At 45.3% G+C, this 60,948-nt stretch overlaps 2 protein-coding genes across 4 annotated transcripts in view; both read left to right on the forward strand.

The window, feature by feature from the left end:
• The window catches only part of LOC139422649 (PALM2 and AKAP2 fusion), a 228,511-nt gene extending 226,628 nt beyond the window's left edge, over positions 1-1,883 (forward strand). For all 3 annotated transcript variants that reach the window (XM_071173806.1, XM_071173805.1, XM_071173807.1), the window contains one exon: positions 1-1,883. This exon is cut by the window's left edge and continues 3,334 nt beyond it. The gene's annotated coding sequence lies outside the window, so the exon portion shown is untranslated.
• A 28,079-nt stretch (positions 1,884-29,962) lies between these two features.
• On the forward strand, positions 29,963-54,638 carry LOC139421840 (solute carrier family 46 member 2-like). The gene is made up of 6 exons (XM_071172961.1): positions 29,963-30,373; positions 30,500-31,084; positions 31,388-31,559; positions 33,714-33,797; positions 53,072-53,228; positions 54,131-54,638. The coding sequence occupies exons 1-6, from the start codon at positions 30,131-30,133 to the stop codon at positions 54,186-54,188; spliced, it is 1,299 nt and encodes a 432-aa protein (XP_071029062.1). The 5' UTR covers positions 29,963-30,130; the 3' UTR covers positions 54,189-54,638.
• Positions 54,639-60,948: the final 6,310 nt, after the last annotated feature.

The following is a 60,948-nucleotide window of genomic DNA, read 5'->3' on the forward strand; positions in this document are numbered from 1 at the left end:
TCTTGGGGACCTTCAATACTGCAGAAATGTTTTGGTACCCTTCCCCAGATCTGTGCCTCGACACAATCCCGTCGCAGAGCTCTACAGACAATTCCTGCGACCTCATGGCTTGGTTTTTGCTCTGACATGCACTGTCAACTGTGGGACTGTATATAGACAAGTGTGTGCCTTTCCAAATCATGTCCAATCTATTGAATTTACCACAGATGGACTCCAAGTTGTAGAAACATCTCAAGGATGATCAATGGAAACAGGATGAAGCTGAGCTCAATTTATAGTCTGGTAGCAAAGGGTCTACTTATGTAAATAAGATATTTCTGTTTTGCTTCAACATGTACAGTTGAAGTCAGAAGTTTACACACACCTTATCCAATTACATTTAAACTCAGGTTTTCACAATTCCTGACATTTAATCCTAGTAAAAATTCCCTGTCTTAGGTCAGTTAAGATCACCACTTTATTTTAAGAATGTGAAATGTCAGAATAATAGTAGAGAGAAGGATTTATTTCAGCTTTTATTTCTTTCTTCACATTCCCAGTGGGTGAGAAGTTTACATACACTAAATTAGTATTTGGTAGCATTGCCTTTAAATTGTTTAACTTGGGTCAAACGTTTGGGTAGCCTTCCACAAGCTTCCCATAATAAGTTGGGTGAATTTTGGCCCATTCCTCTTGACAAAGCTGGTGTAACTGAGTCAGGTTTGTAGACCTCCTTGCTCGCACATTCTTTTTCAGTTCTGTGCACAAATTTTCTATAGGATTGAGGTCAGGGCTTTGTGATGGCCACTCCAATACCTTGACTTTGTTGTCCTTTAGCCATTTTGCCACAACTTTGGAAGTATGCTTGGGGTCATTGTCCATTTGGAAGGCCCATTAGCGACCAAGCTTTAACTTCCTGATTGATGTCTTGAGATGCTGCTTCAATATATCCACATAATTTTCCTCATCAGTCTAAAGCAGTTCTATTTTTGTTTCATCAGACCAAAAGGACATTTCTCCAAAAAGTATGATCTTTGTCCCCATGTGCAGTTGCAAACTGTAGTCTGGCTTTTATATGGTGGTTTTGAAGCAGTGGCTTCTTCCTTGCTGAGCGGCCTTTCAAGTTATGTCAATATAGGAATCGTTTTACTGTGGATATAGATACTTTTGTACCTGTTTCCTCCAGCATCTTCACAAGGTCCTCTGCTGTTGTTCTGGGATTGATTTGCACTTTTCACACCAAAGTACGTTCATCTCTAGGAGACAGAACGTGTCTCCTTCCTGAGCGGTATGACGGCTGCGTGGTCCCATGGTGTTTATACTTGCGTACTATTGTTTGTACAGATGAACATGGCACCTTCAGGCGTTTGGAAATTGCTCCCAAGGATGAACCAGACTTGTGGAGGTCTACAATTTTCTTTCTGAGGTCTTGGCTGATTTCTTTTGATTTTCCCATGATATCAAGCAAAGAGGCACTGAGTTTGAAGGTAGGCCCTGAAATACATCGACAGGTAAACCTCAAATTATCTCAAATGATGTCAATCAGCCTATCAGAAGCTTCTAAAGCCATGACATCATTTTCTTGAATTTTCCAGACTGTTTAAAGGAACAGTCAACTTAGTGTATGTAAACTTCTGACCCACTGGAATTGTGATACAGTGAAATATAAGTGAAATAATCTGTCTGTAAACAATTGTTGGAAAAATGACTTGTGTCATGCACATAGTAGATGTCCTAACCGACTTGCCAAAACTATAGTGTGTTAAAAAGAAATTTGTGGAGTGGTTGAAAAACAAGTTTTAATGACGCCAACATAAGTGTATGTTAACTTCCGACTTCAACTGTATGTAAATAATATTTCTGTTTATTTATTTTTAATACATGAGTAAACATTTCTAAAAACCTGTTTTTGCTTTGTCATTATGGGGTATTGTGATGTCATTATGGGGTATTGTGATGTCATTATGGGGTATTGTGATGTCATTATGGGGTATTGCGTGTAGATTGCTGAAGATTTTTATTGATGTAATAAATAAAAAATTATAAGGCTGTAACGTGACAAAATGTGGAAAAAGTCAAGGGGTCTGAATACTTCCCGAAGGCACTGTATGGCCAGCTGTATGTCCAGCTGGATGGCCAGCTGTATAGCCAGCTGTATGTCCAGCTGGATGTCCAGCTCTATGGCCAGCTGTATGTCCAGCTGTATGGCCAGCTGTATGTCCAGCTGATGTCCCGCTGTATGGCCAGCTGTATGTACAGCTGTATTGCCAGCTGTATGACCAGCTGTATGTCCAACTGATGTCCAGCTGTATGACCAGCTGTATGTACAGCTGTATGGCCAGATGTATGTCCAGCTGTATGGCCAGCTGTATGTCCAGCTGATGTCCAGCTGTATGGCCAGCTGTATGTACAGCTGTGTGGCCAGCTGTATGTCCAGCTGATGTCCAGCTGTATGGCCAGCTGTATGTCCAGCTGTATGCCCAGCTGTATGTACAGCTGTATGTCCAGCTGGATGTCCAGCTGTATTGCCAGCTGTATGGCCAGCTGGATGTCCAGCTGGATGTCCAGCAGTATTGCCAGCTGTATGGCCAGCTGTATGCCCAGCTGTATGGCCAGCTGTACGGCCAGCTGCACGTCCAGCTGTACGTCCAGCTGTATGGCCAGCTGTATGGCCAGCTATATGTCCAGCTGTATTGCCAGTTGTACGTCCAGCTGTACGGCCAGCTGGATGTCCAGCTGTATTGCCAGCTGTATGGCCAGCTGTACGGCCAGCTGGATGTCCAGCTGTATTGCCAGCTGTATGGCCAGCTGTATGGCCAGCTGGATGTCCAGCTGTATGTCCAGCTGTATGGCCAGCTGTATGGCCAGCTGTATGCCCAGCTGTATGGCCAGCTGTATGGCCAGCTGTACGTCCAGCTGTATGGCCAGCTGTATGGCCAGCTGTATGGCCAGCTATATGGCCAGCTGTATGGCCAGCAGTATGGCCAGCTGTACGTCCAGCTGTATGCCCAGCTGTATGCCCAGCTGTATGGCCAGCTGTATGGCCAGCTGTACGTCCTGCTGTATGGCCAGCTGTATGGCCAGCTGTATGGCCAGCTGTATGGCCAGCAGTATGGCCAGCAGTATGGCCAGCTGTACGTCCAGCTGTATGCCCAGCTGTATGGCCAGCTGTACGTCCAGCTGTATGGCCAGCTGTATGGCCAGCTGTATGGCCAGCAGTATGGCCAGCAGTATGGCCAGCTGTACGTCCAGCTGTATGCCCAGCTGTATGGCCAGCTGTATGGCCAGCTGTATGGCCAGCTGTACGTTCAGCTGTATGGCCAGCTGTATGGCCAGCTGTATGGCCAGCTGTATGGCCAGCTCCTTTGTAGTGATGTCAGTCAGAACAAGACAGGAGTATTACCTTCTCTCAAAGGACTAAACAACAACAACAACAAGAACAACAAGAGCAGTTAACGACTCATTTGACACTTAAACCAGAGATGGCAAAACAATGGACCAGCTGAGAACAACAACAACAACAACACCTTTTTACTACTACGCCAAAAGGAGCCTGTTTTCCTGAACGAGGACTCTACTAACACACAAACCAGAACCCGAGAACTGTCCAGGGAAGTAGGTTGTGGGCCGTGCCCTCTGACCTCAATAGAACATTCTGGGTATGCTCCGAGTCTGTTCGTTTCCCTGAAAAAAACACCACAGACTGCGACTCCAATGGCACCCTATTCCCTGTATAGTGCATTACGCTTGAACATGGTCATATCCCCTGGTTAAAAGTAGTGCACTATATAGGGAATAGGGTGCCATTTGAGCTTCAAGCCACCCTCAAGAACCTTGTTTATGGTTTCTTATAGTGTTTTTTTTTATATGATGCACATAATATATCAATTAGTATTTAATGGGGGCCTCCTGGGTGGCGCTGTACCGCAGCGCCAGCTGTGCCACCAAAGACTCTGGGTTCGCGCCCAGGTATTTAATGGACAATTGTGTCCTTTTATATGAGTTCAAGTTTATATGAGTTCTTTTATATGAGTTGCTTTAGACTGATGACACAGAGAGACTGATGACACAGAGAGGTGTGTTTCTGCTTTAGACTGATGACACAGAGAGACTGATGACACAGAGAGGTGTTTCTGCTTTAGACTGATGACAGAGAGAGGTGTTTCTGCTTTAGACTGATGACACAGAGAGACTGATGACACAGAGAGGTGTGTTTCTGCTTTAGACTGATGACACAGAGAGACTGATGACACAGAGAGGTGTTTCTGCTTTAGACTGATGACACAGAGAGGTGTTTCTGCTTTAGACTGATGACACAGAGAGGTGTGTTTCTGCTTTAGACTGATGACACAGAGAGGTGTGTTTCTGCTTTAGACTGATGACACAGAGAGGTGTGTTTCTGCTTTAGACTGATGACACAGACAGGTGTGTTTCTGCTTTAGACTGATGACACAGAGAGGTGTGTTTCTGCTTTAGACTGATGACACAGAGAGACTGATGACACAGAGCGGTGTTTCTGCTTTAGACTGATGACACAGAGAGGTGTGTTTCTGCTTTAGACTGATGACACAGACAGGTGTGTTTCTGCTTTAGACTGATGACACAGAGAGGTGTGTTTCTGCTTTAGACTGATGACACAGAGAGACTGATGACACAGAGCGGTGTTTCTGCTTTAGACTGATGACACAGAGAGGTGTGTTTCTGCTTTAGACTGATGACACAGAGAGGTGTGTTTCTGCTTTAGACTGATGACACAGAGAGACTGATGACACAGAGCGGTGTTTCTGCTTTAGACTGATGACACAGAGAGGTGTATTTCTGCTTTAGACTGATGACACAGAGAGGTGTGTTTCTGCTTTAGACTGATGACACAGAGAGGTGTGTTTCTGCTTTAGACTGATGACACAGAGAGGTGTGTTTCTGCTTTAGACTGATGACACAGAGAGGTGTGTTTCTGCTTTAGACTGATGACACAGAGAGGTGTGTTTCTCTGATTATACTATGGTCGTGTCCCAAATGGCACCCTATTCCCTACACAGTGAAAAGTGGTGCACTATTTAAGCAATAGGGTCCCATTCAGGATGCAACCTGTGTGTGTGGGACAACAGTGTTACCTGGGCAACAGTGTTACCTGGGCAACAGTGTTGATTTGTTGACATTCAGACTGTATTATATTTATCTTGAGAGAGGAGAGAGGATGAGAAGGGAAAAGAGATCATTAAGAGATTATCCTGAACTTCCTAACATTGTCCGGGAAGATGAACATAATAATGCTGATCAGTGATTGGCTGATGATAGGCAGAGGGCAGGTATTACTTAAAGACAGTGTTGGTAGTTTGAAATTATGAACAGAAAAACAAAGAGGTTTTGTATCTGAAAAGAGTTAACTCCCAAATAGAGAAATGTGTTTTATCGTCTGTTTGCTTTGATGTGTGTAGGAGACAAATACTTTGAGTCTTTTTATTTGTGCTGTGGAAAATACACTAAAGGAAAAAAAATTTCCAGAGGCCTGTGTTTCAATACAGTGAAGAGAGGGAGAGAGAGATGCTCATCACAGAGGAGAGAGGGAGAGAGAGATGCTCATCACAGTGAAGAGAGGGAGAGAGAGATGCTCATCACAGTGAAGAGAGGGAGAGAGAGATGCTCATCACAGTGAAGAGAGGGAGAGAGAGATGCTCATCACAGTGAAGAGAGGGAGAGAGAGATGCTCATCACAGTGAAGAGAGGGAGAGAGAGATGCTCATCACAGTGAAGAGAGGGAGAGAGAGATGCTCATCACAGTGAAGAGAGGGAGAGAGAGATGCTCATCACAGTGAAGAGAGGGAGAGAGAGATGCTCACCACAGTGAAGAGAGGGAGAGAGAGATGCTCACCACAGAGGAGAGAGGGAGAGAGAGATGCTCACCACAGTGAAGAGAGGGAGAGAGAGATGCTCATCACAGAGAAGAGAGGGAGAGAGAGATGCTCATCACAGAGAAGAGAGGGAGAGAGAAATGCTCATCACAGAGAAGAGAGGGAGAGAGAGATGCTCATCACAGAGAAGAGAGGGAGAGAGAGATGCTCATCACAGTGAAGAGAGGGAGAGAGAGATGCTCATCACAGTGAAGAGAGGGAGAGAGAGATGCTCACCACAGTGAAGAGAGGGAGAGAGAGATGCTCACCACAGAGGAGAGAGGGAGAGAGAGATGCTCACCACAGTGAAGAGAGGGAGAGAGAGATGCTCATCACAGAGAAGAGAGGGAGAGAGAGATGCTCATCACAGAGAAGAGAGGGAGAGAGAAATGCTCATCACAGAGAAGAGAGGGAGAGAGAGATGCTCATCACAGAGAAGAGAGGGAGAGAGAGATGCTCATCACAGAGAAGAGAGGGAGAGAGAGATGCTCATCACAGAGAAGAGAGGGAGAGAGAGATGCTCATCACAGTGAAGAGAGGGAGAGAGATGCTCATCACAGTGAAGAGAGGGAGAGAGAGATGCTCATCACAGCGAAGAGAGGGAGAGAGAGATGCTCATCACAGCGAAGAGAGGGAGAGAGATGCTTACCACAGCGAAGAGAGGGAGAGAGAGATGCTCATCACAGAGGAGAGAGGGAGAGAGAGATGCTCACCACAGCGAAGAGAGGGAGAGAGAGATGCTCATCACAATGAAAAGAGGGAGAAAGAGATGCTCATCACAGAGGAGAGAGGGAGAGAGAGATGCTCATCACAGAGGAGAGAGGGAGAGAGAGATGCTCACCACAGCGAACAGAGGGAGAGAGAGATGCTCATCACAACGAAGAGAGGGAGAGAGTGATGCTCATCTAACCATGTTATGTATTATTAGTTGGGCGTGTGTGTGTGTGTGTGTGTGTGTGTGTGTGTGTGTGTGTGTGTGTGTGTGTGTGTGTGTGTGTGTGTGTGTGTGTGTGTGTGTGTGTTCTTCAGGATACTGAATTTGCAACTAGTAAATATGCAAAGTTAATGTTGTGGTAACAAGAGGGTAATGTAACAAAAGGGAGATGTGACAAAGGGGTCATGTTTGTGTAACGAGAGGGTAATGTAACAAAATGGTCATGTTGGGGTACCAAGAGGGTAATGTTAGGATAACACTAGGGTAATGTAACAAGAGGTTAATGTATCAAAGGGGCAATGGCATGGTAACAATATGGTAATGTTAGGGTAACAAGAGGGTACTGTTGTGTAATAAAAGGATAATGTAACAAAGGGAAGTGTTAGGGCAACAAGAGGGTAATGTAAGAATAGGATAATGTCAGGGTAACAAGGTGGTAATGTAACAAGACGGTAATGTAACAAAAAGGTACTGTCATGGTAACAAGAGGGTCATGTTAAGGTAACAGGAGGGTAATGGCAGGGTTAGAAGATGTTAATGTAACAAGACGGTAATGTAACAAAAGGGTAATGTTTCGGTAACAAGAGGGTAATGTTAAGGTAACAGGAGGGTAGTGTTGACAGAACAAGAGAATATTGTAGCAAAGGGGTAATGTAGCAAAGGGGTAATGTTAGGGTAACAAGAGGTTAATGTAACAGGGTAATGTTTGCGTAACAAGAGGATACTGTAGCAAAGGGGTAATGTTAGGGTAACAAGAGGTTACTATTAATGTAACACGAGGGTAATGTAACAAGAGGGTTAGGGTAACATGTTAGGGTAACAACAGGGTGTGTTCTCCCAGCTTTACACAACTGTCTGCTATTTGATTAGCCTTAGTCAAAACATATAATGCAGATGGAAACTGTGTGCTATTGCCATGTATTTACAATGTACAGATGTCTCTTATAGCATATGATACCAAAAGAGCACAAATCCTGTATTTTAAAGTAAGACATTCATCAAGTTGAATTTGGTCTCAGACGTTTCTTGAATAACTAAATGAGTAATCGTACTGTATATTTGGTGGGATAATGCAGTTTGCCATGTGTGAATATTAAAACCATTTCAGGGTCAGAAAACAAATGAGGAAGTAGCACCACAATATATGTAAACACGCTATACAGTAATAATGTAAACACGCTATACGGTAATAATGTAAACACACTATACAGTAATAATGTAAACACACTACGGTAATAATGTAAACACACTATACAGTAATAATGTAAACACACTATACAGTAATAATGTAAACACACTACGGTAATAATGTAAACACACTATACGGTAATAATGTAAACACACTATACAGTAATAATGTAAACACACTACGGTAATAATGTAAACACACTATACGGTAATAATGTAAACACATTACAGCCGATTTGCTGTATTTGTTGTGCGTTGCAGAGTTACATCTGCCTTCAACGCTATAGCCCACGTGCATGACGCCGTAGAGTATCTTTCATTACAACTAGCTCTGGTCCAGGGCGTTACTGCAGCCTCAGCATTAACAAGCTGCACTAAACGCCCTGGACCAGAGCTAGATGACAGCCATTGTGCACATACAGCATTAGATCTGCCAAGGGGTTTGAACATAAGAGTATCACTCCAGACATGTCTCCCATGGTGTAGAAATGTGAGTTTCTGAATATAGGCCTACGAGATTATTGTATGCTTTTGGAATTTTAACTAATATATACACACACAAAAAAAGAAATATGATTTTATGTGTGAGTTGAAACGCTTTTGTTGTTTATTTCTAAATTCATGGTGTTTTTTTATGATTACTTTATTTATCATTGTAACAAGAAAGGCTTTGCCATCCAGAGTGGAGAGCCCTGTGGGCTCCATCCAGAGTGGAGAGCCCTGTGGGCTCCATCCAGAGTGGAGAGCCCTGTGGGCTCCATCCAGAGTGGAGAGCCCTGTGGGCTCCATTCAGAGTGGAGAGCCCTGTGGGCTCCATTCAAAGTGGAGAGCTCTGTGGGCTCCATCCAGAGTGGAGAGCCCTGTGGGCTCCATCCAGAGTGGAGAGCCCTGTGGGCTCCATCCAGAGTGGAGAGCCCTGTGGATAGAAGGCTGCCTGTGGGCTCCTCCATGGAGTAGGCCTAGTGAGAGAATCACTGGTGTAATAAAGAAATCATCTTCATATGTAAAGCTCTGTTAATATGTTAACCAGTTCTATGTTTATATTCTGCTTCTATTGGTTTATATAGTAGGCTACTTGTAAGGCTCACAGTTATACAGCTATATAATTATTTTCTCATTAAAAAGAAAATCTGTCATTTTGTGACTATTGATTTATTATATCTATTCAAATATTGTCATCGTTTTTTACACACACACACACACACACGCACACACACACACACACACGCACACGCACACCAGCTGATATCTCAAAGTGCTGTACAGAAACCCAGCCTAAAACCCCAAACAGCAAGCAATGCAGGTGTAGAAGCACGGTGGCTAGGAAAAACTCCCTAGAAAAGGCCAAAACCTAGGAAGAAACCTAGAGAGGAACCAGGCTATGAGGGGTGGGCCAGTCCTCTTCGGGCTGTGCCGGGTGGAGATTATAACAGAACGTGGCCAAGATGTATATAAGATGTATAAGATGCATAAATGACCAGCATGGTCAAATAATAGGTCTGGGACAGGTAGCACGTCCGGTGAACAGGTCAGGGTTCCATAGCCGCAGGCAGAACAGTTGAAACTGGAGCAGCAGCACGGCCAGGTGGACTGGGGACAGCAAGGAGTCATCAGGCCAGGTAGTCCTGAGAGAGAGAGAGAGAATAAATATAAATAAATATAAATATAAATATCACACAGAACACCAGATAAGACAGGAGAAATACTCCAGATAAAACACTACTGCAGCATAAATATTGGAGGCTGAGACAGAATCAATGGATTCTGACTATACATGTAGATATTGGATGGGACAGAGGGTTTTTGTATTACACCTTGATGAGACTACAACTGACTAAATAGACCCAGACAAATCTATAACTAAACCAAAAATGATTTTTAATTTCAGTTGACTAAAACAAGAAGAGACAAAATTTCCTCTGTGACTAAAATCAAACTACTAAATGGACAAGAGTTGTTTTTGAGAGAGAGATTTAAGAGCTTTTCAGTGATAAGTTATAATGAATATTAGTAGCACAGATGCGTTCAGCAGTGGGAAGGAGGCATTACACCTGGAAAAAAAACAGCCTAGAAAATGTAACGATTTGACACACTTGACAGCAATGGATTCTGACTATACATGTAGATATTGGATGGTACAGACTGTTTTTATAATTACACCACATCCTCCTATCTACACAGGTGACCTCACAAGGAATTACCCTCCTGCTCTGGTGAGAGGAAGAAGATCCACTCAGGACCTGGATTAACGTGTCTTGGTCGGAGACTCACAAAGCAGCACTTCCTAAAGAGAGATCTAGGAGACCGTTGAATCCGTATGAAAGGAAAGACACCTCACCCTAGTTGGTGAGCTGCGGGGGAGAAAGCGATGAGTGTGGGCAGACAGGTTGCTCCAACGCATTGAGCAGGCGACTCTCTTGCTTCGCCTTAGCTAACCAGTCACCATCAGCCTTCTAGTGGCTACCCTTTGCCTGGTTAAGAAACACAAGCTGCCTTACGAAATTAAAAAACAAATAGCAGCATTTTAATAGTTAAAACAACAGTCTAACTGTTTTTCTCTCCTTTGAGTATAGAAAAGGGGGCGGTCTTTGAATGTGTAATCTCGCTTAACCCCTCCCACCTCATTTCATATACAGGCCTGTAGCGTCAGAGACAACGGCTTGATTCTCAGGCTAACTTCAGGCTAACTTCCAATATGATCCATAATACCAGCACTACTTTTTGGTTTCTTTCTTCTAGGCCTACAACAGCATTGGCAGGCAACATTTTACATTCATAAAGGATATCGAGGGCCGTTCTAAAACTAGGCAGGACGGACCGTTAAAGATTTGTTTAAGTTACACCTTGTTACACCTTGTTCAGTCATTAGCTAGCTAACAACTTGGGGCACGTTCAGCAAGACGCAATGTGTTGGAACGTTCAGATAGAAATATGCTATGTTGAACAAACCTACTTCTCTGACATGTTGAATAAGGAATAGTGTAACAGTATAACTTTAGACCGTCCCCTCGCCCATACCTGGGCGTGAACCAGGGACCCTCTGCACACATCAACAACAGTCACCCACGAAGCATCGTTACCCATCGCTCCACAAAAGCCGCGGCCCTTGCAGAGCAAGGGGAATTACTACTTCAAGGTCTCAGAGCAAGTGACGTCACTGATTGAAACGCTACTTAGCACGCACCGCTAACTAAGCTAGCCGTTTCACATCCGTTACACTAGCGTAGGCTCTATTCATGGCCTTTCTATCTGCTACGTTGGAGACTGAACCGGACTCTGCTAACATTACCAGTAGCTAAAACATTGTTTAGCTTTGAGATTCCCTTCTGTTATGAAAAGTGCTATAGAAGTTTAATAAATCATTATTATTACCATCATATTGGGAGAGTTCAGTGACCATCCGGAGGAAGACGACACGACAGCACCCTCCTCAGGGGACTCAGTGTACAGCCAATTAGTACATACCTGGGCCCACTAATTGCTTTGTGTCTTCCTCTATATAAACTACAGTTAAAAAGTTTGAGGTCACTTAGAAACATCCTTGTTTTTGAAAGAAAATCACTTTTTTTTTGTCCATTAAAATAACATCAAATTGATCAGAAACACGGTGTAGGCATTGTTAAACGGTCGTCTGAAAGCAGAGTGGAGTTAGAGGGGTGAGGTGCTGACTACTAAAACCTCTGTTAGCTACTTGGGATGTATCCTTGATGGAAGCTTGGCCAATGAGGTGCTAGGGAAGGTTAATGCCAGGACTACGTTTTTGGCTCGAAAGTCCAAGCTGCTTGATAAGGACTTTCTTGTATACAGGAGCCTCAGAATGGAATGAGTTGAGTTGCCTCTGCCTATAGTTGCCTCTGCTTTAAAAATAAATTAAAATATGTTTGATGTCCTCTGTGCCCTTATGAATAACCCCTATGATGTAACTGGAATGATGAGATAGATGTTCTTCTTCTCTGTTTTTGATGAGATAGATGTTCTTCTTCTCTGTTTTTGATGAGATAGATGTTCTTCTTCTCTGTTTTTGATGAGATAGATGTTCTTCTTCTCTGTTTTTGCTGAGATAGATGTTCTTCTTCTCTGTTTTTGCTGAGATAGATGTTCTTCTTCTCTGTTTTTGATGAGATAGATGTTCTTCTTCTCTGTTTTTGATGAGATAGATGTTCTTCTTCTCTGTTTTTGATGAGATAGATGTTCTTCTTCTCTGTTTTTGATGAGATAGATGTTCTTCTTCTCTGTTTTTGATGAGATAGATGTTCTTCTTCTCTGTTTTTGATGAGATAGATGTTCTTCTTCTCTGTTTTTGTTTTATTATTTCACTGCCATACTGTGTTCCATCTTGTCTCAAGAGGACCGCAATGGAAATAAGTCCCAGACTTTATAGTGTGTTATCCTCCATGATTTAACAATGGAAATAAGTCCCAGACTTTATAGTGTGTTATCCTCCATGATTTAACAATGGAAATAAGTCCCAGACTGTATAGTGTGTTATCCTCCATGATTTAACAATGGAAATAAGTCCCAGACTTTATAGTGTGTTATCCTCCATGATTTAACAATGGAAATAAGTCCCAGACTGTATAGTGTGTTATCCTCCATGATTTAACAATGGAAATAAGTCCCAGACTGTATTTTGTGTTATCCTCCATGATTTAACAATGGAAATAAGTCCCAGACTGTATAGTGTGTTATCCTCCATGATTTAACAATGGAAATAAGTCCCAGACTTTATAGTGTGTTATCCTCCATGATTTAACAATGGAAATAAGTCCCAGACTGTATTGTGTGTTATTCTCTTAATTTTATTAATGTGCTGTATGGCTTTTTCAAGTTTTAAGTGTGCTTGTTTTTTAAAATGGTCGAATTAATAAACTAAACTAAAAAACTAAACTAATGTTATAAATGACTATTGTAGCTGGAAACTGCTGATTTTTAATGGAATATCTACATAGGCGTACAGAGGCCCATTATCAGCAACCATCACTCCTGTGTTCCAATGACACATTGTGTTAGCTAATCCAAGTTTATCATTTTAAAATGCTAATTGATCATTAGAAAACCCTTTTGCAATTATGTTAGCACAGCTGAAAACTGTTGTCCTGATTAAAGAAGCAATGCAATTGGCCATAAATACAGAGTTGCAAACAAAAAGCCACATCTCAGACTGGCCAATAAATATTAAAAACAAAAATGTTTTTACATTTTATTTCACCTTTATTTAACCAGGTATTTATATATATAACTCTTTATTTAACCAGGTATTTATATATATAACCCTAACCCTTTATTTAACCAGGTATTTATATATATAACCCTTTATTTAACCAGGTATTTATATATATAACCCTTTATTTAACCAGGTATTTATATATATAACCCTTTATTTAACCAGGTATTTATATATATAACCCTTTATTTAACCAGGTATTTATATATATAACCCTTTATTTAACCAGGTATTTATATATATAACCCTAACCCTTTATTTAACCAGGTATTTATATATATAACCCATTATTTAACCAGGTATTTATATATATAACCCTTTATTTAACCAGGTATTTATATATATAACTCTAACCCTTTATTTAACCAGGTATTTATATATATAACCCTTTATTTGACCAGGTATTTATATATATAACCCTAACCCTTTATTTAACCAAGTATTTATATATATAACTCTAACCCTTTATTTAACCAGGTATTTATATATATAACCCTTTATTTAACCAGGTATTTATATATATAACCCTTTATTTAACCAGGTATTTATATATATAACCCTTTATTTAACCAGGTATTTATATATATAACCCTTTATTTAACCAGGTATTTATATATATAACCCTTTATTTAACCAGGTATTTATATATATAACCCTTTATTTAACCAGGTATTTATATATATAACTATAACCCTTTATTTAACCAGGTATTTATGGATATAACTCTAACCCTTTATTTAACCAGGTATTTATATATATAACCCTAACCCTTTATTTAACCAGGTATTTATATATATAACCCTTTATTTAACCAGGTATTTATATATATAACCCTAACCCTTTATTTAACCAAGTATTTATATATATAACCCTTTATTTAACCAGGTATTTGTATATATAACCCTAACCCTTTATTTAACCAGGTTGGCAAGTTGAGAACAAGTTCTCATTTACAACTGCGACCTGACCAAGATAAAGCAAAGCAGTTTGACACATACAACAACACAGAGTTACACATGGAGTAAAACAAACTTACAGTCAATAACACAGAGTTACACATGGAGTAAAACAAACATACAGTCAATAACACAGAGTTACACATGGAGTAAAACAAACATACAGTCAATAATACAGAGTTACACATGGAGTAAAACAAACATACAGTCAATAATACAGAGTTACACATGGAGTAAAACAAACATACAGTCAATAATACAGAGTTACACATGGAGTAAAACAAACATACAGTCAATAATACAGAGTTACACATGGAGTAAAACAAACATACAGTCAATAATACAGAGTTACACATGGAGTAAAACAAACATACAGTCAATAATACAGAGTTACACATGGAGTAAAACAAACTTACAGTCAATAATACAGAGTTACACATGGAGTAAAACAAACATACAGTCAATAATACAGAGTTACACATGGAGTAAAACAAACATACAGTCAATAATACAGAGTTACACATGGAGTAAAACAAACTTACAGTCAATAATACAGAGTTACACATGGAGTAAAACAAACATACAGTCAATAATACAGAGTTACACATGGAGTAAAACAAACTTACAGTCAATAATACAGTAGAAAAAGTCTTTATACAGTGAGTGCAAATGAGGTGAGATAAGGGCAATAAATAGGCCATAGTGGCGAAGTAATTACAATATAACAATTAAACACTGGAGTGATAGATGTGCAGAAGATGAATGTGCAAGTAGAGATACTGGGGTGCAAAAGAGCAAGATAAATAAATAAATACAGTATGGGGATGAGATAGGTAGATAGATGGGCTGTTTACAGATGGGCTGTGTACAGGTGCAGTGATCTGTGAGCTGCTCCGACATTCCAGTCATTGGCAGCAGAGAACTGGAAGAAAAGTCAGCCAAAGGATGAATTGTCTTTGGGGGTGACCAGTGAGATATACCTGCTGGAGCGCGTGCTACGGGTGGGTGCTGCTATGATGACCAGTGAGCTGAGATAAGGCGGGGCTTTACCTAGCAGAGACTTATAGATGACCTGGCAATGAGGCAGTGATCGCTGAGATCTGATGGGCAAAAAAACACAGACACTGGACAGAGGAACTCTGACTAGAAGGCCAGCATCCCAGAGTTGCCTCTTCACTGTTGATGTTGAGACTGGTGTTTTGCGGGCACTATTTAATGAAGCTGCCAGTTGAGGACGTGTGAGGCGTCTGTGTCTCAAATTAGACACTCTAATGTACTTGTCCTCTTGCTCACTTGTGCACCGGGGCTTCCCACTCCTCTTTCTATTCTGGTTAGAACCAGTTTGCTCTGTTCTGTGAAGGGAGTAGTACACAGCATTGTACCTCTGTGTGCATGTGTCTGTGCCAATCTTTGAGTTGCTTCACACTCCCCGCTGTTCCATATTTTTTTTTATATATCTAATTTTACTGCTGGCATGAACTACTTGATGTGGAATAGAGTTCCATGTAGTCATGACTCTATGAAGTACTGTGAGCCTCCCATAGTCTGTTCTGGACTTGGGGACTGTGAAGAGACCTCTTGTGGCATGTCTTGTGGGGTATACATGGGTGTCTGAGCTGTGTGCCTGTAGTTTAGACAGACAGCTCGGTGCATTCAACAATACCATATATAAAAGTAGTGATGAAGTCAATCTCTCTTCCACTTTCAGCCAGGAGAGATTGACATGCATATTATTAATATTAGCTCTCTGTGTACATCCAAGGGCCAGCCGGGCTGCCCTGTTCTCAGCCAATTGCAATTTTCCTAAGTGGTCACGTTGAGGGAGAGGTTGTTGTCCTAGCAACACACGGCCAGGTCTCTGACCTCCTCCCTATAAGCTGTCTCATCGTTGTCGGTGATCAGGCCTACCACTGTTATCGGCAAACTTGATGATAGTGTTGGAGTCGTGCCTGGCCATGCAGTCATGAGTGAACAGGGAATACAGGAGGGGACTGAGCACGCACCCCTGAGGGGCCCCCACGTATTGAGGATCAACTTGGCGGATGTGTTGTTACCTACCCTCACCACCTGGGGACGGTCCGTCAGGAAGTCCAGGATCCAGTTGCAGAGGGAGGTGTTTAGTCCCAGGGTCCTTGGCTTAGTGATGAGCTTTGAGGGCACTATGGTGTTGAACGCTGAGCTGTACTGTGGTGTTGAACGCTGAGCTGTACTGTGGTGTTGAACACTGAGCTGTACTGTGGTACATAGCCTGTCTTCTCTTGAGAGTCAGGTCTGCCTACGGCGGCCTTTCTCAATAGCAAGGCTATGCTCACTGAGTCTGTACATAGTCAAACCTTTCCTTAAATGTGTGTCAGTCACAGTGGTCAGGTGTTCTGCCACGGTGTACTCTCTGTTTAGGGCCAAATAGCATCCTGTGTTCTGGGTCTGTGTTCTCGCTCTCCCATGTAATGTGTAATATCTATGTAGGCTGAATTTACATGGCCAGATCATTCTTATATAATATAAATGTATTCTTCTATATGTTTGTCATATTTCTGTTGTTGGAAGAGAATAGGATGTTATGCAGAATAATCTGTTGGTAGGAGTAGGCTTTGTTTGTTTGTTTGTTTGTTTGTATGTATGTGTGTGTGTGTATGTGTGTATGTGTGTGTGTGTGTGTATGTATGTGTGTGTGTGTGTGTGTGTGTATGTATGTGTGTGTGTGTGTGTGTGTGTGTGTGTGTGTGTATGTATGTGTGTGTGTGTGTGTGTGTGTGTGTGTGTGTGTGTGTGTCTGTCTGTATGTATGTATGTATGTGTGTTTGTGCACATGGAAGTCAGTGATATACACTACCGTTCAAAAGTTTGGGGTCACTTAGAAATGTCCTTGTTTTTGAAAGAAAATCAAAAAAAATTGTCCATTAAAATAACATAAGATTTATCAGAAATACAGTGTAGACATTGTTAATGTTGTAAATGACTATTGTAGCTGGAAACAGCTGATTTTTTTTATGGAATATCTACATAGGCGTACAGAGGCCCATTATCAGCAGCCATCACTCCTGTGTTCCAATGGCACGTTGTGTTAGCCAATGCAAGTTCATCATTTTAAAAGGCGCTAAATGATCATTAGAAAACACTTTTGCAATCATGTTAGTGTTGGTTCCACTTTTCTGGTCTCCGTTAGTTACTGAACAAATAAGGAATACTCAAAATGTGCATAAATATAAATCAGAACAATTTTAATATCAAACATACAACTGATGTCTCTCCTGAGTTCTGCAAAATAGGAAAAGTCCAAGTTGCTTTTATATGTTTGCAGTCGACCCCTAGTGATGTAACTGCCTACATCAACACCTTCTACTCATGAGACCAAGGCCATGCATATACAGTTTTACAAACTTGCAGGAATAAAACAATAGTTCCAGTGTTTTCTAAGTGCTCAGCAGTAATTTTCCACTTTTCCACAGTCAGTATGGGAATGATGATTAAGCTTCCATTTCCTAACAATTCTATCCACAGGTGCCTGCTGGCATAATTACACCTTACAGAGTGGGTAGTTCTTACCATGAAGACTGACTCACCTCTCCTGAGGTGAATTCTAGGTCATAGAGGGATCTGCCTGCTTCCTTCTACCACATTAGGTAAATTTGCTCCCTTCTTGTGACCACCCCAACATACATGTGTCCCATGATCCCCGGCTAACCTCTCAGTTATTTTCCCAAAGAACAGCCCTGTGGTCTCCATTCGCCTAGTCGGTTGTTTCTCATTACCTCTTAAAGGATAAAAACCCACATTCAAACTCTGTCCTTCTCATCAACCCGAACTCCCGAACAGCTCTGTTGTTGATGTAGGCTTCCTAAATACTCAAATCTGGGTTCCTAGTAGTCTGATTTCTTAGTCTGATTTCCAATTTCTCTCACCATTTGTATCCATTTGTTGTTTACCTCAGATCCCCCAGGGGGTCCTGTGGCTGCGCCAACAAGGAGACCCATGGAAAGGATTATGGGGAAAACAAACCACCACACTAGTCTCTGTTTCCTAGTTATAGACCCTGAGTGTGAAATGATGTCTCCTCCTTCTGCTCGTTAGCTAGAGCCTTCTTTTTCATCTTTCTTTCCAGCCTTTTGGTCTGGGCCCTCTGCTTCTGTCCTTTGGTCTGGGCCCTCTGCTTCTGTCATTTGGTCTGGGCCCTCTGCTTCTGTCCTTTGGTCTGGGCCCTCTGCTTCTGTCCTTGGGCTCATACCTTCTTCCTCCTTCAGATGTCCTCGGGGCCCTGCTCTCCCTCCATCCAGTCGCTCATCCACGGCCTCCACTCTGGGAGTTGCTTGATGATGAAGCCAGCCGGAACTCTCCGCCACCCGGATTGCAATCGGTGTTGCCATGGTCACCTGGAAGGGTCCCATTCATCTTGGCTGGTTCCATTTTCTTTTATGGACTTGTCTTTTTCAGTCAGTCTCCTACGCAGATGGCCAGAGCATCTGGATTCTCACCTGGGATTGGTTCTGCTGCTTTCCTAGTGTGAGAGTGGAGAAAACTTACAACAGAGGTTAGTTCCTTCATGTACTCAAGATGGACACACTGTGTCTCAGTTTTGTCTATCTGTCGGTCAGTCATAGGTCTAACACCTGGTGTGTTCATGGGTCGTCCTGTTAACATTTCATAAGGTGTACACCCAATACCTTTGTTAAGGTTGCTGCGCATTTTCCTGAGGACAAGGGGCAGCATTCCACCCAGCTCGTGGGGAACTTCCCTGGTTACAGTGGAGAGGGGAACTTCCCTGGTTACAGTGGAGTGGGGAACTTCCCTGGTTACAGTGGAGTGGGGAACTTCCCTGGTTACAGTGGAGTGGGGAACTTCCCTGGTTACAGTGGAGTGGGGAACTTCCCTGGTTACAGTGGAGTGGGGAACTTCCCTGGTTACAATGGAGTGGGGAACTTCCCTGGTTACAGTGGAGAGGGGAACTTCCCTGGTTACAGTGGAGTGGGGAACTTCCCTGGTTACAGTGGAGTGGGGAACTTCCCTGGTTACAGTGGAGTGGGGAACTTCCCTGGTTACAATGGAGTGGGGAACTTCCCTGGTTACAGTGGAGAGGGGAACTTCCCTGGTTACAGTGGAGTGGGGAACTTCCCTGGTTACAGTGGAGTGGGGAACTTCCCTGGTTACAGTGGAGCGGGGTTACTTCCCTGGTTACAGTGGAGCGGGGGAACTTCCCTGGTTACAGTGGAGTGGGGAACTTCCCTGGTTACAGTGGAGTGGGGAACTTCCCTGGTTACAGTGGAGTGGGGAACTTCCCTGGTTACAGTGGAGTGGGGTTACTTCCCTGGTTACAGTGGAGTGGGGAACTTCCCTGGTTACAGTGGAGTGGGGAACTTCCCTGGTTACAGTGGAGCGGGGGAACTTCCCTGGTTACAGTGGAGTGGGGAACTTCCCTGGTTACAGTGGAGTGGGGAACTTCCCTGGTTACAGTGGAGTGGGGAACTTCCCTGGTTACAGTGGAGTGGGGAACTTCCCTGGTTACAGTGGAGTGGGGAACTTCCCTGGTTACAGTGGAGTGGGGTTACTTCCCTGGTTACAGTGGAGTGGGGAACTTCCCTGGTTACAGTGGAGTGGGGAACTTCCCTGGTTACAGTGGAGTGGGGAACTTCCCTGGTTACAGTGGAGTGGGGTTACTTCCCTGGTTACAGTGGAGTGGGGAACTTCCCTGGTTACAGTGGAGTGGAGAACTTCCCTGGTTACAGTGGGGTGGAGAACTTCCCTGGTTACAGTGGAGTGGGGTTACTTCCCTGGTTACAGTGGAGTGGGGAACTTCCCTGGTTACAGTGGAGTGGGGAACTTCCCTGGTTACAGTGGAGTGGGGAACTTCCCTGGTTACAGTGGAGTGGGGAACTTCCCTGGTTACAGTGGAGTGGGGTTACTTCCCTGGTTACAGTGGAGTGGGGAACTTCCCTGGTTACAGTGGAGTGGGGAACTTCCCTGGTTACAGTGGAGTGGGGAACTTCCCTGGTTACAGTGGAGTGGGGAACTTCCCTGGTTACAGTGGAGTGGGGTTACTTCCCTGGTTACAGTGGAGTGGGGAACTTCCCTGGTTACAGTGGAGTGGGGAACTTCCCTGGTTACAGTGGAGTGGGGAACTTCCCTGGTTACAGTGGAGCGGGGGAACTTCCCTGGTTACAGTGGAGCGGGGGAACTTCCCTGGTTACAGTGGAGTGGGGTTACTTCCCTGGTTACAGTGGAGTGGGGAACTTCCCTGGTTACAGTGGAGTGGGGTTACTTCCCTGGTTACAGTGGAGTGGGGAACTTCCCTGGTTACAGTGGAGTGGGGAACTTCCCTGGTTACAGTGGAGCGGGGGAACTTCCCTGGTTACAGTGGAGTGGGGTTACTTCCCTGGTTACAGTGGAGTGGGGAACTTCCCTGGTTACAGTGGAGTGGGGAACTTCCCTGGTTACAGTGGAGTGGTTACAGTGGAACTTCCCTGGTTACAGTGGAGTGGGGAACTTCCCTGGTTACAGTGGAGTTACAGTGGAGTGGGGAACTTCCCTGGTTACAGTGGAGTGGGGAACTTCCCTGGTTACAGTGGAGTGGGGAACTTCCCTGGTTACAGTGGAGTGGGGAACTTCCCTGGTTACAGTGGAGTGGGGAACTTCCCTGGTTACAGTGGAGTGGAGAACTTCCCTGGTTACAGTGGAGTGGAGAACTTCCCTGGTTACAGTGGAGTGGAGAACTTCCCTGGTTACAGTGGAGTGGGGTTACTTCCCTGGTTACAGTGGAGTGGAGAACTTCCCTGGTTACAGTGGAGTGGGGAACTTCCCTGGTTACAGTGGAGAGGGGAACTTCCCTGGTTACAGTGGAGTGGGGAACTTCCCTGGTTACAGTGGAGTGGGGAACTTCCCTGGTTACAGTGGAGTGGGGAACTTCCCTGGTTACAGTGGAGTGGGGAACTTCCCTGGTTACAGTGGAGTGGGGTTACTTCCCTGGTTACAGTGGAGTGGGGAACTTCCCTGGTTACAGTGGAGTGGGGAACTTCCCTGGTTACAGTGGAGTGGGGAACATCCCTGGTTACAGTGGAGTGGGGAACTTCCCTGGTTACAGTGGAGTGGGGTTACTTCCCTGGTTACAGTGGAGTGGGGAACTTCCCTGGTTACAGTGGAGTGGGGAACTTCCCTGGTTACAGTGGAGTGGGGAACTTCCCTGGTTACAGTGGAGTGGGGAACTTCCCTGGTTACAGTGGAGTGGGGAACTTCCCTGGTTACAGTGGAGTGGGGTTACTTCCCTGGTTACAGTGGAGTGGGGAACTTCCCTGGTTACAGTGGAGCGGGGGAACTTCCCTGGTTACAGTGGAGTGGGGAACTTCCCTGGTTACAGTGGAGCGGGGGAACTTCCCTGGTTACAGTGGAGTGGGGTTACTTCCCTGGTTACAGTGGAGTGGGGAACTTCCCTGGTTACAGTGGAGTGGGGAACTTCCCTGGTTACAGTGGAGTGGGGTTACTTCCCTGGTTACAGTGGAGTGGGGAACTTCCCTGGTTACAGTGGAGTGGGGAACTTCCCTGGTTACAGTGGAGTGGAGAACTTCCCTGGTTACAGTGGAGTGGAGAACTTCCCTGGTTACAGTGGAGTGGAGAACTTCCCTGGTTACAGTGGAGTGGGGTTACTTCCCTGTTTACAGTGGAGTGGAGAACTTCCCTGGTTACAGTGGAGTGGGGAACTTCCCTGGTTACAGTGGAGAGGGGAACTTCCCTGGTTACAGTGGAGTGGGGAACTTCCCTGGTTACAGTGGAGTGGGGAACTTCCCTGGTTACAGTGGAGTGGGGAACTTCCCTGGTTACAGTGGAGAGGGGAACTTCCCTGGTTACAGTGGAGTGGGGAACTTCCCTGGTTACAGTGGAGAGGGGAACTTCCCTGGTTACAGTGGAGTGGGGAACTTCCCTGGTTACAGTGGAGTAGGGTTACTTCCCTGGTTACAGTGGAGTGGGGAACTTCCCTGGTTACAGTGGAGTGGGGAACTTCCCTGGTTACAGTGGAGCGGGGTTACTTCCCTGGTTACAGTGGAGCGGGGTTACTTCCCTGGTTACAGTGGAGTGGGGAACTTCCCTGGTTACAGTGGAGCGGGGTTACTTCCCTGGTTACAGTGGAGTGGGGAACTTCCCTGGTTACAGTGGAGTGGGGAACTTCCCTGGTTACAGTGGAGTGGGGAACTTCCCTGGTTACAGTGGAGTGGGGAACTTCCCTGGTTACAGTGGAGTTCCCTTGTCTATGTTATATAACAAATGTGTCGTGCAACGATAAATGAACTGTTTTACATGCTGATTCAAATTTAGGCAAAACCATTGGGCCGAAATCTTCTCCTCCTCCATATCCCCCCTTTGACGAATGGCTCACTCCATGAGCCAATCGGCAAATAGTGGAGATCATGGTTGATGGTAAACAGGGCATGCCAGACAGAAGATGTAGCCATGAGACAGACCTATTAATAAACCCTCTTGCTCTCCAAACCCATGCTGAGTAAACAGTAAGGGCCTTCCCTTCCCCAATTCACAAGCTGTATTCAGAGCTAATCAATCTGCCTGTTGCGCTGATAAGCATTTTCAGCTCTGGGTGAGTGGTACTGTGGCTGAGGAGCATTTCCAGCTCCAGGTGAGTGGTACTGTGGCTGAGGAGCATTTTCAGCTCCAGGTGAGTGGTACTGTGGCTGAGGAGCATTTCCAGCTCTGGGTGAGTGGTACTGTGGCTGAGGAGCATTTCCAGCTCCAGGTGAGTGGTACTGTGGCTGATAAGCACTTTCAGCTCCAGGTGAGTGGTACTGTGGCTGAGGAGCATTTTCAGCTCCAGGTGAGTGGTACTGTGGCTGAGGAGCATTTTCAGCTCCAGGTGAGTGGTACTGTGGCTGAGGAGCATTTTCAGCTCCAGGTGAGTGGTACTGTGGCTGAGGAGCATTTTCAGCTCTGGGTGAGTGGTACTGTGGCTGAGGAGCATATTGTTGCCATGGTGGGTAGTACACACCAAGATGTGCATTAGCAAAGCTTCCTCTTCTTCTGCCAGGCCCAAAACTTTCCTCTGCCCCTATTGAAACCTCTTCCTCTTTCATTTCCCCCCACACTGTGAACTCACGTGCCCCATCTGCCCACAGGACCAGCGTTGAGTGTTGTTCCAGTCACGAAGTGCCATGGCGGGCCCACCTCCTCTTCCTGTCCATGTCTGTGGGTCACCTTAATGCTGAGTGGTGAAAAGCACATACCCTGCAGGCACCAGGTTCACAGGTGTGACTGATGTGACTGTTGGGGGGAGCGGCAGACTGTGGTTGTGGTGAGCCTGTCGAAAACAACTTTGAGCAGCCATCATTTTGTGAGTAAAATCACCACTTCCTGTCTCGATCTGTGCGAGCCGGGCCTTCTTCAGTGCAGTGTCTAGTCCTCCTTTTTCTTGCTCTCTGAACAGGTCACCCATGGATGGTGACACATTGTACTTTTTTTTTGCTTCTTTAGTAGTTAGTTGGGATATCGAGGGGAAACTCCCTCCAGGAACTGTGCCTCTTTTTTTTTCATCCAATTATATTGTTCTCCTGCCACTTGCTGCTCCTGTTGTGTCATCCACCTCCTTCATCAGAGTCCCCTTGAAGATAATTGTGGTTGCTTCTCCATTTTCTTCTGTCAGTGGTATGAGAGGGTAGATCTGTGTATGGGGTCACCTCTGGGGTCCTCTGGGTTGAGTCTCACGGCAGCGGAGCGGTGGGGAGTATTCCTGTCCTGCCTCTGCCCTGCCTCTGCCCTGCCTCTGCCCTGCCTCTGCCCTGCCTCTGTCCTGCCTCTGCCCTGCCTCTCTAATTGTTCTCTCCATCTTTAGTTCGGTCACGATAGCCTTGTTCATGGAGATCTGTTCTGCCTCTGTCCTGCCTCTGTCCTGCCTCTGTCTTGCCTCTGTCCTGCCTCTGTCCTGCCTCTGTCCTGCCTCTGTTCTGCCTCTCTAATTGTTCTCTCCATCGTTAGTTCGGTCACGATAGCCTTGTTCATGGAGATCTGTCCTGCCTCTGTCCTGCCTCTGTCCTGCCTCTGTCCTGCCTCTGTCCTGCCTCTCTAATTGTTCTCTCCATCGTTAGTTCGGTCACGATAGCCTTGTTCATGGAGATCTGTCCTGCCTCTGTCCTGCCTCTGTCCTGCCTCTGTCCTGCCTCTCTAATTGTTCTCTCCATCGTTAGTTCGGTCACGATAGCCTTGTTCATGGAGATCTGTCCTGCCTCTGTCCTGCCTCTGTCCTGCCTCTGTCCTGCCTCTGTTCTGCCTCTCTAATTGTTCTCTCCATCGTTAGTTCGGTCACGATAGCCTTGTTCATGGAGATCTGTCCTGCCTCTGTCCTGCCTCTGTCCTGCCTCTGTCCTGCCTCTCTTATTGTTTTCTCCAGCTTTAGTTTGGTCACGGTAGCCTTGTTCATGGAGATCTGTCCTGCCTTGTTCATGGAGATCTGTCCTGCCTCTGTCCTGCCTCTGTCCTGCCTCTGTCCTGCCTCACAGAGGAAACCGCATGATAGACTTCAATTCCTAATATTATATCTTAAAGGTATAGAGTACCAGTAATATTATATCTTAAAGGTATAGAGTACCAGTAATATTATATCTTAAAGGTATAGAGTACCAGTAATATTATATCTTAAAGGTATAGAGTACCAGTAATATTAGTACCCCTGGTAAAAGCATTACAAAGTCAGTTTCTATGAAAATCTCGACAGAACACAACTTCCATCTAATCATTTTGCTGCTATACTAAGGGTTGTACATTTCATACTGTCCTATGGTAGGAAAGTGTCCCTAACAAATATGTTCAACCTTTTATTCAAATATCTTCTGTCCTACTCACAACGTTTTATTCCACCATTGGACCATTACCCAATAATAAAAAACCCTTTACAGGCCTTTTGCAGAGCGTCGGTTGGGTTTAATTTGACGCTCAGCCGTGTGATGATAACGGTGTAGGTGCCCTATGTTAGCCTTTCCTACCTATTATCTAACTTGCAATAAATATCAATAGTGGATCTTATATTCATTTTATCTCTATTTCCTCCACTGTCTTCTCATCTGCCCATAAAACACAACCTCCTCTCCACCAATTCACCTTAAAAGGCTCCTTATATATATATATATATTGCTATTCTGTGGTTTAGGACCTTATAAATGTAGTGGTGGAGGGGTCTTATAACCCCTCCCCTTCTATTAATACAACATAAGCATAATAATTATTATAACACATCAAACATTTGGTGCAGCCCCTATCATGACCCCGAGTTGACCCCATTAGCACAGCTGAAAACTGTTGTTTTAGCTAACACAACGTGCCATTGGAACACAGGAGTGATGGTTGCTGATAATGGGTCTCTGTAGATATTCCATTAAAAATCTGCCGTTTCCAGCTACAATAGTCATTTATAACATGAACAATGTCTACACTGTATTTCTGATCTTTTTTTTTGTTGCTTTTCTTTCAAAACAAGGACATTTGTAAAGGACCCCAAACGTTTGAACGGTAATGTGTGTGTACTATAGGTTAATGAGACAAATGTTATTGGGACAAAAATTAAAGGGCATTTAGTTGACCCACAGTTTGACTTTTTTTTTTTTGGGGGGGGGGGGGGGTTTACCCCTTTTTCTCCCCAATTTCATGGTGTCCAATGGTTAGTAGCTACTATCTTGTCTCATCGCTACAACTCCCGTACAGACTCGGGAGAGACGAAGGTTGAAAGTCATGCGTCCTCCGATACACAACCCAAACAAGCCGCACTGCTTCTTAACACAGCGTCATCCAACCCAGAAGCCAGCTGCACCAATGTGTCGGAGGAAACACCGTGCACCTGGCAACCTTGGTTAGCCGGCCCGCCACAGGAGTCGCTGGTGCGCGATGAGACAAGGATATCCCTACCGGCCAACCCCTCCCTAACCCGGACAACGCAAGGCCAATTGTGCGTCGCCCCACGGACCTCCCGGTCGCAAACCCAGGGTCTCTGGTGGCACAGCTGGTGCTGCAGTACAGCGCCCTCAACCACTGCACCACCCGAGAGGCCTGTTTTCGACATTTTGACAATAACGAGACAATCATTATCAGTGGTGTAAAGTACTTAAGTTAAAACACTTTAAAGTGCTACTTACGTCGTTTTTTGGGTATCTGTACTTCACTTTACTATTTATATTTTTTGACAACTTTTACATTTACTACATTGCCTAAGAAAATTATGTACTTTTTCACCTGACACCCAAGAGTACTCGTTATATTTTGAATGGTTAGCAGGACAGGAAAATGGTTCGATTCACACACTTATCAAGAGAACATCACTGGTCATCCCTACTGCCTCTGATCTGGAGGACTCACTAAACAGAGAACGTCCCTGGTCATCCCTACTGCCTCTGATCTGGAGGACTCACTAAACAGAGAACGTCCCTGGTCATCCCTACTGCCTCTGATCTGGAGGACTCACTAAACAGAGAACATCCCTGGTCATCCCTACTGCCTCTGATCTGGACGACTAACTAAACAGAGAACATCCCTGGTCGTCCCTACTGCCTCTGATCTGGAGGACTCACTAAACAGAGAACATCCCTGGTCATACCTACTGCCTCTGATCTGGAGGACTCACTAAACAGAGAACAACCTGGTCATCCCTACTGCCTCTGATCTGGAGGACCCACTAAACAGAGAACATCCCTGGTCATTCCTACTGCCTCTGATCTGGAGGACTCACTAAACAGAGAACATCCCTGGTCATCCCTACTGCTTCTGATCTGGAGGACTCAAAAAACAGAGAACATCCCTGGTCATCCCTACTGCCTCTGTTCTGGAGGACTCACTAAACAGAGAACATCCCTGGTCATCCCTGGTCATCCCTACTGCCTCTGATCTGGAGGACTCACTAAACAGAGAACATCCCTGGTCATCCCTACTGCCTCTGATCTGGAGGACTCACTAAACAGAGAACATCCCTGGTCATCCCTACTGCCTCTGATCTGGAGGACTCACTAAACAGAGAACGTCCCTGGTCATCCCTACTGCCTCTGATCTGGAGGACTCACTAAACAGAGAACATCCCTGGTCATCCCTACTGCCTCTGATCTGGACGACTAACTAAACAGAGAACATCCCTGGTCGTCCCTACTGTATCTGATCTGGAGGACTCACTAAACAGAGAACATCCCTGGTCATCCCTACTGCCTCTGATCTGGAGGACTCACTAAACAGAGAACAACCTGGTCATCCCTACTGCCTCTGATCTGAAGGACCCACTAAACAGAGAACATCCCTGGTCATCCCTACTGCCTCTGATCTGGAGGACTCACTAAACAGAGAACATCCCTGGTCATCCCTACTGCCTCTGACCTGGAAGACTCACTAAACAGAGAACATCCCTGGTCATCCCTACTGCCTCTGATCTGGAGGACTCACTAAACAGAGAACATCCCTGGTCATCCCTACTGCCTCTGATCTGGAGGACTCACTAAACAGAGAACATCCCTGGTCATCCCTACTGCCTCTGATCTGGAGGACTCACTAAACAGAGAACGTCCCTGGTCATCCCTACTGCCTCTGATCTGGACGACTAACTAAACAGAGAACATCCCTGGTCGTCCCTACTGTATCTGATCTGGAGGACTCACTAAACAGAGAACATCCCTGGTCATCCCTACTGCCTCTGATCTGGAGGACTCACTAAACAGAGAACATCCCTGGTCATCCCTACTGCCTCTGATCTGGAGGACTCACTAAACAGAGAGCATCCATGGTCATCCCTACTGCCTCTGATCTGGACGACTTACTAAACAGAGAACATCCCTGGTCATCCCTACTGCCTCTGATATGGAGGACTCACTAAACAGAGAACATCCCTGGTCATCCCTACTGCCTCTGATCTGGAGGACTCACTAAACAGAGAACATCCCTGGTCCTTCCTACTGCCTCTGATCTGGAGGACTCACTAAACAGAGAACAACCCTGGTCATCCCTACTGCCTCTGATCTGGAGGACTCACTAAACAGAGAACATCCCTGGTCGTCCCTACTGCCTCTGATCTGGAGGACTCACTAAACACAAATGCTACGTTTGTAAATGATGCCTGAGTGTTGGAGTGTGTCCCTGGCTATCTGTAATGATGCCTGAGTGTTGGAGTGTGTCCCTGGCTATCTGTAATGATGCCTGAGTGTTGGAGTGTGTCCCTGGCTATCTGTAATGATGCCTGAGTGTTGGAGTGTGTCCCTGGCTATATGTAATGATGCCTGAGTGTTGGAGTGTGTCCCTGGCTATCTGTAATGATGCCTGAGTGTTGGAGTGTGTCCCTGGCTATCTGTAATGATGCCTGAGTGTTGGAGTGTGTCCCTGGCTATCTGTAATGATGCCTGAGTGTTGGAGTGTGTCCCTGGCTATATGTAATAATGCCTGAGTGTTGGAGTGTGTCCCTGGCTATCTGTAATGATGCCTGAGTGTTGGAGTGTGTCCCTGGCTATATGTAATGATGCCTGAGTGTTGGAGTGTGTCCCTGGCTATCTGTAATGATGCCTGAGTGTTGGAGTGTGTCCCTGGCTATCTGTAATGATGCCTGAGTGTTGGAGTGTGTCCCTGGCTATATGTAATGATGCCTGAGTGTTGGAGTGTGTCCCTGGCTATCTGTAATGATGCCTGAGTGTTGGAGTGTGTCCCTGGCTATCTGTAATGATGCCTGAGTGTTGGAGTGTGTCCCTGGCTATCTGTAATGATGCCTGAGTGTTGGAGTGTGTCCCTGGCTATATGTAATGATGCCTGAGTGTTGGAGTGTGTCCCTGGCTATCTGTAATGATGCCTGAGTGTTGGAGTGTGTCCCTGGCTATCTGTAATGATGCCTGAGTGTTGGAGTGTGTCCCTGGCTATCTGTAATGATGCCTGAGTGTTGGAGTGTGTCCCTGGCTATATGTAATGATGCCTGAGTGTTGGAGTGTGTCCCTGGCTATCTGTAATGATGCCTGAGTGTTGGAGTGTGTCCCTGGCTATCTGTAATGATGCCTGAGTGTTGGAGTGTGTCCCTGGCTATATGTAATGATGTCTGAGTGTTGGAGTGTGTCCCTGGCTATCTGTAATGATGCCTGAGTGTTGGAGTGTGTCCCTGGCTATCTGTAATGATGCCTGAGTGTTGGAGTGTGTCCCTGGCTATATGTAATGATGCCTGAGTGTTGGAGTGTGTCCCTGGCTATCTGTAATGATGCCTGAGTGTTGGAGTGTGTCCCTGGCTATCTGTAATGATGCCTGAGTGTTGGAGTGTGTCCCTGGCTATCTGTAATGATGCCTGAGTGTTGGAGTGTGTCCCTGGCTATCTGTAATGATGCCTGAGTGTTGGAGTGTGTCCCTGGCTATCCATCAATATATTCATCAAATACAAATGGTGCCGTGTTGTTTTATAAGGAATATGAAAGTATTCAAACTTTTACTTTTGATACTTAAGGATATTTAAAACCAAATAATTTTACTCAAGTAGTATTTTACTGGGTGACTTTCACTTTTACTTCAGTAACTTTCTATGAAGGTATTTATACTTTTAATCAAGTCTGGTACTTTTTCCTCCACTGGTCATTATTCAAATGACAAAACATGTGATTTAATTATATTTTTGTCAAAATGACCAAGACTAGACTATATCACAAAAACGAATGCCAAAATGAACACTGTGCAAGTTAGGCTTGTTTTAATATTTGTTCTGAGCCAACTTCCCTAAGAAGCTGTCGTACCACTCCCAGTCCCACCCAGTCTTTTGTCATCATGTACGTACATAATCTACTCTGTGAGCTCATGGCTCGGTTTGAAACACGGAACTAGACATGAATGGGTATTGGATAGGGTATGTCGTGATCAGTAAAGCGCAAATGTCTACAGTCACCCAGACATGGACAGGTGACAGCCCTTGGTTAGTTTAGGCGTTGGGAGTGTACTCTGTCCATTTCTTTTTTTATAGTTTGCCTGTCGGTTTCTATCGGGACTAATCATGTTGTCATTCGGGAAAATGCGTAAACGCATCGAGCCGGTGGTTTTATGTGCCCAAATAGCCAGCGCGTTTTTCGACACCGGTTTGCAGATGGTGGTCAAGGAGAGATGCGCCAACATGACCGACGCGCTCTCTCCCACCCCCACCGAAGACAGCCGGCAGAAAGCCATGTCCAACTTCTACATGATATATAATATGCTGGCCAAATTCGTACCGATCCTACCCGCTATTCTTTTAGCCAAGGTAAATCGATACATTGTTTTATTCCTGGATCGTTTTTTTTAATATAGCCTATTGTCGTACTTAAATGGCAACTTTGTGTGTTTCATTAAATATGTCTAATACAATTCATTCATTCGTCCATCCAAGGTAGGGGACCTGGGGTACCGGAAGATCCCCATGGTGATCCCTCTGGTGGGTTACCTGGTCTCCAGAGTGGTCCTGCTCCTGGTCATAGTGATGGATCTCCCGATACAGGCTATGTTCGGCGGGGTGGTGGTCCACGGACTCAGCGGCGGGTTCTGCTCCTACTGGGCCGGGGTCATGGCCCTGGTGTCGCTCACCTCCACCGAGGAGGACCGCTCTCTCCACATGATGCATATCGAACTGGTCTACGGAGTAGCCGGTCTCATCGGTAGTCTAGCGTCCGGGCACCTCTTCCAGTTGTACAGTGTGGATTTTAAACAGGGGACTCTGTTAGTGAGCCTGAGTGTTTTCCTCTACTTTTTGTGTCTTATCTACACAACCTTCTTCTTTCTAATGCCAAGTGTCTCGACAAGCGCGCAAGAGCGCAACGAGACCAATGGCTTCTTCATTGAGCGAAATTCCAGGAATATATTGAACATTCTGCTTCTCTTCGCAAGCGGTATTTTATATGACGTGGCCGTCGGAGGTGGGATGGAGATACTGGTGACCTTTGAGATGAAGGAGCCCCTGAACTGGAGTGCTACACAGGTAAGTTCAAATATGTTTTATTTGGGGGTAAAACACAATATATATATATATATATATATATATATATATTACATGATTAGTCCTGATTAAATCAAACAAGATGTGCATTTTGTAGCCTGGTTTTACCAGTCTGTTTGTGCCATCATGCCACTCCTTGCCCTGTCATGCCAAACATGTTTGACAAAGAGTTGGAATGATAGCACAAAACAAAGATCTAGGACAAAAAACTTATTTCAGAGTTGTGACTTGTGAGAATTAACTCTTGCAATATCGGGCTCTGGTTAAACCAAAACACATCAACAGGTAGGTTACGGTAACGCCGCCGGCTTCGTGGTCTTCCTGACGAGCTTCCTGGGTGTCATGGTAATGTCCAGATGGGTGAGTGACGTCACCCTCATCATCATCGGCATGGTGTCCTTCGCTGCCGGGATCTACTTCATGGCCTTCGTCACGGCAACATACATGTTCTATCTGGGTAAGATAATAATACGTTTTATTTACAGTGCCCTTATCAGAGTGTAATTACATGTATTTACAGTAGCCAATTACATGTATTTACAGTAGCCAATTACATTTAGTACAGTAGCCAATTACATTTAGTACAGTAGCCAATTACATTTAGTACAGTAGCCAATCATTTATGAATGATTTATGAGAACGGTACTTTGCTCAAGAAAATCTAACTGCTTGGCAGGCAGGCAGGCAGACAGACAGGCAGACAGACAGACAGACAGGCAGACAGGCAGACAGACAGGCAGACAGGCAGACAGGCAGACAGGCAGACAGGCAGACAGGCAGACAGACAGACAGACAGACAGACAGGCAGGCAGGCAGGCAGGCAGGCAGGCAGGCAGGCAGACACATCTCTGCCTGCAGTAACTCTGTCATTGAGTTGGAATGAGGAAGGAGACTGGCTAAACTAAATGGAGTTCCAGGCCACCACAACGTAACATGGTGTGGGGGGACTTTACTGCAGCAGTGTGAAGATAAGACTTTTTAAATAAACAAGATGACGCTGTCTTTTTAAATATACTAAATCAGACATCCTCCTCTATGTTTCAGCTTCTCGTTTCTGACAGGGTTTACAGGTTGTGTAGATCAATGGTGTGGAAGGGGGAGGGTAGTGTGTGGAGGGGGGGAGGGTAGTGTGTGTGTGTGTGTGTGTGGGGGGATAGGGTAGTGTGGTGGAGGGGGGAGGGTAGTGTGTGTGTGAGAGAAGGGGGAGGGTAGTGTGTGTATGTGGAAGGGGGGAGGGTAGTGTGTGTGTGAGAGAAGGGGGAGGGTAGTGTGTGTGTGTGTGGAGGGTGGAGGTAGGGTAGTGTGTGTGTGTGTGGAGGGTGGAGGTAGGGTAGTGTGTGTGTGTGTGTGTGTGTGTGTGTGTGTGTGTGTGTGTGTGTGTGTGTGTGTGTGTGTGTGTGTGTAAGGGGGAGGTAGGGTAGTGTGTGTGTGTGTAAGGGGGAGGTAGGGTAGTGTGTGTGTGTGGAAGGGGGAGGTAGGGTAGTGTGTGTGTGTGTGTGTGTGTGTGTGTGTGTGTGTGGAGGGGGGGGGTAGGGTAGTGTGTGTGTGTGGAAGGGGGAGGTAGGGTAGTGTGTGTGTGTGGAAGGGGGAGGTAGGGTAGTGTGTGTGTGTGTGTGGAAGGGGGAGGTAGGGTAGTGTGTGTGTGTGTGTGGAAGGGGGAGGTAGGGTAGTGTGTGTGTGTGTGGAAGGGGGAGGTAGGGTAGTGTGTGTGTGTGTGGAGGGTGGAGGTTGGGTAGTGTGTGTGTGTGTGGAAGGGGGGGGGTAGGGTAGTGTGTGTGTGTGTGTGGAAGGGGGAGGTAGGGTAGTGTGTGTGTGTGGAAGGGGGGAGGTAGGGTAGTGTGTGTGTGGATGGGGGAGGTAGGGTAGTGGGTGTGTGTGTGTGTGTGTGTGTGTGTGTGTGTGTGTGGAGAGATAGTAGTTACTACAGGGAGAGGTAGTTACTACAGGAGAGGTAGTTACTACAGGGAGAGGTACCCAGGAGGCTGAATAGACTAGGACACAATAGTTACTACAGGGAGAGGTAGTTACTACAGGGAGACAAAGTTACTACAGGGAGAGGTAGTTACTACAGGGAGAGGTAGTTACTACAGGAGAGGTAGTTACTACAGGGAGAGGTAGTTACTACAGAGAGGTAGTTACTACAGGGAGAGGTAGTTACTACAGGGAGAGGTAGTTACTACAGGGAGGGGTAGTTACAACAGGAGAGGTAGTTACTACAGGGAGAGGTACCCAGGAGGCTGAATAGACTAGGACACAATAGTTACTACAGGGAGAGGTAGTTACTACAGGGAGAGGTAGTTACTACAGGGAGAGGTAGTTACTACAGGGAGAGGTAGTTACTACAGGAGAGGTAGTTACTACAGAGAGAGGTACCCAGGAGGCTGAATAGACTAGGACACAATAGTTACTACAGGGAGAGGTAGTTACTACAGGGAGAGGTAGTTACTACAGGGAGAGGTAGTTACTACAGGGAGAGGTACCCAGGAGGCTGAATAGACTAGGACACAATAGACCCTAAACATGTTCTGCTGGAATGGTCACCTGATCTTGTCTGTAATTCTTCACCTGAATTGTTTTTGTATTCACACCCTTCCTCACATTTCTGTTTCAGCTCGAGCCCTGACCCTGTTCGCGCTGATTCCCATGCCAACCATCCGGGCTCTGCTGTCTAAACAGGTGAACGGCTCATCGTACGGTAAGTCCTATAGTTCATGTCTGTCTCTCGACCATAACTGCGGGCGTGTGTGTCAAGCGTCTCAAAGTTAACGGTGCTGATTTAGGATCCGTTTTACCTTTTTAGATCACAATGAATATGATTACATGGATCTAGATCTGTTTGTGTTTACAATCCAGATCTAGACCTGTTTGTGTTTACAATCCAGATCTAGACCCGTTTGTGTTTACATTCCAGATCAAATCAAATCAAATTTTATTTGTCACATACACATGGTTAGCAGATGTTAATGCGAGTGTAGCGAAATGCTTGTGCTTCTAGTTCCGACAATGCAGTAATAACCAACAAGTAATCTAACTAACAATTCCAAAACTACTGTCTTGTACACAGTGTAAGGGGATAAAGAATATGAACATAAGGATATATGAATGAGTGATGGTACAGAGCAGCATAGGCAGATACAGTAGATTGTATCGAGTACAGTATATACATATGAGATGAGTATGTAAACAAAGTGGCATAGTTAAAGTGGCTAGTGATACATGTATTACATAAGGATACAGTCGATGATATAGAGTACAGTATATACGTATGCCTATGAGATGAATAATGTAGGGTAAGTAACATTATGTAAGGTAGCATTGTTTAAAGTGGCTAGTGATATATTTACATAATTTCCCATCAATTCCCATTATTAAAGTGGCTGGAGTTGAGTCAGTGTCAGTGTGTTGGCAGCAGCCACTCAATGTTAGTGGTGGCTGTTTAACAGTCTGATAGCCTTGAGATAGAAGCTGTTTTTCAGTCTCTCGGTCCCAGCTTTGATGCACCTGTACTGACCTCGCCTTCTGGATGATAGCGGGGTGAACAGGCAGTGGCTCGGGTGGTTGATGTCCTTGATGATCTTTATGGCCTTCCTGTGACATCGGGTGGTGTAGGTGTCCTGGAGGGCAGGTAGTTTGCCCCCGGTGATGCGTTGTGCAGACCTCACTACCCTCTGGAGAGCCTTACGGTTGAGGGCGGAGCAGTTGCCGTACCAGGCGGTGATACAGCCCGCCAGGATGCTCTCGATTGTGCATCTGTAGAAGTTTGTGAGTGCTTTTGGTGACAAGCCGAATTTCTTCAGCCTCCTGAGGTTGAAGAGGCGCTGCTGCGCCTTCTTCACAATGCTGTCTGTGTGAGTGGACCAATTCAGTTTGTCTGTGATGTGTATGCCAAGGAACTTAAAACTTGCTACCCTCTCCACTACTGTTCCATCGATGTGGATAGGGGGGTGTTCCCTCTGCTGTTTCCTGAAGTCCACAATCATCTCCTTAGTTTTGTTGACGTTGAGTGTGAGGTTATTTTCCTGACACCACACTCCGAGGGCCCTCACCTCCTCCCTGTAGGCCGTCTCGTCGTTGTTGGTAATCAAGCCTACCACTGTTGTGTCGTCCGCAAACTTGATGATTGAGTTGGAGGCGTGCGTGGCCACGCAGTCGTGGGTGAACAGGGAGTACAGGAGAGGGCTCAGAACGCACCCTTGTGGGGCCCCAGTGTTGAGGATCAGCGGGGAGGAGATGTTGTTGCCTACCCTCACCACCTGGGGGCGGCCCGTCAGGAAGTCCAGTACCCAGTTGCACAGGGCGGGGTCGAGACCCAGGGTCTCGAGCTTGATGACGAGCTTGGAGGGTACTATGGTGTTGAATGCCGAGCTGTAGTCAATGAACAGCATTCTCACATAGGTATTCCTCTTGTCCAGATGGGTTAGGGCAGTGTGCAGTGTGGTTGAGATTGCATCGTCTGTGGACCTATTTGGGCGGTAAGCAAATTGGAGTGGGTCTAGGGTGTCAGGTAGGGTGGAGGTGATATGGTCCTTGACTAGTCTCTCAAAGCACTTCATAATGACGGAAGTGAGTGCTACGGGGCGGTAGTCGTTTAGCTCAGTTACCTTAGCTTTCTTGGGAACAGGAACAATGGTGGCCCTCTTGAAGCATGTGGGAACAGCAGACTGGTATAGGGATTGATTGAATATGTCCGTAAACACACCGGCCAGCTGGTCTGCGCATGCTCTGAAGGCGCGGCTGGGGATGCCGTCTGGGCCTGCAGCCTTGCGAGGGTTAACACGTTTAAATGTCTTACTCACCTCGGCTGCAGTGAAGGAGAGACCGCAAGTTTTCATTGCAGGCCGTGTCAGTGGCACTGTATTGTCCTCAAAGCGGGCAAAAAAAGTTATTTAGTCTGCCTGGGAGCAGGACATCCTGGTCCGTGACTGGGCTGGATTTCTTCCTGTAGTCCGTGATTGACTGTAGACCCTGCCACATGCCTCTTGTGTCTGAGCCGTTGAATTGAGATTCTACTTTGTCTCTGTACTGACGCTTAGCTTGTTTGATAGCCTTGCGGAGGGAATAGCTGCACTGTTTGTATTCGGTCATGTTACCAGACACCTTGCCCTGATTAAAAGCAGTGGTTCGCGCTTTCAGTTTCACACGAATGCTGCCATCAATCCACGGTTTCTGGTTAGGGAATGTTTTAATCGTTGCTATGGGAACGACATCTTCAACGCACGTTCTAATGAACTCGCACACCGAATCAGCGTATTCGTCAATGTTGTTGTCTGACGCAATACGAAACATGTCCCAGTCCACGTGATGGAAGCAGTCTTGGAGTGTGGAGTCAGCTTGGTCGGACCAGCGTTGGACAGACCTCAGCGTGGGAGCCTCTTGTTTTAGTTTCTGTCTGTAGGCAGGGATCAACAAAATGGAGTCGTGGTCAGCTTTTCCGAAAGGGGGGCAGGGCAGGGCCTTATATGCGTCGCGGAAGTTAGAGTAACAATGATCCAAGGTCTTTCCACCCCTGGTTGCGCAATCGATATGCTGATAAAATTTGGGGAGTCTTGTTTTCAGATTAGCCTTGTTAAAATCCCCAGCTACAATGAATGCAGCCTCCGGATAAATGGTTTCCAGTTTGCAAAGAGTCAAATAAAGTTCATTCAGAGCCAACGATGTGTCTGCTTGGGGGGGGATATATACGGCTGTGATTATAATCGAAGAGAATTCTCTTGGTAGATAATGCGGTCTACATTTGATTGTGAGGAATTCTAAATCAGGTGAACAGAAGGATTTGAGTTCCTGTATGTTTCTTTCATCACACCATGTCACGTTAGTCATAAGGCATACGCCCCCGCCCCTCTTTTTACCAGAAATATGTTTTTTCCTGTCTGCGCGATGCGTGGAGAAACCTGTTGGCTGCACCGCTTCGGATAGCGTCTCTCCAGTAAGCCACGTTTCCGTGAAGCAAAGAACGTTACAGTCTCTGATGTCCCTCTGGAATGCAACCCTTGCTCTGATATCATCAACCTTGTTGTCAAGAAACTGGACATTGGCAAGAAGAATGCTAGGGAGTGGTGCACGATGTGCCCGTCTCCGGAGTCTGACCAGAAGACCGCCTCGTTTCCCTCTTTTTCGGAGTCGTTTTTTTGGGTCGCTGCATGGGATCCACTCCGTTGTCCTGTTTGTAAGGCAGAGCACAGGATCCGCGTCGCGAAAAGCGTATTCTTGGTCGTACTGATGGTGAGTTGACGCTGATCTTATATTCAGTAGTTCTTCTCGACTGTATGTGATGAAACCTAAGATGACCTGGGGTACTAATGTAAGAAATAACACGTAAAAAAACAAAAAACTGCATAGTTTCCTAGGAACGCGAAGCGAGGCGGCCATCTCTGTCGGCGCCAGATCTAGATCTGTTTGTGTTTACAATCCAGATCTAGACCCGTTTGTGTTTACAATCCAGATCTAGACCTGTTTGTGTTTAGAATCCAGATCTAGACCCGTTTGTGTTTACAATCCAGATCTAGACCTGTTTGTGTTTACAATCCAGATCTAGACCCGTTTGTGTTTACAATCCAGATCTAGACCTGTTTGTGTTTAGAATCCAGATCTAGACCCGTTTGTGTTTACAATCCAGATCTAGACCTGTTTGTGTTTAGAATCCAGATCTAGACCTGTTTGTGTTTAGAATCCAGATCTAGACCCGTTTGTGTTTACAATCCAGATCTAGACCTGTTTGTGTTTAGAATCCAGATCTAGACCTGTTTGTGTTTAGAATCCAGATCTAGACCTGTTTGTGTTTACAATCCAGATCTAGACCTGTTTGTGTTTAGAATCCAGATCTAGACCTGTTTGTGTTTACAATCCAGATCTAGACCTGTTTGTGTTTACAATCCAGATCTAGACCTGTTTGTGTTTACAATCCAGATCTAGACCTGTTTGTGTTTAGAATCCAGATCTAGACCTGTTTGTGTTTACAATCCAGATCTAGACCTGTTTGTGTTACAATCCAGATCTAGACCTGTTTGTGTTTACAATCCAGATCTAGACCTGTTTGTGTTTACAATCCAGATCTAGACCTGTTTGTGTTTACAATCCAGATCTAGACCTGTTTGTGTTTACAATCCAGATCTAGACCTGTTTGTGTTTACAATCCAGATCTATACCTGTTTGTGTTTACAATCCAGTCCTTGCCACTCCATTCATAATATGCCACACATATTTGGCAAATGACATAGAGGACAAGGAGGCGTCACTACAGACCCTGGTTCGATTCAAAGGTTGTATCACAACCGGCCGTGATTGGGAGTCCCATAAGGCGGCGTACAATTGGCCCAGCGTCGTCCGGGTTTGGCCCGGGGTAGGTCGTCATTGTAAATAACAATTTGTTCTTAACTGACTTTCCTAGTTAAATAAAGGTTCAATAAATAAACAAACAAAAGAGACTTCCAAGACCTTTCCATTGATCACATACTGTACGCACCGATGTGTCACTCACTCACATCTGCTATGACACAACGCAGTTGGCTAACCACTGTTTATACTCACTTTCTGGGGCCTGCAACATAGGCTGACGCAAGCCATGAATGACAACGCATTCCCTTACAACACAGGGTGCTAGGGTGAAGCCAGTAGGGTGGATTAGTGTCATGTTAGGGAGAAACCAGTAGGGTAGATTAGTGTCATGTTAGGGGGAAACCAGTAGGGTAGATTATTGTCATGTTAGGGGGAAACCAGTAGGGTAGATTAGTGTCATGTTAGGGAGAAACCAGTAGGGTAGATTAGTGTCATGTTAGGGGGAAACCAGTAAGGTAGATTAGTGTCATGTTAGGGGGAAAACAGTAGGGTAGATTAGTGTCACCAGTAGGGTACATTAGTGTCATGTTAGGGGGAAACCAGTAGGGTAGATTAGTGTCATGTTAGGGAGAAACCAGTAGGGTAGATTAGTGTCATGTTAGGGAGAAACCAGTAGGGTAGATTAGTGTCATGTTAGGGAGAAACCAGTAGGGTAGATTAGTGTCATGTTAGGGAGAAACCAGTAGGGTAGATTAGTGTCATGTTAGGGAGAAACCAGTAGGGTAGATTAGTGTCATGTTAGGGAGAAACCAGTAGGGTAGATTAGTGTCATGTTAGGGAGAAACCAGTAGGGTAGATTAGTGTCATGTTAGGGGGAAACCAGTAGGGTAGATTAGTGTCATGTTAGGGAGAACCAGTAGGGTAGATTAGTGTCATGTTAGGGGGAAACCAGTAGGGTAGATTAGTGTCACCAGTAGGGTAGATTAGTGTCATGTTAGGGAGAAACAAGTAAGGTAGATTAGTGTCATGTTAGGGAGAAACCAGTAGGGTAGATTAGTGTCATGTTAGGGGGAAACCAGTAGGGTAGATTAGCACAATGTTAGGGAGAAACCAGCAGGGTAGATTAGTGTCACCAGTAGGGTAGATTAGTGTCATGTTAGGGAGAAACCAGTAGGGTAGATTAGTGTCATGTTAGGGGGAAACCAGTAGGGTAGATTAGTGTCACCAGTAGGGTAGATTAGTGTCTTGTTAGGGGGAAACCAGTAGGGTAGATTAGTGTCATGTTAGGGGGAAACAAGTAGGGTAGATTAGTGTCATGTTAGGGGGAACCCAGTAGGGTAGATTCGTGTCACCAGTAGGGTAGATTAGTGTCATGTTAGGGGGAAACCAGTAGGGTAGATTAGTGTCATGTTAGGGAGAAACCAGTAGGGTAGATTAGTGTCATGTTAGGGAGAAACCAGTAAGGTAGATTAGTGTCATGTTAGGGGGAAACCAGTAGGGTCGATTAGTGTCATGTTAGGGAGAAACCAGTAGGGTAGATTAGTGTCATGTTAGGGAGAAACCAGTAGGGTAGATTAGTGTCATGTTAGGGGGAAACCAGTAGGGTAGATTATTGTCACCAGTAGGGTAGATTAGCATCATGTTAGGGAGAAACCAGTAGGGTTGATTAGTGTCATGTTAGGGGGAAACCAGTAGGGTAGGTTATGGGGAAACCAGTAGGGTTGATTAGTGTCATGTTAGGGAGAAACCAGCAGAGTAGTTTAGTGTCACCAGTAGGGTAGATTAGTGTCATGTTAGGGAGAAAGCAGAAGGTTAGATTAGTGTCATGTTAGGGAGAAAGCAGAAGGTTAGATTAGTGTCATGTTAGGGGGAAACCAGTAGAGTAGATTAGTGTCATGTTAGGGAGAAACCAGTAGGGTAGATTAGTGTCATGTTAGGGAGAAACCAGTAGGGTAGATTAGTGTCATGTTAGGGAGAAACCAGTAGGGTAGATTAGTGTCATGTTAGGGGGAAACCAGTAGGGTAGATTATTGTCATGTTAGGGGGAAACCAGTAGGGTAGATTAGTGTCATGTTAGGGAGAAACCAGTAGGGTAGATTAGTGTCATGTTAGGGGGAAACCAGTAGGGTAGATTATTGTCATGTTAGGGGGAAACCAGTAGGGTAGATTATTGTCATGTTAGGGGGAAACCAGTAGGGTAGATTATTGTCATGTTAGGGGGAAACCAGTAGGGTAGATTAGTGTCATGTAAAGGGGAAACCAGTAGGGTAGATTAGTGTCACCAGTAGGGTAGATTAGTGTCATGTTAGGGAGAAACCAGTAGGGTAGATTAGTGTCATGTTAGGGGGAAACCAGTAGGGTGGATTAGTGTCATGTTAGGGAGAAACCAGTAGGGTAGATTAGTGTCATGTTAGGGAGAAACCAGTAGGGTAGATTAGTGTCATGTTAGGGAGAAACCAGTAGGGTAGATTAGTGTCATGTTAGGGGGAAACCAGTAGGGTAGATTATTGTCATGTTAGGGGGAAACCAGTATGGTAGATTAGTGTCATGTTAGGGAGAAACCAGTAGGGTAGATTAGTGTCATGTTAGGGGGAAACCAGTAGGGTAGATTAGTGTCACCAGTAGGGTAGATTAGTGTCATGTTAGGGAGAAACCAGTAGGGTAGATTAGTGTCACCAGTAGGGTAGATTAGTGTCATGTTAGGGAGAAACCAGTAGGGTAGATTAGTGTCACCAGTAGGGTAGATTAGTGTCATGTTCTGGGGAAACCAGTAGGGTAGATTAGTGTCATGTTAGGGGGAAACCAGTAGGGTAGATTATTGTCATGTTAGGGGGAAACCATTAGGGTAGATTAGTGTCATGTTAGGGGGAAACCAGTAGGGTAGATTATTGTCATGTTAGGGAGAAACCAGTAGGGTAGATTAGTGTCATGTTAGGGGGAAACCAGTAGGGTAGATTATTGTCATGTTGGGGGGAAACCAGTAGGGTAGATTAGTGTCATGTTAGGGGGAAACCAGTAGGGTAGATTAGTGTCATTTTAGGGAGAAACCAGTAGGGTAGATTAGTGTCATGTTAGGGAGAAACCAGTAGGGTAGATTAGTGTCATGTTAGGGGGAAACCAGTAGGGTAGATTAGTGTCATGTTAGGGGGAAACCAGTAGGGTAGATTAGTGTCATGTTAGGGAGAAACCAGTAGTGTAGATTAGTGTCATGTTGGACCACTACGTATACCACACTACATTTTAGTTCTGGTTTAACCGAGATTAGTTCCCAATATAGTCCACTACTAAGCCTTTCCTATCTGTAGGGGTTAAGGTGCCATTTGGGGCTCACCCCTGTTTTCTGACGAGGGGAATAACAATAACGACGCTGTCGTTAGTATGTGGTTGAACCAGACCAGGCACGCCGGTGATCCTCTTCCCTGTTCTGCTGTTACTAACAATAACAACGCTGTCATTAGTATGTGGTTGAACCAGACCAGGCACGCCGGTGATCCTCTTCCCTGTTCTGCTGGTACTAACAATAACAACGCTGTCGTTAGTATGTGGTTGAACCAGACCAGGCACGCCGGTGATCCTCTTCCCTGTTCTGCTGTTACGAGGTTAAAAAGGGGAAGTTACAACTGGCATGCGGACACGTCAAGCTATCGAACACCACCGACATGAAGAGATGTGTTTTCCTGCTGATGCCATCTTTAGCCAGTCGTCTTCCACTGACTTGACTAGTTTGTTCATCCAGTTCTGGTTTAATTATAACACACCATCCCAAATGGAACCCTATTCCCTATGTAGTGCACTACTTTAGACCACAGCCCTATGGAACCCTATTCCCTATATAGTGCACTACTTTAGACCACAGCCCTATGGAACCCTATTCCCTATATAGTGCACTACTTTAGACCAGAGCCCTATGGAACCCTATTCCCTATATAGTGCACTACTTTAGACCACAGCCCTATGGAACCCTATTCCCTATATAGTGCACTACTTTAGACCAGAACCCTATGGAACCCTATATAGTGCACTACTGTAGACCAGAGCCCTATGGAACCCTAATTCCCTATATATAGTGTACTACTTTAGACCAGAGCCCTATGTAACCCTATTCCCTAAATAGTGCACTACTTTAGACCAGAGCCCTATGGAACCCTATTCCCTATATAGTGCACTACTTTAGACCAGAGCCCTATGGAACCCTATATAGTGCACTACTGTAGACCAGAGCCCTATGGAACCCTAATTCCCTATATATAGTGCACTACTTTAGACCAGAGCCCTATGTAACCCTATTCCCTATATAGTGCACTACTGTAGACCAGAGCCCTATGGAACCCTAATTCCCTATATATAGTGCACTACTTTAGACCAGAGCCCTATGTAACCCTATATAGTGCACTACTTTTGACCAGAGCCATATGGGTTAAGTTTACACCATAGGGAATAGGGTGCCATTTGAGATGGATTTGCCTGTTATTATAAACCTCTCCATGATATTTATACAGACAGAATGGCTTTCTGTTTGTTAAGAATTGAATAGACTTGGAAACGAGAGAAAATAGCCTTTTACCCATTGACATAAGCCCTGCACCAAGCTGCTCCCTTCTCAGACCAACAGTAGCACCCTCTATATTCTAGTTTGTAAGAACCAAATATACCTCCCAGATCGTTGCACTTTTTGATACAAGTACCAAACTTGGTACACTAATACCAGATCCCTTTAAGGAACATTGATACGATTGGAGGCAGTCTGGGAAGCCTGTCAGTCAACCAGGACATTTGAATAGATTTCCTGTCTGAATAAAATAGGGTGAAATATTTACGACTTTGTAACGTCATCTACACAACTAAATCAACCCCACCAATAATACAGACAACACTTCTGATCATAAAATACCAAAAGACCTCCATGGAGGTCATATTGAGGTCTTTGTGATAGTGCCACCAAATGTCACAGTCAGGGCATGTCTAAAGAAGTATTTTTGATGGGCAGACTACACATTAGGTTGGAGCGGGCAGACTACACATTAGGTTAGCAGACTACACATTAGGTTGGAGCGGGCAGACTACACATTAGGTTAGCAGACTACACATTAGGTTAGCAGACTACACATTAGGTTGGAGCAGGCAGACTACACATTAGGTTGGAGCAGGCAGACTACACATTAGGTTAGCAGACTACACATTAGGTTGGAGCAGGCAGACTACACATTAGGTTGGAGCAGGCAGACTACACATTAGGTTGGAGCAGGCAGACTACACTTTAGGTTAGCAGACTACACATTAGGTTGGAGCGGGCAGACTACACATTAGGTTGGAGCGGGCAGACTACACATTAGGTTAGCAGACTACACATTAGGTCAGCAGACTACACATTAGGTTAGCAGACTACACATTAGGTCAGCAGACTACACATTAGGTTGGAGCAAGCAGACTACACATTAGGTTGGAGCAAGCAGACTACACATTAGGTTGGAGCAAGCAGACTGCACATTAGGTTGGAGCAAGCAGACTGCACATTAGGTTGGAGCAAGCAGACTACACATTAGGTTGGAGCAAGCAGACTACACATTAGGTTAGCAGACTACACATTAGGTTAGCAGACTATACATTAGGTTAGCAGAATACACATTAGGTTAGCAGATTACACATTAGGTTAACAGACTACACATTAGGTTAGCAGACTACACATTAGGTTAGCAGACTACACATTAGGTTAGCAGACTACACATTAGGTTAGCAGACTACACATTAGGTTAGCAGACTACACATTAGGTTAGCAGACTATACATTAGGTTGGAGCAGGCAGACTACACATTAGGTTAGCAGACTACACATTAGGTTGGAGCAGGCAGACTACACATTAGGTTAGCAGACTACACATTAGGTTAGCAGACTACACATTAGGTTGGAGCAGGCAGACTACACATTAGGTTGGAGCAGGCAGACTACACATTAGGTTGGAGCGGGCAGACTACACATTAGGTTAGCAGACTACACATTAGGTTGGAGCAGGCAGACTACACATTAGGTTAACAGACTACACATTAGGTTAGCAGACTACACATTAGGTTAGCAGACTATACATTAGGTTGGAGCAGGCAGACTACACATTAGGTTAGCAGACTATACATTAGGTTGGAGCAGGCAGACTACACATTAGGTTAGCAGACTACACATTAGGTTAGCAGACTACACATTAAGTTGGAGCGCGCAGACTACACATTAGGATAGCAGACTACACATTAGGTTAGCACACTACTCATTAGGTTAGCAGACTACACATTTAGGTTAGCAGACTACACATTAGGTTGGAGCAAGCAGACTACACATTAGGTTAGCAGACTACACATTAGGTTAGCAGACTATACATTAGGTTGGAGCAGGCAGACTACACATTAGGTTAGCAGACTACACATTAGGTTGGAGCAGGCAGACTACACATTAGGTCAGCAGACTACACATTAGGTTAGAGCGGGCAGACTACACATTAGGTTAGCAGACTACACATTAGGTTAGCAGACTACACATTAGGTTAGCAGACTACACATTAGGTTAGCAGACTACACATTAGGTTAGCAGACTACACATTAAGTTGGAGCGGGCAGACTACACATTAGGATAGCAGACTACACATTAGGTTAGCACACTACTCATTAGGTTAGCAGACTACACATTAGGTTAGCAGACTACACATTAAGTTGGAGCAGGCAGACTACACATTAGGTTAGCAGACTACACATTAGGTTGGAGCAGGCAGACTACACATTAGGTCAGCAGACTACACATTAGGTTAGAGCGGGCAGACTACACATTAGGTTAGCAGACTACACATTAGGTTAGCAGACTACACATTAAGTTGGAGCGGGCAGACTACACATTAGGTTAGCAGACTACACATTAAGTTGGAGCGGGCAGACTACACATTAGGATAGCAGACTACACATTAGGTTAGCACACTACTCATTAGGTTAGCAGACTACACATTAGGTTAGCAGACTACACATTAAGTTGGAGCAGGCAGACTACACATTAGGTTAGCAGACTACACATTAGGTTGGAGCAGGCAGACTACACATTAGGTCAGCACACTACACATTAGGTTAGAGCGGGCAGACTACACATTAGGTTAGCAGACTACACATTAGGTTAGCAGACTACACATTAAGTTGGAGCGGGCAGACTACACATTAGGTTAGCAGACTACACATTAGGTTAGCAGACTACACATTAGGGTAGCAGACTACACATTAGGGTAGCAGACTATACATTAGGGTAGCAGACTACACATTAGGTTAGCAGACTACACATTAGGTTAGCAGACTACACATTAGGTTGGAGCGAGCAGACTACACATTAGGTTAGCAGACTACACATTAGGTTGGAGCAAGCAGACTACACATTAGGTTAGCAGACTACACATTAGGTTAGCAGACTATACATTAGGTTAGCAGAATACACATTAGGTTAGCAGATTACACATTAGGTTAACAGACTACACATTAGGTTGGAGCAGGCAGACTACACATTAGGTTAGCAGACTATACATTAGGTTGGAGCAGGCAGACTACACATTAGGTTAGCAGACTACACATTAGGTTGGAGCAGGCAGACTACACATTAGGTCAGCAGACTACACATTAGGTTAGAGCGGGCAGACTACACATTAGGTTAGCAGACTACACATTAGGTTAGCAGACTACACATTAGGTTAGCAGACTACACATTAGGTTGGAGCAGGCAGACTACACATTAGGTTGGAGCAGGCAGACTACACATTAGGTTAGCAGACTACACATTAGGTTGGAGCAGGCAGACTACACATTAGGTTGGAGCAGGCAGACTACACATTAGGTTGGAGCAGGCAGACTACACTTTAGGTTAGCAGACTACACATTAGGTTGGAGCGGGCAGACTACACATTAGGTTGGAGCGGGCAGACTACACATTAGGTTAGCAGACTACACATTAGGTCAGCAGACTACACATTAGGTTAGCAGACTACACATTAGGTCAGCAGACTACACATTAGGTTGGAGCAAGCAGACTACACATTAGGTTGGAGCAAGCAGACTACACATTAGGTTGGAGCAAGCAGACTGCACATTAGGTTGGAGCAAGCAGACTGCACATTAGGTTGGAGCAAGCAGACTACACATTAGGTTGGAGCAAGCAGACTACACATTAGGTTAGCAGACTACACATTAGGTTAGCAGACTATACATTAGGTTAGCAGAATACACATTAGGTTAGCAGATTACACATTAGGTTAACAGACTACACATTAGGTTAGCAGACTACACATTAGGTTAGCAGACTACACATTAGGTTAGCAGACTACACATTAGGTTAGCAGACTACACATTAGGTTAGCAGACTACACATTAGGTTAGCAGACTATACATTAGGTTGGAGCAGGCAGACTACACATTAGGTTAGCAGACTACACATTAGGTTGGAGCAGGCAGACTACACATTAGGTTAGCAGACTACACATTAGGTTAGCAGACTACACATTAGGTTGGAGCAGGCAGACTACACATTAGGTTGGAGCAGGCAGACTACACATTAGGTTGGAGCGGGCAGACTACACATTAGGTTAGCAGACTACACATTAGGTTGGAGCAGGCAGACTACACATTAGGTTAACAGACTACACATTAGGTTAGCAGACTACACATTAGGTTAGCAGACTATACATTAGGTTGGAGCAGGCAGACTACACATTAGGTTAGCAGACTATACATTAGGTTGGAGCAGGCAGACTACACATTAGGTTAGCAGACTACACATTAGGTTAGCAGACTACACATTAAGTTGGAGCGCGCAGACTACACATTAGGATAGCAGACTACACATTAGGTTAGCACACTACTCATTAGGTTAGCAGACTACACATTTAGGTTAGCAGACTACACATTAGGTTGGAGCAAGCAGACTACACATTAGGTTAGCAGACTACACATTAGGTTAGCAGACTATACATTAGGTTGGAGCAGGCAGACTACACATTAGGTTAGCAGACTACACATTAGGTTGGAGCAGGCAGACTACACATTAGGTCAGCAGACTACACATTAGGTTAGAGCGGGCAGACTACACATTAGGTTAGCAGACTACACATTAGGTTAGCAGACTACACATTAGGTTAGCAGACTACACATTAGGTTAGCAGACTACACATTAGGTTAGCAGACTACACATTAAGTTGGAGCGGGCAGACTACACATTAGGATAGCAGACTACACATTAGGTTAGCACACTACTCATTAGGTTAGCAGACTACACATTAGGTTAGCAGACTACACATTAAGTTGGAGCAGGCAGACTACACATTAGGTTAGCAGACTACACATTAGGTTGGAGCAGGCAGACTACACATTAGGTCAGCAGACTACACATTAGGTTAGAGCGGGCAGACTACACATTAGGTTAGCAGACTACACATTAGGTTAGCAGACTACACATTAAGTTGGAGCGGGCAGACTACACATTAGGTTAGCAGACTACACATTAAGTTGGAGCGGGCAGACTACACATTAGGATAGCAGACTACACATTAGGTTAGCACACTACTCATTAGGTTAGCAGACTACACATTAGGTTAGCAGACTACACATTAAGTTGGAGCAGGCAGACTACACATTAGGTTAGCAGACTACACATTAGGTTGGAGCAGGCAGACTACACATTAGGTCAGCACACTACACATTAGGTTAGAGCGGGCAGACTACACATTAGGTTAGCAGACTACACATTAGGTTAGCAGACTACACATTAAGTTGGAGCGGGCAGACTACACATTAGGTTAGCAGACTACACATTAGGTTAGCAGACTACACATTAGGGTAGCAGACTACACATTAGGGTAGCAGACTATACATTAGGGTAGCAGACTACACATTAGGTTAGCAGACTACACATTAGGTTAGCAGACTACACATTAGGTTGGAGCGAGCAGACTACACATTAGGTTAGCAGACTACACATTAGGTTGGAGCAAGCAGACTACACATTAGGTTAGCAGACTACACATTAGGTTAGCAGACTATACATTAGGTTAGCAGAATACACATTAGGTTAGCAGATTACACATTAGGTTAACAGACTACACATTAGGTTGGAGCAGGCAGACTACACATTAGGTTAGCAGACTATACATTAGGTTGGAGCAGGCAGACTACACATTAGGTTAGCAGACTACACATTAGGTTGGAGCAGGCAGACTACACATTAGGTCAGCAGACTACACATTAGGTTAGAGCGGGCAGACTACACATTAGGTTAGCAGACTACACATTAGGTTAGCAGACTACACATTAGGTTAGCAGACTACACATTAGGTTAGCAGACTACACATTAGGTTAGCAGACTACACATTAAGTTGGAGCGGGCAGACTACACATTAGGATAGCAGACTACACATTAGGTTAGCACACTACTCATTAGGTTAGCAGACTACACATTAGGTTAGCAGACTACACATTAAGTTGGAGCAGGCAGACTACACATTAGGTTAGCAGACTACACATTAGGTTGGAGCAGGCAGACTACACATTAGGTCAGCAGACTACACATTAGGTTAGAGCGGGCAGACTACACATTAGGATAGCAGACTACACATTAGGTTAGCACACTACTCATTAGGTTAGCAGACTGCACATTAGGTTAGCAGACTACACATTAAGTTGGAGCAGGCAGACTACACATTAGGTTAGCAGACTACACATTAGGTTGGAGCAAGCAGACTACACATTAGGTTAGCAGACTACACATTAGGTTAGCAGACTATACATTAGGTTAGCAGAATACACATTAGGTTAGCAGATTACACATTAGGTTAACAGACTACACATTAGGTTGGAGCAGGCAGACTACACATTAGGTTAGCAGACTATACATTAGGTTGGAGCAGGCAGACTACACATTAGGATAGCAGACTACACATTAGGTTAGCACACTACTCATTAGGTTAGCAGACTACACATTAGGTTAGCAGACTACACATTAAGTTGGAGCAGGCAGACTACACATTAGGTTAGCAGACTACACATTAGGTTGGAGCAGGCAGACTACACATTAGGTCAGCACACTACACATTAGGTTAGAGCGGGCAGACTACACATTAGGTTAGCAGACTACACATTAGGTTAGCAGACTACACATTAAGTTGGAGCGGGCAGACTACACATTAGGTTAGCAGACTACACATTAGGTTAGCAGACTACACATTAGGGTAGCAGACTACACATTAGGGTAGCAGACTATACATTAGGGTAGCAGACTACACATTAGGTTAGCAGACTACACATTAGGTTAGCAGACTACACATTAAGTTGGAGCGAGCAGACTACACATTAGGTTAGCAGACTACACATTAGGTTAGCAGACTATACATTAGGTTAGCAGAATACACATTAGGTTAGCAGATTACACATTAGGTTAACAGACTACACATTAGGTTGGAGCAGGCAGACTACACATTAGGTTAGCAGACTATACATTAGGTTGGAGCAGGCAGACTACACATTAGGTTAGCAGACTACACATTAGGTTGGAGCAGGCAGACTACACATTAGGTCAGCAGACTACACATTAGGTTAGAGCGGGCAGACTACACATTAGGTTAGCAGACTACACATTAGGTTAGCAGACTACACATTAGGTTAGCAGACTACACATTAGGTTAGCAGACTACACATTAGGTTAGCAGACTACACATTAAGTTGGAGCGGGCAGACTACACATTAGGATAGCAGACTACACATTAGGTTAGCACACTACTCATTAGGTTAGCAGACTACACATTAGGTTAGCAGACTACACATTAAGTTGGAGCAGGCAGACTACACATTAGGTTAGCAGACTACACATTAGGTTGGAGCAGGCAGACTACACATTAGGTCAGCAGACTACACATTAGGTTAGAGCGGGCAGACTACACATTAGGTTAGCAGACTACACATTAGGTTAGCAGACTACACATTAAGTTGGAGCGGGCAGACTACACATTAGGTTAGCAGACTACACATTAAGTTGGAGCGGGCAGACTACACATTAGGATAGCAGACTACACATTAGGTTAGCACACTACTCATTAGGTTAGCAGACTACACATTAGGTTAGCAGACTACACATTAAGTTGGAGCAGGCAGACTACACATTAGGTTAGCAGACTACACATTAGGTTGGAGCAGGCAGACTACACATTAGGTCAGCACACTACACATTAGGTTAGAGCGGGCAGACTACACATTAGGTTAGCAGACTACACATTAGGTTAGCAGACTACACATTAAGTTGGAGCGGGCAGACTACACATTAGGTTAGCAGACTACACATTAGGTTAGCAGACTACACATTAGGGTAGCAGACTACACATTAGGGTAGCAGACTATACATTAGGGTAGCAGACTACACATTAGGTTAGCAGACTACACATTAGGTTAGCAGACTACACATTAAGTTGGAGCGAGCAGACCTCACATTAGGATAGCAGACTACACATTAGGTTAGCAGACTACACATTAAGTTGGAGCGGGCAGACTACACATTAGGTTAGCAGACTACTCATTAGGTTAGCAGACTACACATTAAGTTGGAGCGGGCAGACTACACATTAGGTTAGCAGACTACACATTAGGTTAGCAGACTACACATTAAGTTGGAGCGGGCAGATTACACATTAGGTTAGCAGACTACACATTAGGTTAGCAGACTACACATTAAGTTGGAGCGGGCAGACTACACATTAGGTTAGCAGACTACTCATTAGGTTAGCAGATTACACATTAGGTTAGAGCAGGCAGACTACACAATAGGTTAGCAGATAACACATTAGGTTAGAGCAGGCAGATTACACATTAGGTTAGAGCAGGCAGATTACACATTAGGTTAGCAGACTACACATTACGTTAGAGCGGGCAGATTACACATTAGGTTAGCAGATTACACATTAGGTTAGAGCGGGCAGATTACACATTAGGTTAGCAGACTACACATTAGGTTAGCAGACTACACATTAGGTTAGCAGACTACACATTAAGTTGGAGCGGACTACACATTAAGTTGGAGCGGGCAGACTACACATTAGGTTAGCAGATTACACATTAGGTTAGCAGACTAGACATTAGGTTAGCAGACTACACATTAGGTTAGCAGACTACACATTAAGTTAGCAGACTACACATTAGGTTAGCAGACTACACATTAGGTTAGAGCGGGCAGACTACACATTAGGTTGTAGCGGGCAGACTGCACATTAGGTTAGCAGATTACACATTAGGTTAGCAGACTACACATTAGGTTAACAGACTACACATTAGGTTAGCAGACTACACATTAGGTTAGCAGACTACACATTAGGTTAGCAGACTACACATTAGGTTAGAGCGGGCAGACTACACATTAGGTTAGCAGACTACACATTAGGTTAGCAGACTACACATTAGGTTGGAGCGGGCAGACTACACATTAGGTTAGAGCGGGCAGACTACACATTAGGTTAGCAGACTACACATTAGGTTAGCAGACCTCACATTAGGTTAGCAGACCTCACATTAGGTTAGCAGACTACACATTAGGTTAGCAGACTGCACATTAGGTTAGCAGACTACACATTAGGTTAGCAGACTACACATTAGGTTAGCAAACTACACATTAGATTAGAGCAGGCAGACTACACATTAGGTTAGCAGACTACACATTAGGTTAGCAGACTACACATTAGGTTAGCAGACTACACATTAGGTTAGCAGACTACACATTAGGTTAGCAGACTACACATTAGGTTAACAGACTACACATTAGGTTAGCAGACTACACATTAGGTTAGCAGACTACACATTAGGTTAGCAGACTACACATTAGGTTAGAGCGGGCAGACTACACATTAGGTTAGCAGACTACACATTAGGTTAGCAGACTACACATTAGGTTGGAGCGGGCAGACTACACATTAGGTTAGAGCGGGCAGACTACACATTAGGTTAGCAGACTACACATTAGGTTAGCAGACCTCACATTAGGTTAGCAGACCTCACATTAGGTTAGCAGACTACACATTAGGTTAGCAGACTGCACATTAGGTTAGCAGACTACACATTAGGTTAGCAGACTACACATTAGGTTAGCAAACTACACATTAGATTAGAGCAGGCAGACTACACATTAGGTTAGCAGACTACACATTAGGTTAGCAGACTACACATTAGGTTAGCAGACTACACATTAGGTTAGCAGACTACACATTAGGTTAGAGCAGGCAGACTACACATTAGGTTAGCAGACTACACATTAGGTTAGAGCAGGCAGACTACACATTAGGTTAGCAGACTACACATTAGGTTAGCAGACTACACATTAGGTTGGAGCGGGCAGACTACACATTAGGTTAGCAGACTACACATTAGGTTAGCAGACTACACATTAGACTTCAATCTTGGTTTCATCTGAGCCTCTAATTGAGGCAAAGTTGGTTCCTGTCTTGGTCACGTTCGCGCTGTTGAACCCCCCCCCCCCCCCAAAAGAAAATGTGTTTGATAATAGCGCCTCCCACTAGCCAGGCGACTGCTGCATGGTGTAGCCGGCAAAACGCAGAAGCAGTGAACATGACCTTAGATCACACAAAGGCAACAGTTAAACAATTTGTATCCCATAATGCAACACATTTTGAAAGGCGGTGACATTTGTGCTTCACAGGGATCACCCTCATCTCACTGCAGCTGTCCTTTAAGATCGCCAGCCTGGCCTACACTCCCATCTACACCAAGGTGTACCAGGCTACGCTGGACTGGTTCCCCGGGTTCGTCTTCACCCTGTCCAGCATTATCACCGTCCTGGCCACCATACCTGTCAGGTACGTCATGACATCATCAGTCCTGGCCACCATACCTGTCAGGTACGATATGACATCATCAGTCCTGGCCACCATACCTGTCAGGTACGATATGACATCATCAGTCCTGGCCACCATACCTGTCAGGTACGATATGACATCATCAGTCCCGGCCACCATACCTGTCAGGTACGATATGACATCATCAGTCCTGGCCACCATACCTGTCAGGTACGATATGACATCATCAGTCCCGGCCACCATACCTGTCAGGTACGATATGCAATCATCAGTCCTGGCCACCATACCTGTCAGGTACGATATGACATCATCAGTCCTGGCCACCATACCAGTCAGGTACGATATGACATCATCAGTCCTGGCCACCATACCAGTCAGGTACAATATGACATCTTCAGTCCTGGCCACCATACCAGTCAGGTAAGATGTGACATCATCAGTCCTAGCCACCATACCTGTCAGGTAAGATGTGACATCATCAGTCCTGGCCACCATACCAGTCAGGTACGATATGACATCATCAGTCCTAGCCACCATATCTGTCAGGTAAGATGTGACATCATCAGTCCTGGCCACCATACCTGTTAGGTAAGATGTGACATCATCAGTCCTGGCCACCATACCTGTCAGGTAAGATGTGACATCATCAGTCCTAGCCACCATACTTGTCAGGTAAGATGTGACATCATCAGTCCTAGCCACCGTTTTTTACCCTGAGTTTCCACTTGCCTTGAACTCACTGGAAGTGGGAGAGTTCCCAGCTGTTTTGAACATGGCACCAGTACGGGGTTACAAAGAACATTTCCAATACTTGTTACACGGGAAGGAATAATGACAGAAATAAGGACCCTGTCGTGTAAAGCGTCACCACATTTCCTTTGTACGATGTTTCTCTCCTCCAGCGTGGTGGGTTGCAGATCTGGCCGGGCTGACGGTTACGAGAGGATCCTGGGGAACTGACGGCGGCGACGATGTGATTGTGACGGTTTTGAGATTGAGCCACGTTAATGTCCTTGGTACCGCCATCACAGGCCCTCCTCGCCGTCTCTGTGACACTGGAGCCGACGTCAGCAGCACTTACCATGAATGCAATCGCTGCAAAAACGCATTGTTGGTAGTTACACAACGCGTCTCTTGAATGAATCCCAGGCCTGAGCCCAATCAACATGTCCAACACTGGGCACTATTGAAAACACTGACATTCTCTAGAGCCCTCAAATTCTGGACCTCCAAGCCAGTTCATTGTTTCCGTCACTGTGAAAGAACTCCAGTTAAACAGAGCTGAATTAACTTGAAATACTTTACTGTCACTTTTTAATACATCATTTTTCTGCATTTGAACTATTGTGTTTATTATTGTGAATGAATTATTTGAGTGAACAGATTAAATACTTTTCTTTATTGGTCCAATATCTGAAATAATTTGAGGTAAAGATATTTGCATCAAAACAACATCCATATACAGGCTATTATTTAAATGTGTTGTTCCAACATCAAAATGTACATATTATGATTCCATAGTAAACAATGCACACTGAAAAGGACAGTAGAGAGAGAGAGAACAACAGGAGGACAGTAGAGAGAGAGAGAACAACAGGAGGACAGTAGAGAGAGAGAACAACAGGAGGACAGTAGAGAGAGAGAGAACAACAGGAGGACAGTAGAGAGAGGGAGAACAACAGGAGGACAGTAGAGAGAGAGAACAACAGGAGGACAGTAGAGAGAGAGAGAACAACAGGAGGACAGTAGAGAGAGGGAGAACAACAGGAGGATAGTAGAGAGAGAGAGAACAACAGGAGGATAGTAGAGAGAGAGAGAACAACAGGAGGACAGTAGAGAGAGCGAGGATAGTAGAGAGAGGGAGAACAACAGGAGGACAGTAGAGAGAGGGAGAACAACAGGATGATAGTAGAGAGAGAGAGGATAGTAGAGAGAGAGAGAACAACAGGAGGATAGTAGAGAGGGAGAACAACAGGAGGACAGTAGAGAAGGAGAGAACAACAGGAGGACAGTAGAGAGAGGGAGAACAACAGGAGGACAGTAGAGAGGGAGAACAACAGGAGGACAGTAGAGAGGGAGAACAACAGGAGGACAGTAGAGAGGGAGAACAACAGGAGGACAGTAGAGAGGGAGAACAACAGGAGGATAGAAGAGAGGGAGAACAACAGGAGGACAGTAGAGAGGGAGAACAACAGGAGGACAGTAGAGCGAGAGAACAACAGGAGGACAGTAGAGAGAGAGAGAACAACAGGAGGACAGTAGAGAGAGAGAGAGAACAACAGGAGGACAGTAGAGAGAGAGAGAGAACAACAGGAGGACAGTAGAGAGAGAGAGAACAACAGGAGGACAGTAGAGAGAGAGAGAACAACTGGAGGACAGTAGAGAGAGAGAGAGAGAACAACAGGAGGACAGTAGAGAGAGAGAGAACAACAGGGGGACAGTAGAGAGAGAGAGAACAACAGGAGGACAGTAGAGAGAGAGAGAACAACAGGAGGACAGTAGAGAGAGTGAGGATAGTAGAGAGAGGGAGAACAACAGGAGGACAGTAGAGAGAGAACAACAGGAGGACAGTAGAGAGAGGGAGAACAACAGGATGATAGTAGAGAGAGAGAGGATAGTAGAGAGAGAGAGAACAACAGGAGGATAGTAGAGAGGGAGAACAACAGGAGGACAGTAGAGAAGGAGAGAACAGGAGGACAGTAGAGAGAGGGAGAACAACAGGAGGATAGTAGAGAGGGAGAACAACAGGAGGACAGTAGAGAGGGAGAACAACAGGAGGACAGTAGAGAGGGAGAACAACAGGAGGACAGTAGAGAGGGAGAACAACAGGAGGATAGAAGACAGGGAGAACAACAGGAGGACAGTAGAGAGAGAGAGAACAACAGGAGGACAGTAGAGAGAGAGAGAGAACAACAGGAGGACAGTAGAGAGGGAGAACAACAGGAGGACAGTAGAGAGGGAGAACAACAGGAGGACAGTAGAGAGGGAGATCAACAGAAGGATAGTAGAGAGGGAGAAGAACAGGAGGACAGTAGAGAGAGAGAACAACAGGAGGACCGTAGAGAGAGAACAACAGGACAGTAGAGAGAGAGAGAGAACAGGAGGACAGTAGAGAGAGAACAACAGGAGGACAGTAGAGAGAGAGAGAACAACAGGAGGACAGTAGAGGGAGAACAACAGGAGGACAGTAGAGAGGGAGAACAACAGGAGGACAGTAGAGAGAGAGAACAACAGGAGGACAGTAGAGAGAGAGAGAACAACAAGAGGACAGTAGAGAGAGAGAACAACAGGAGGACAGTAGAGAGGGAGATCAACAGAAGGATAGTAGAGAGGGAGAAGAACAGGAGGACAGTAGAGAGGGAGAACAGGAGGACATTAAAGAGAGAGAACAACAGGAGGACAGTAGAGAGAGAACAACAAGAGGACAGTAGAGAGAGAGAGAGATAACAGGAGGACAGTAGAGAGAGAACAACAGGAGGACAGTAGAGAGAGAGAACAACAGGAGGACAGTAGAGGGAGAACAACAGGAGGACAGTAGAGAGGGAGAACAGGAGGACAGTAGAGAGAGAGAACAGGAGGACAGTAGAGAGAGAGAACAACAGGAGGACAGGAGAGAGAGAGAGAACAACAAGAGGACAGTAGAGAGAGAGAAAACAACAGGAGGACAGTAGAGAGGGAGAACAACAGGAGGATAGTAGAGAGGGAGAAAAACAGGAGGACAGTAGAGAGAGAGAGAACAACAAGAGGACAGTAGAGAGAGAGAGAACAACAGGAGGACAGTAGAGAGAGAGAGAACAACAGGAGGACAGTAGAGAGAGAGAGAACAACAGGAGGACAGTAGAGAGAGAGAGAACAACAGGAGGACAGTAGAGAGAGAGAGCAACAGGAGGACAGTAGCGAGAGGGAGAACAACAGGAGGACAGTAGAGAGAGAGAGAACAACAGGAGGACAGTAGAGAGAGAGAGAGAACAACAGGAGGACAGTAGAGAGAGAGAGCAACAGGAGGACAGTAGCGAGAGGGAGAACAACAGGAGGACAGTAGAGAGAGAGAGAACAACAGGAGGACAGTAGAGAGAGAGAGAGAACAACAGGAGGACAGTAGAGAGGGAGAACAACAGGAGGACAGTAGAGAGGGAGAACAACAGGAGGACAGTAGAGAGGGAGAAGAACAGGAGGACAGTAGAGAGAGAGAACAACAGGAGGACCGTAGAGAGAGAACAACAGGACAGTAGAGAGAGAGAGAGAACAGGAGGACAGTAGAGAGAGAACAACAGGAGGACAGTAGAGAGAGAGAGAACAACAGGAGGACAGTAGAGGGAGAACAACAGGAGGACAGTAGAGAGGGAGAACAACAGGAGGACAGTAGAGAGAGAGAACAACAGGAGGACAGTAGAGAGAGAGAGAACAACAAGAGGACAGTAGAGAGAGAGAACAACAGGAGGACAGTAGAGAGGGAGATCAACAGAAGGATAGTAGAGAGGGAGAAGAACAGGAGGACAGTAGAGAGGGAGAACAGGAGGACATTAAAGAGAGAGAACAACAGGAGGACAGTAGAGAGAGAACAACAGGAGGACAGTAGAGAGAGAGAGAGAGAACAGGAGGACAGTAGAGAGAGAACAACAGGAGGACAGTAGAGAGAGAGAACAACAGGAGGACAGTAGAGGGAGAACAACAGGAGGACAGTAGAGAGGGAGAACAGGAGGACAGTAGAGAGAGAGAACAGGAGGACAGTAGAGAGAGAGAACAACAGGAGGACAGGAGAGAGAGAGAGAACAACAAGAGGACAGTAGAGAGAGAGAGAACAACAGGAGGACAGTAGAGAGAGAGAGAACAACAAGAGGACAGTAGAGAGAGAGAGAACAACAGGAGGACAGTAGAGAGAGAACAACAGGAGGACAGTAGAGAGAGAGAGAACAACAGGAGGACAGTAGAGAGAGAGAGAACAACAGGAGGACAGTAGAGAGAGAGAACAGGACAGTAGAGCGAGAGAACAGGACAGTAGAGCGAGAGAGAACAACAGGACAGTAGAGAGAGAGAGAACAACAGGACAGTAGAGAGAGAACAGGAGGACAGTAGAGAGAGAACAGGAGGACAGTAGAGAGAGAACAGGAGGACAGTAGAGAGAGAACAGGAGGACAGTAGAGAGAGAGAGAACAACAGGACAGTAGAGAGAGAACAACAGAAGGACAGTAGAGAGAGAGAGCAACAGGAGGACAGTAGCGAAAGGGAGAACAACAGGAGGACAGTAGAGAGAGAGAGAGCAACAGGAGGACAGTAGAGAGAGAACAACGGGAGGTCAGTAGAGAGAGAGAGAGAACAACAGGAGGACAGTAGAGAGGGAGAACAACAGGAGGACAGTAGAGAGAGAGAGAACAACAGGAGGACAGTAGAGAGAGAGAGAACAACAGGACAGTAGAGAGAGAGAGAGAGAACAACAGGAGGACAGTAGAGAGAGAGAACAACAGGAGGACAGTAGAGAGAGAGAACAACAGGAGGACAGTAGAGAGAGAGAGAACAACAGGACAGTAGAGAGAGAGAGAACAACAGGAGGACAGTAGAGAGAGAGAGAGAACAACAGGAGGACAGTAGAGAGAGAGAACAACAGGAGGACAGTAGAGAGAGAGAGAACAACAGGAGGACAGTAGAGAGGGAGAACAACAGGAGGACAGTAGAGAGAGAGAACAACAGGAGGACAGTAGAGAGAGAGAGAACAACAGGAGGACAGTAGAGAGAGAGAGAACAACAGGAGGACAGTAGAGAGAGAGAGAACAACAGGAGGACAGTAGAGAGAGAGAGCAACAGGAGGACAGTAGCGAGAGGGAGAACAACAGGAGGACAGTAGAGAGAGAGAGAACAACAGGAGGACAGTAGAGAGAGAGAGAGAACAACAGGAGGACAGTAGAGAGGGAGAACAACAGGAGGACAGTAGAGAGAGAGAGAACAACAGGAGGACAGTAGAGAGAGAGAACAACAGGAGGACAGTAGAGAGAGAGAGAACAACACGAGGACAGTAGAGAGAGAGAGAACAACTAGGAAGCCCACATAATCATAGGGCGTCATTGGATCTGATTGTGGGTAAAGCCACAACACAGCCACACCAGATCTGACCCACTCTAAAACAGTAGGACCCAATCAGGGATACCTGGGGGTACTTAGCCTATCCACATGGGGTGCTTGACAATAGTCATGACAATAGCTGCTTGAAGAAGAGAAAACCATCTATTCTGAAAGGACAGGTTGAAGGACTGGTCGGTTGACTAGTTCAGAGACAGGTTGAAGGACTGGTCGGTTGACTAGTTCAGAGACAGGTTGAAGGACTGGTCGGTTGACTAGTTCAGAGAAAGGTTGAAGGACTGGTCGGTTGACTAGTTCAGAGACAGGTTGAAGGACTGGTCGGTTGACTAGTTCAGAGACAGGTTGAAGGACTGGTCGGTTGACTAGTTCAGAGACAGGTTGAAGGACTGGTCGGTTGACTAGTTCAGAGACAGGTTGAACGACTGGTCGGTTGACTAGTTCAGAGACAGGTTGAAGGACTGGTCGGTTGACTAGTTCAGAGACAGGTTGAAGGACTGGTCGGTTGACTAGTTCAGAGAAAGGTTGAAGGACTGCTCGGTTGACTAGTTCAGACAGGTTGAAGGACTGGTCGGTTGACTAGTTCAGAGACAGGTTGAAGGACTGCTCGGTTGACTAGTTCAGACAGGTTGAAGGACTGGTCGGTTGACTAGTTCAGACAGGTTGAAGGACTGGTCGGTTGACTAATTCAGAGACAGGTTGAAGGACTGGTCGGTTGACTAGTTCAGAGACAGGTTGAAGGACTGGTCGGTTGACTAGTTCAGAGACAGGTTGAAGGACTGGTCGGTTGACTAGTTCAGAGACAGGTTGAAGGACTGGTCGGTTGACTAGTTCAGAGACAGGTTGAAGGACTGGTCGGTTGACTAGTTCAGAGACAGGTTGAAGGACTGCTCGGTTGACTAGTTCAGAGACAGGTTGAAGGACTGCTCGGTTGACTAGTTCAGAGACAGGTTGAAGGACTGGTCGGTTGACTAGTTCAGAGACAGGTTGAAGGACTGGTCGGTTGACTAGTTCAGAGAAAGGTTGAAGGACTGGTCGGTTGACTAGTTCAGACAGGTTGAAGGACTGGTCGGTTGACTAGTTCAGAGACAGGTTGAAGGACTGGTCGGTTGACTAGTTCAGAGACAGGTTGAAGGACTGCTCGGTTGACTAGTTCAGAGACAGGTTGAAGGACTGGTCGGTTGACTAGTTCAGAGACAGGTTGAAGGACTGGTCAGTTGACTAGTTCAGACAGGTTGAAGGACTGGTCGGTTGACTAGTTCAGACAGGTTGAAGGAATGGTCGGTTGACTAGTTCAGAGACAGGTTGAAGGACTGGTCGGTTGACTAGTTCAGAGACAGGTTGAAGGACTGGTCGGTTGACTAGTTCAGAGACAGGTTGAAGGACTGGTCGGTTGACTAGTTCAGAGTAAACCAACAGGGGTGTATTCATTAGTGCACACCGTAGCTAAACGTTTTTCAATAGAAAACCGTTTGCAATGAAAACGAGAGCATCTTACTGGGCAAATTCAGGTCGGTCCCTCCTCATTTGGTCTTGTTTGCTTCTGTTTGGTTCCGAGAGAATTGTTCCCTCTTCCAGGTAGGGGGTTTCATCAAGCTGGTACAGACCCACCTATGAACCCTGGTCTAAAGTAGTGCACTATATAGGG

The sequence above is a fragment of the Oncorhynchus clarkii genome, chromosome 12 (assembly GCF_045791955.1).
Source record: "Oncorhynchus clarkii lewisi isolate Uvic-CL-2024 chromosome 12, UVic_Ocla_1.0, whole genome shotgun sequence".
Classification (NCBI taxonomy): domain Eukaryota; kingdom Metazoa; phylum Chordata; class Actinopteri; order Salmoniformes; family Salmonidae; genus Oncorhynchus; species Oncorhynchus clarkii.

Excerpts from the sequence above, each read along its gene's own strand:
- LOC139421840 (XM_071172961.1), top strand. The coding sequence starts at position 30,131 with ATGTTGTCATTCGGGAAAATGCGTAAACGCATCGAGCCGGTGGTTTTA. Across the intron at positions 31,560-33,713 it reads AACATACATGTTCTATCTGG|CTCGAGCCCTGACCCTGTTC; the intron begins GTAAGATAATAA and ends TTTCTGTTTCAG. Across the intron at positions 53,229-54,130 it reads CTGGCCACCATACCTGTCAG|CGTGGTGGGTTGCAGATCTG; the intron begins GTACGTCATGAC and ends TCTCTCCTCCAG.